The sequence below is a fragment of the Rutidosis leptorrhynchoides genome, chromosome 8, assembly GCF_046630445.1.
Source record: "Rutidosis leptorrhynchoides isolate AG116_Rl617_1_P2 chromosome 8, CSIRO_AGI_Rlap_v1, whole genome shotgun sequence".
Lineage (NCBI taxonomy): Eukaryota > Viridiplantae > Streptophyta > Magnoliopsida > Asterales > Asteraceae > Rutidosis > Rutidosis leptorrhynchoides.
The window spans coordinates 134,461,075-134,533,163 of NC_092340.1; positions in this window are offsets into that span (position 1 = coordinate 134,461,075).

Genomic DNA, 72,089 nt, shown 5'->3' on the forward strand with positions numbered 1-72,089 from the left:
CATGACTGGCATCAAGAGCAGGATTTGTTAAGTTGATCGAGAGTTACTAGTGTTGACAATAGTGACGATGTTGCATCGATTTAAGCTCAGCGAGCAACTTCTAGGAGACAAATAGAGAAACTTACGAAGGATCTTCATGCCATGAGAGTAGGTTACAAAGTAGGTCAAGGGCCGCATCTCACCAAAGACAGTGATAAAATGACTATGGAGGAGCAAGTGAGTTATTTGGGTAATGCAGGTTTTCAAAGAGGTGGAGTTTCGGGTTCCAATAACAATCAATATGGATATCAAAACAATCCGAGGACTTATGCATATCAAAGGAATGGACCACCAGGGTTCATTCATCAGAATCAACCTCAATAGTCGTAATAAGGTTACCAACACAACCAACCTCAAGTTGTAAACAACTCTAGTTTGGAAGATTTGATTTGGATTTATATGGTGATGCAAGAGGAAAATGAGGAACTTTTGAAACAACAACTTCGTAATTAGTAAGCTACTATTCAAAACCTCCAGAGGTATATGGGTCTTATTAGTAGTTTGTTACTGGGGAGACCATCAGAACTCTTCCATCTAATACCCAAGTCAATCCAAATCATCATGTTAACAGAAGTCGGAATATTGGTTATTCATAGGGTCCTCAAAAGAAAAAGGAACTTCAAGTTTCTCACTATTCGCAGGTTAATGCGATATCTAATTATGAGGGTTATGATTTTGCTGTTTAAACCCAGTTTATACTTTGGGATATGAAGAAGATGAGGATGAGTTTAAAGATGAGATGGAAATTCTTACTGTTCATACTGAGTATGGTGATTTTGTTTTCTCGATTTATTCGAACATGGCGGATTATACTCCATACAAAAATGTTGATGGGGTACGTGTGGAAAGTGTGAAGAGTGTGACATCTTCTAAAGATTATGGGATTCGATTTGGGGATACATCGCCCGAGTATGGTAACCATTTAGTGTCATTAATGTCGGGTGAAACTTCGGATGTGCACAAGTTGGAATTGAAGAAGATGGAGACAAGCAGTGTAACGACCCAACCTATTATCCAACCAAAAACGCAGCATAAAAAAAATTTAAAACTGAGCTGACCAGATGGGGTGCGCGGCGCGCAACCCCACCTGTGCGCGGCGCGCACAGGGCCTGGCAGCCCGCTGTTCACTTTTTCCAATTTTCGTAAAAAGATCTCTTGCTTCCCGACACTTTTAGACGAAAAGCTTTTCACAACATTTTATATTAGTCAAAACTAACACATTCCAATAATAAAATGAGTTTTATGAGACCGGGCCCACATCGGCCGTTTTACGACTTTCGTACAAAATACAAGTTTTCAACCACATGATTTTTAACACAAAATAAAGACCAAGCATGGCGATTGGGGATACGCTACCCAATCCTAATCAATCCAAAAGCAAGATCTTCTAAAGCAACTATGCGAGCACACTAGTCCCACGCTTACCCGAGCTACCGCATCCATGCAAATCTATAAAAAAAAGTCAACAATGAGAGGGTAAGCTAATGCTTAGTGAGTGATAATATACTACATACATATATATGCATAAAATGGACACGCCACACAAATAATCAAATACCGCATACCGGAGCATCCAAGCATAAAGGCAAGCTAAGCTAAGCATACCGTACGATCACTAAGCAACAAGTTAAGGATACATCGACAAACATGAGTTCACCAACGACAATGTGAACAATGCCGATAAGCTACACCCGGAGGGCTAGCTACATCACAACAATACATCAATATATATATATATATATATATATATATATATATATATATATATATATATATATATATATATATATATATATATATACAACAATATATAAACGTCCAAGGTTAACCCCTTAACCCAATACCGAAAAACTGACAACCGATTACCACATGAAGATTGGCCGAACTACACGAGACTACTATCTTCATTACCACAACAACATCGAGGTTGGCCGAACTACACGAGCCTTAGTAAATCCGCAAACACACGAGATCACTACCTCAATAAGATGACCGAACTACACGCGTCATCGTGAATCCAAACTACACGAGACTCACTTTCTCAAATAAGATGACCGAAACTACACGCGTCATCGTGAATCCGCATCCACACGTGATCCACTTCTCCAAGCACAACTCAATACTAACCCTTCGCCATTGGGGTTGTATAATTCACATCATAAGCATATGTGATAACGTACACACAAAGTGTGCACCTCGCCAAAGGTGGTCAACCAAAAAGCACAACTGTGCCAATTGGACCTATACACAAGTCCATCAAATCCATCTATATGTGAAGTGAGCTCTATAACCGAGAACCACTTCACTCGACCCGCACCCATCCTACACATACATATGCACATAGGATATTAACACTCACCTTGTCACCTTGATGAATGCCACCGTATAATCCGCAACCCGTCAATGGAAAGTACCTATTCCATTATCACAAATACAACAACACACTTAGAGTGGATTTACAAACCAACTCAATTCGACACTTAGTGCAAATTCGACCAATTGCACTTACAAACACAAATCGCACCCAAACTAACCAATAATCACTAACACTAGTGACAATGGTTGTAATATGCCAAATTAACCCAATCATAAGTGTTAAACACTTATAATTCTCAAAATCACCCATAAACCCTAATTTTGACTCATTACCAAAATTAGTCTTTCAAACACCCTAAATGGGTTCCAACACTTCCATAATCACTAAACCTAGTGATTAAACCCAATTACAAATTCTAATCATGGCCAATTTGTTCACCAACCCAAAACCCACCAATAACAACAATAAACCCGATTACAAGCATCACTAAACTCACTTCAAGAGTTTAAATGGGTTTCTCTACAAATCAAGTTAAAACCCTAACTTGAATATCCAAATCAAACAATGAAATTTGGAGTTTGAACCTACCAATACTATCACAACGTAGTCGTGAACGAGATGAACAACCTTAAAACCCGAGCTTTGGTGAGAATCCAACTCCTTCTTCTCCAAATGAAGCTTCCTCTCTCTAAAACTCTTCTCTCTCTAGGGTTTGAAGATGAGAGTGATGAATGGATGTGAAAATGATCCAAAGTTGAATCCAAACCAACTGATAAAGCTCACAGATCTGGCCTCAAGTGAAATGACCAAATTGCCCTTCATTAAACTCAAAAAGCAGAAAAACATAAATCTGTCACTGGCAAGGTGCGCGGCGCGCACCCATAACTGTGTGCGGCGCGCACAAGGGTTAAAACAGTCTGTCAGTTTTGTAATTCGTTCCACACTTCACACACTTGATGTACACTAATAATGCGCCATGTACAATCAGTATTAGGGTCTTACAACTCTCCCCCACTTAGAATCGATCACGTCCTCGTGATCCTCGTCACTAAACCAAAACTGACCCACGCTCAATGGTCCTCGAACATACGTTTCAAACCGACTTTTACCACAATTATCATAAACTCGGAGATTAAACCACTTACCAATTACACACGTGCACGCATTTCGAGACATGCAATGCACACAACATCCGAAAACTACTACAATCGCTTAACATTCGTGGAAACTTCACGTTTCCTTCCAATTTCTCTAGGAAATCCTCCGTTAACACTAAATCGTCATCCGCGATTTATCAAATCCGCAAATCCGAGCACTAAAACTTGCTCATTCCCTCACATCGGGAAAACTCAACCAATCTCTTATCGAGATATCAATCCCTTAGCGTACCCTTACCGAGTACAATGCTAAAAGCAACCAAGTCTCAACCTAAGGTCAACACCCGAAACGATGAAGACCGAACCAAACGAATCCTTACGGATAACACCAATCACTAAACATCCCTTGTAGTGCGCAATACGACCAATACGCAACTACCGTAACATCATAACAAACGGCTAAAACCGATAGCGCCCAAAATGACTATGGAAACGCTAATCCCAAGGTGTACAAAATCGACTATTGTCACACCCGTAACAACATGTGAGCGAAACACGGCTATCGCATCACTAATCATACAACATGGTCCTCACTACCCCACCATCGGCGTATAAAACAACCGATAGTTCTCGTAACACGGTCCTTACGACCCTACCATTGGTGTATAAAACAACCAATAGATCACACAACATGGTCCTACGACCCCACCATTGGTGTATAAAACAACCAATAGATCACACATCCAAAAACATGAAGGCTGGCCGAAAACTACACGCGCCTTAGTGAATCCGCATCCACACGTGACTCACTACCTCCACCGCAACAACAATCGGGATTGACCGAACTACACGCGCCTTAGTGAATCCGAACTACACGAGAGTCACTATCCCAAAAGAATGACCGCAACCACATGTGTCATTTGTGAATCCGAACTACACGCGACTCACTCCTCAATACAATGACCGCAACCACACGTGTCATTTGTGAATCCGAACTATACGAGACTCACTTCCACAATATAATGACCGCAACCACACGTGTCATTTGTGAATCCGCATTCACACGAGATCCACTTCCACAATAAGATGATAGAACTACATGCGTCATCATGAATCCGCATCCACACACGATCCACTCCCCAATCTCAACGCAGGATGAAGTCAGAGGACCCCGTCAACGGTCATGCTTCACCGATATAACACTACTCCCATGATGAAGTCAGCGGACCTCATCAATGGTCATGCTTCACCAATCAACGCCCTTTTGGCCTCGAACAACGAGTAGCGTAACATCGCGCTCTGCTACGCCATAGTGAATCCTAACGGATACCACTAACCATTCACACAATCGAGCAAGAACCACCTATATCAAACATAGGTACAAAACAATAATTCTCTAGAAGAGAATCCAACACACACATCCCTTAACCGAGGGATTTCACCTTGCTCGCCAAACACTTCCATTATCCCTCAACGAGATTTTCCACATTACCACCTCGGTGATAATTCAAATCCAAAATCACAAGTACAATCTAACCGAAATTGTACTCTACCACAAATCGACCAAATCTAGGTCCCGACACAAATTTCAGATCTACCAAAAGCATTATCCGAATTCTCACACTAAAACCTCCTCGTGCGGGAGTGTAACTCCCCCACTTGGAACTACGTTCCATAACCGCATCTCGTACAACCGTACAATGCTACCAAAGGTAGACTTTACTAACAATTGGGTTCACACGACCCATTACTACATCTTGCTCCAACCTTGAGCACACGAAGAATTTCAACCAATCCTTAAACACTTCGAACGAAAAGTGTACCACAATTACACAAACTCTACTCTCGCGATCATCCAATTGCTATAGCTTGTCAAATTTCACCCAGTCACTCATGTACCTAAGGGTTTCTCTCCGGTACCCTAAGTACAATGTAACCGCAACACCATCAGAGTCGAACACCATGCTTGTAGGTATGAAAGAGGCACCTAATGTCGTGTCATGTAGACTCCATTACTAACATACATCGAGATCCAAAACACTCGATCTCAAGGGTTCCATCCACCCGACGAACTTCACGGTTCATCAACTTTAACACGAGAGCGAACACGCTCTAACATCCGAACACCAAAGCCCACACACATGGCTTGGTAGAAACATTTCCCAACACTAAGGAATGCTTGGTTGCACCAAGTCTTACGCCCTTCGCTCAATAATCAAAACGTCACCATAGGGTACTTCCATATGCACAACGCAATGCATTTAACAAACTCAAACTCTAACGGCATATAATAAATAATCAAAGGACATATTTATTAAAATGAAACGTACCTCAACGTCTCCTTGCCGCACCCGTCCCCGCTAACTTGGGACATTCCGACTTACGATGTCCTTCTTCTTGGCAATGGAAGCACACCATGAAATCATCCTTTGGCACCAAACATTCCCAAGACTTGTGACCCCTCACGCCACAATTATAACATCTAGACGCACTAGAATCCGATATACCCGTCCGTGTACCACCCGTGCTCACACTCGGACCCTTAGTCCTCTTACTTGGAGCACCATATGAAATAACCCTTCTCTCACTTGAAGGTTCACCAATCTTCGATCGCGAATACGACTCAAAACCTCTAGCCATGGCGAATAATTCCGCAAACGATTTCGCATAACCTCGGCTAATTTTATTCTTCAAGTCATCATTCAAAGTTCGATAGAAATCTCCCATCAACAAACGGTCATTTCCCAAATACTCCGGGCAAAAACGAGCCTTCGCCATAAAGGTCGTCTTGAGAGTATTCAAATCCATAGATCCTTGTTGCAAATTTCGCAACTCATTATGCAATTCCGACCAGTCGGCTTTAGTACGGAACTCCTCGAAGAATTCCTTCTTAAACTCGTCCCATGATAACGCCATAAACGGTTCACCACCGACAAGATCAATCTTACCATCCAACCAATCCTTCGCCCTACCCCGCAACAAACTAGTAGCGAGTCTTGTCTTTTTCTCGAGAGGGCATTCAATAGTACAAAAACACCCTTCGACATCCGAGATCCAAGTTGTGCTCACCAAAGGATCTGGTTTCCCGTCATACATTGGGGGTTTAGTCCTCATGAAGCTCTTAAGACAACGCTCCATTTCACCACTACACCGAGATTCAGAATACTTCCTATCCATTTCTTCTCAAAACGCCCCCATTTGCTCTGCCAAGGCGGCCGCAACTCTTGCATTAAACTCGTCGTTATTCGTCTAGATCTCGTTTTGCGTCGTCATTCTAAAGAATGCAAAACGATTAGTCCACGATCGTATAAAACAACACGCACAACACCTCCCCATCTTTCTAAACACTCGTCGTACATCACTTGTTAGACACGATTTGCACCCGTAATAAGGTTTGCAAGTCCTTATTACGCACACACGCCGTATCAACTTGTTAGTACAACGACCGCCTCGCTCGATGATATAAGCAAACGCAAACATAAACAAAACACAACGCAATCACATATTAATAATATCCGCATATTAATATAAATGTTAGTCCACCTACAAACAAGGCACTAACTATAACCCATTCCGACCCGTACTCCTACAAGTCCCGCAACAATTTAGCACACACAAAAGTCTAAGTCTAGGCACCTATCTCAAGTCACCTAAATCCCTTAGACTATGCTCTGATACCACTTGTAACGACCCAACCTATTATCCAACCAAAAAAGCATCATAAAAAAAAATTAAAACTGAGCAGACCAGATGGGGTGCGCGGCGCGCAACCCAACCTGTGCGCGGCGCGCACAGGGCCTGGCAGCCCGCTGTCCACTTTTTTCAATTTTCGTAAAAAGATCTCTTGCTTCCCGACACTTTTAGATGAAACACTTTTCACAACATTTTATATTAGTCAAAACTAATACGTTCCAATAATAAAATGAGTTTTATGAGAACGGGCCCACATCGGCCGTTTTACGACTTTCGTACAAAATACAAGTTTTCAGCCACATTTTTTTTAACACAAAATAAAGACCGAGCATGTCGATTGGGGATACGCCACCCAATCCTAATCAATCCAAAAGCAAGATCTTCTAAAGCAACTATGCGAGCACACTAGTCCCACGCTTACCCGAGCCACCGCATCCACGCAAATCTATAAAAAAAAGTCAACAACGAGAGGGTAAGCTAATGCTTAGTGAGTGATAATATACTACATACATATATATATGCATAAAATGGACACACTACACAAATAATCAAATACCGCATACCGGAGCTTCCAAGCATAAAGGCAAGCTAAGCTAAGCATACCGTACGATCACTAAGCAACAATTTAAGGATACATCAACAAACATGAGTTCACCAACGACAATGTGAACAATGCCGATAAGCTACACCCGGAGGGCTAGCTACATCACAACAATACATCAATATATATATATATATATATATATATATATATATATATATATATATATATATATATATATATATATATATATATATATATATATGTACAACAATATATAAACATCCAAGGTTAACCCCTTAACCCAATACCGAAAAACCGACAACCGATTACCACATGAAGATTGGCCGAACTACACGTGCCTTAGTAAATCCACATCCGCACGAGACTACTATCTTCATTACCACAACAACATCGAGGTTGGCCGAACTACACGAGCCTTAGTGAATCCGCAAACACACGAGATCACTACCTCAATAAGATGACTGAACTACACGCGTCATCGTGAATCCGAACTACACGAGACTCACTTTCTCAAATAAGATGACCGAAACTACACGCGTCATCATGAATCCGCATCCACACGTGATCCACTTCTCCAAGCACAACTCAATAGTAACCCTTCGCCATTGGGGTTGTATAATTCACATCACAAGCATATGTGATAACGTACACACAAAGTGTGCACCTCGCCAAAGGTGGTCAACCAAAATGCACAAGTGTGCCAATTGGACCTATACACAAGTCCATCAAATCCACCTATATGTGAAGTGAGCTCTATAACCGAGAACCACTCCACCCGACCCGCACCCATCCTACACATACATATGCACATAGGATATTAACACTCACCTTTTCACCTTGATGAATGCCACTGAATAATCCGCAACCCGTCAATGGAAAGTACCTATTCCATTATCACAAATACAACAACACACTTAGAGTGTATTTACAAACCAACTCAATTCGACACTTAGTGCAAATTCGACCAGTTGCACTTATAAACACAAATCGCACCCAAACTAACCAATATTCACTAACACTAGTGATAATGGTCCTAATATGCCAAATTAACCCAATCATAAGTGTTAAACACTTATAATTCTCAAAATCACCCATAAACCCTAATTTTGACTCATTACCAAAATTAGTCTTTCAAACACCCTAAATGGGTTCCAACACTTCCTTAATCACTAAACCTAGTGATTAAACCCAATTACAAGTTCTAATCATGGTCAATTTGTTCACCAACCCAAAACCCACCAATAACAACAATAAACCCGATTACAAGCATCACTAAACTCACTTCCAGAGTTTAAATGGGTTTCTCTACAAATCAAGTTAAAACCCTAACTTGAATATCCAAATCAGACAATGAAGTTCGGAGTTTGAACTTACCAATACTATCACAACGTAGTCGTGAAGGAGATGAACAACCTTAAAACCCGAGCTTTGGTGAGAATCCAACTCCTTCTTCTCTAAATGAAGCTTCCTCTCTCTAAAACTCTTCTCTCTCTAGGGTTTGAAGATGAGAGTGATGAATGGATGTGAAAATGATCCAAAGTTGGATCCAAACCAACTGATAAAGTTCACAGATCCGGCCTCAAGTGAAATGACCAAATTGCCCTTCATTAAACTCAAAAAGTAGAAAAACAGAAATCTGTCGTTGGCAAGGTGCGCGGCGCGTACCCATAACTGTGCGCGGTGCGCACAAGGGTTAAAACAGTCTGTCAGTTTTGTAATTCGTTCCACACTTCACACACTTGATGTACACTAATAATGCGTCATGTACAATCAGTATTAGGGTCTTACAAGCAGGTACGCCCAATTATGAGAATTTTTTAAAGGACTTGATGGCGGAGAAGGGAGAGCATGAGTAGGCATCATCCGCAGTTCTTGAAGCGGAATGTGCTGTTATTGTGAAGAAGAGTGATATGCCACCAAAGTTGGGTGATCCTAGGCCTTTCAGTGTGCCCTGTAGAGCGAATGAATATGAGGTGTTTAGATCTTTAGCAGATTCAGGTGAAAGTATTAATCTTATGCCTTATTCTATTTATTCACGTTTAGGTTTAGGTGAACTTAAGTTGACCAATACAAGTGTTAGATTAATTGATTAGTCGGTTAAGACCCATAGGGATTGATGAGAATTTAGTTGTGAAAGTAGGTGAGTTAGAATTTCCAGCGGATTTCGTAGTTGTAGACAAGAAAGAGGATAAGGTTGTACCGATTATCTTAGGTAGACCATTTGTTGCAATTTCATGTGTGATGACCGATTGAAAAACTGGAAATAGGCTCTGAGAATGTTGTTGATAATGTTAAACCTATTGAGGATTTAGAAGGAGATAGTACATTGCCTAAGTGTGAGGGTGTGGTTGTTTAGGAAAAACCCGTAGATAAGCCCGTGAATGATGAAATTGTTGATAGGTCAATGAGAAGGTTATACGGGCAACTTAAGAAAGCTATGTATGAGATGGATGAGAAGGTTAGAAATGGTTAGTGGCGAATTTATCTAAGAAATAGAGAGAAAAGTTGGAAGAATTATGAGAGGAAAGAAAAGCCACATATATTTCGTTGTTGAATTCTATTAGTGACGGTGATTTAGGCCCGTGACGGTGATTTAGGCCCCGCAAAATATAAACAATATAAAATTTTGTACTACCACCTTGCGACCTAACGACACCAGCTAAATAAACCGTCCAGTTCGGGCATATCATAGGGTGACTAATTTTTTATACCGCTGCCGGGGATCTCAAATATTTTTAATTGAGAAAGGTTGTTAACAGATAAAAGTGCTATATGGTGGTGTCTAAGAAAGACAATTATACACGGACTTGGTTGTTAGATTTTCCGAACAGTCTCTAATTTTATTGGAACCAAAGGGATCCTGCCTCTCCGTAGTCGATCTGGCCACTTAGGTACAAATTAATTTGTAAGGAGCCCTATTAATTAGAATATCCGATTAGGTTCGCCACCGAATTTCAAGAATAATTGTTTTAATTAAATTATCGATACTTTCAATTAATTACTATATTTTGAAAGTTATTTTTAAGCCTAAAACCAGAAAACTGAAAATCTTAAAAAACGGAACAACAAATCACTCTCGCTTCTACGCAAAAGCCATGCTTAGAAGAGAGAGGAGGACCAATCATTTTGGGAACCAAAGGAATCCCTGAAATCAGTTCACATATGATCAAATTGGTTAATACAATCTGTAAATTTCAAGGTTTTCCAACGGACGATCTAAATTTTCATCTAAACAAATTTATCAGTCTATTTGACTCTTTAAGAAGGAAGAAATCGAGAAAAACATTTTGAAAAAGAAATCGAGAAAAACATTTTTCAAGATTCTCTGTGTACACACGCTTCAACATGGTTTGATGAGCTTAAACCTGATTCAATACATTCATGGGAAGAATTAGCCACAAAGTTTTAAACAAATTTTATACACCTACCCTGCAAACCTGTTTAAGAAATGACATCACAAACTTATTCCAAAAAGAAAATGAGTCATTGTGTCTAGCCTGGAATAGATTAAAGATGATACTTAAAAGATGTCTGAATCATGCGTTACGTCGGGCAGAGATAATCTGCACACTTTACAATGGTTTGACCAAGAATGATAAGTCTCTCCACGACATTTCCTCGCAAGGAAATTTCATGTCACGAACATCAGATGAAGCATGGAATCTCTTATAAATGATAGCTGAACAACAAGAAGATTGGAGAAATGAAGCTGCTAAGAAGGATGACATCTTTACCCAAACTGTAAAAGTGCTAGAATCGAGGTTACAAGATCTCACCCTCACTCTTTAAAGTTTATCAATTCCTAGAAATCCTAATGCTACTAAAACCAGTCTAAGGTATCCTTACCCTAGATGGACATATAACCAGCAAAATAGCTCGAACTCTAATATAATCCTCTCATTACACCAACCTTCTCTCCACTATTAGAAGACTTTAGCTGACTTTATGACAAAACAATATATGATAAATCTTCAAGTCATAGAATGCCAGAGTAAATTTGACGTTTTGATAAAAACTTTTGAAGAACTGATAACCAATTTTCAGCTTACTCTTAAACGGTTAACAACTAAAGTTGAAACAGAGTGTAGTGAGTTTGATGCCCTAGTAGTAACTAGAGGTGGGAAGGAAACACCCCTTAATATACCCATACAAAAGTTTTACGATAAGGAACATGTGCCAATTGACCTAGTTGTCAGTCCACAAGAACCTATATCTCCTAAAGCTCCAGAAACTATTCCGCAAGCCTGCATACCTTTTCCGGGTAGGCATAGGAAGGAAAAGCAAGAAGCAGAATTCGCTTAGTACTGGGATATTATCAAAAATATGCATTTGAATGTACGACTAGTAGATGCTTGAGTAGAATTGCCAAACTGCTCTTCCAACAAAGAGAGATTAAGAGAGATAATCAGCTTACCTTTAAGTGAAGAATGTTCATTAGTGTTACAACATGGTATTCCCCCTAAGTTAGGAGATACAGGAAGACTGATTGTGTAGTGACCCAAACTTTTTCATGATTATATATTATATGAGATTAATATTTACATGAATAAATATTTCCAACATGTTAAGCAATCAAACTTGTTAAGACTTGATTAATTGAAACGGATTTTGTGTTAACGTTTGACCACCCAGTTTGTCCGATGATTCACGAACGTTATAACTTGTATATGACATATATATATATATATATATATATATATATATATATATATATATATATATATATATATATATATATATATATATATATATATATATATATGTGTGTGTGTGTGTGTAACATGATGAAATGATATTTAAGTATCTCGTTATGTATATTAACAACAAACTATACACATAAAACAAGACTACTAACTTAAGGAATTCAAAACGATATCTATATGTAACGATTATCGTTGTAATAACATCTTAATATTTATATATCATATTAAGATATATTAATACACTATGTTATCATGATAACATAACAATTTAGCATCTCATTAAGTACATTAACAATGAGATTAATTACATTTAACGTGATCGTTAACTTAAGGTTTCAAAACAACGCATGTATGTAACGACTAATGATGATTTATTTACACAATTAAAATGTATATATATGTAGTGTATTAAGATGTATTAATACACTTTTGAAAGACTTTAAGACATATATCAAAATACTTCTACTTAACAAAAATGCATACAATTGCATTCTCATTCATTTTCATCAACAATTCTAGTCATACAGTATTCATACCCGTATTATACACAGCTTCTAGATGTACTTACTATGGGTATATACCAATAGGAACTAGCATGGGATTCCACTCTTGATTATGTCATGCATGACTAATCAAGTTTAACTTCTACCATGAACTAGTCAATCAACTAGAACTCCTTTTAACCCCACTCACCACTTACCACTCATCATTCACTCCATTTCATTCCAATTCTCTCTCAAAACACACACACTCTTCCATGTACGTCTAAACTACTATTTTTCCAGCAAGAAATTATCAAATACAAGCTTTGGTTATTATCTATAATCATCATAAAAACAACCACTCAAGAACACTTCGAAAACTCTTTTAAGTTTGCTAGATTACTCTCAATCTTGTAAATCCATTCCAAGTAATCATCCAAGATCAAGAAACCTTTGTTATTTATAGTAGGTTATATTTCTTGTTCAAGGTAATATTCATATTCAAGCTTTGATTTGATTTCTATAACTATAACTATCTTAATTCGAGTAATAATCTTACTTGAACTTGTTTTTGTGTCATGATTCTACTTCAAGAACTTCCAAGCCATCAAAGATCCTTTGAAGCTCAAGTTATTTTTTCATCATTTCCAGTAGGTTTACCTACTATACTTGAGGTAGTAATGATGTTCATAACATCGTTCGATTCATACTTATAGAATCATCTTATTCGAATATTATAAATTGTAATCACTAGAACATAGTTTAGTTAATTCTAAACTTGTTCGCAAACAAAGTTAATTCTTCTAACTTGACTTTTAAAAACAACCTAACACATGTTTTATATCTATATAATATGCTAACTTAATGTTTTAAAACTTGGAAACACGAAGAACACCGTAAAACTGGACATACGCCGTCGTAGTAAAACCGGGGGCTGTTTTGGGTTGGAAAAATAAAAACTATTTTAATCTTTGATTTAAAAGCTGTTCTTTTGGGAAAATGATATTTCTTATAAACATGAAACTATATCCAAAAATCATGGTTATACTCAAAGTGAAAGTATGATTTTCAAAATGGTCATCAAGATGTCGTTTTTTCGATGGAAATGACTACCTCTTTTAAAAATGACTTGTAACCTGTAACTCCGACTATAAACCATCACTTTATCTATCTAGTTTCATAAATTTCAGGTCATTACGAAACCATAGCCATTTGATTCACTCAAAACGGATTTATAACTAAGAAATTATGGGTAAAACAAAATTGGTTAAAATTACTAGTTTTAGCTACGAAAATTTTTATACCAAATCTATACTAACCATATCCTAACTAACTTATCCTATATTCTATATATATATATATATATATATATATATATATATATATATATATATATATATATATATATATATATATATATATATATATATATATATATATATATATATATATATATATATTTATATATATATATATATATAATATACCTTGATAGACCATATACACGTATACAATCTTTTGACATATCATATTGACATCATCTATATATGTTATTTTGGAATAACCGTAAGACACTATATGTGGTAATGCTCGAGTTAGCATATAATGGGTCGAGGTGGATTCTAAAATAATATATATACCATGGGTTGTGATCGAGTCTGAGACATGTATACACTGGGTCGTGGATTGATTCAAGATAATATCCATAATATGATATATTGATTTATTTATGTACTACTAACTGTGGACTACTAATTATGGACTACTAACGTTGGACTGCTAACTTAACCACTTTAATCTCAACACGTAATAATATATGATGTGGATATATTTCTATCATACTTTGATATATATGTATATATTTGTTATAGGTTCGTGAATCGACCCATGGCCAAGTCTTATTTTCAATGAATTAAAAATCTGTGAAAGTGAGTTATAGTCCCACTTTTAATATCTAATATTTTTTGGATGAGAATACATGCAATTTTATAAATGTTTTACGATATAAACACAAGTAATTGAAACTACATTCTATGGTTGGATTATCGAACCGAATATCGCCCTTCAAGCTTGGTAGCCTAAGAATTAGGGAAATGACCCCTAATTGACGCGAATCCTAAAGATAGATCTATTGGGCTTAACAACCCCCCATTCAGGTTATGGATGGCTTTAGTACTTTGAGATTATTGATATACATACGAGAGGTTCTGTTTGGGGATATTCTATGCATTAAAGTTAACGTCGGTTACCAGGTGTTCAATTCATATGAATGATTTTTATGATCGATATTTATGAAAAATGAAATCTTGTGGTCTATTATTATAATTTGATATATAGGTTAAACCTATAACTCACCAACATTTTTGTTGATGTTTTTAAGCATGTTTATTCTCAGGTGATTATTAAGAGCTTCCGATGTTGCATGCTAATTAAGGACAAGATCTGGAGTCAGCATGCTTGTATAATATTGTTTAAAAACTGCATTCAAGAACTTATTTTGTTGTAACATATTATTATTGTAAACCATTATGTAATGGTAGTGTGTAAGCGTGATATTTTAGATTATCATTACTTGATAATCTAGGTTATGTCCTTTAAACCTTTGTCGATAAAATAAAGGTTATGGTTTGTTTTAAAAACGAATGCAGTCTTTTAAAAACGTCTCATATAGAGGTCAAAACCTCGCAACGAAACCAATTAATATGAAACGTTTATAATCGATATGAACGGGGCATTTCACATTGTACCTTACTACCTGCAAGATGTCCAAATAAGCAATGCGCTAGCAGATCTGTGAGCCAGTGTAAATGAGAATGCTAAAAACGAACACATATTTTATAGCATTATCCTTCAAGAAAGACAAGCTTTTAGTTGCAATTGTTCTATTTACAAGTGATATTCGTTTAAATAATAAAAGATGAAGACAAAAGACAGATTCGACGATTTGAAGACGCAAACGACCAAAAAGCTCAAAAAAAGAACAATCCAAGTGGTTCAAATTATTGATGAAAAACCTCTAAAATTACAAGAGTACAAGCCGCGAAACGCAAAGTACAAGATATTAAATCGTACGAAAGGACGTTCGAAAATCCGGAACCGGGACCTGAGCCAACTATCAACGCGCGATGCAATGGGCCTATAATTACAAGTCAACTATGCACATGAATATAATATAATACACATAATTATATATAATTATATATATTATATTATATTATTTAAATGTGTCGGCAAACAAAAAAATAAAGCAATGTGAGCTGTCCCAACTAGCCATGCGGTCGCATGGCCAGAAGGCATATATCCCATGCGATCGCATGGCCTGAAATATCTGGCCAGGTCCTATAAATAGCAATCGAATTCGGACGAGAGGAGTACACCTTCATCAACTGATACTCACTCTCTCTCAATATATTTATATTTATATTTATATTTTATAAATATAAACTTTAATATTAAGTTAATAATAATAAGGTTATAGTAGCGAATGTTTTAAGTTTGTAAGTCGAAACTCTATTCGTGTAACACTACGCGATTAATACTCATTGTAAGTTATGTTCAACCTTTTTAAATTAATGTCTTGTAGCTAAGTTATTATTTTGCTTATTTAAGCCGAAGTAATCGTGATGTTGGACTAAATATTAAGACTGGGTTATTGGGCTTTGGACCATAATTGGGGTTTGGACAAAAGACCGACATTTGTGGAAACTAGACTATGGGCCATTAATGGGCTTTATATTAATTAAATGATATCTCGTTGATTTAATATAGAGATTTATAATTTGAAGTATTTATATATAACCACATACGCTTGACTGGGTACGGTGGGCGGGTTATTTATAAATACTGATAATTGTTCATTTGACCGGACATGGGGATGGATTAATAGTCACAGGACTCATTAAAACAGGGGTGGATTACATTCAAGGGTAATTGGTGTAATTATTAACGAAGTATTAAAACCTTGGATTACACGCAGTCGATAACCTGGTGTATTCATTAAACAAAGTATTAAGACCTTGTTACAGTTTGAATCCCCAATTAGTTGGAATATTTGACTTCGGGTATAAGGTTAATTTGGCGAAGACTCTCGCACTTTATAATTATGACCGATGGACTATTATGGACAAAAGCAGATGGACATATCAAATAATCCAGGACAAAAGGACAATTAACCCATGGTAATAAATTAAAATCAACACGTCAAACATCATGATCACGGAAGTTTAAATAAGCATAATTCTCCTATTTTATATCTCATCGTACTTTTATTTATCGTCATTTTATTTATCGTACTTTAAATTATCGCACTTTTAATTATGGCACTTTTATTTATTGTCTTTTACTTTACGCTTTAAATTAAGTTATTTTTATATTTAATATTTTGCATTAGGTTTTAACTGTAATATAAGACTTAAAAATCGACAAACCAGTCATTAAACGGTAAAACCCCCTTTTTATAATAATAATACTACTTATAAAATTATTTATACAAATACAGTTAATAAATATATAGCGATAAACTTAGCTAGATCCCTGTGGAACGAACCGGACTTACTAAAAACTACACTACTCTACGATTAGGTACACTGCCTATAAGTGTTGTAGCAAGGTTTAGGTATATCCATTCAATAAATAAATAAATAACTTGTGTAAATTGTATCGTATTTAATAGTATTTCGTAGTAAAATATAATTTATTTCGTACTACACCTCGCACACATCAGTAAACCTAATGCCCTATTCATTATTTAAAAAGCTAGGACTTAATGATTTAAGACCTACTAAAATGACTATCCAACTCGCAGACAGATCAGTTAAGATTCCCCATGGGATAGCTGAGGATGTCCTAGTCAGAGTAGATAAGTTCACATTCCCCGTTGATTTCTTCATTATGGATAATGAGGAGGATACTAAGGTTCCACTCATACTTGGCAGACCATTCTTGAATACTGCCAAAGCCATAATTGACATACACTAGAAATCATTGAAACTAAGAGATGGAAATGAAGAAGTCACATTCAATGTTGACCGAATCATGATCCACCCTCGCGAGGAAGATCTCAATCTCGCCGATTCTTTTCAAGAACTCGTCAATGAATATCTGGAACATACCATGGCTATATGCAGTCAAGATCAAATTTCTAAGGATCTGTTCTTCACACCTCCTAAAGAAAATCTTGATACACATTCAGTCATAGATCTAGGTCAACACAAATCTCATATCTCCGGATGTAACTTTCTCGACAAAACTATCCGTATAGCACCACTAGGTCAAGGCATTCTGTTACCTCTGTTAAGGAGAAGACCGAATGAAGAAACGGATTTCTTTCTAGTATACTGGGAACCACAGTTAATTAAGGAATGTGAAGGAATTCCTGAGCAAACCTTCGAAACTAAAGAAGAAGTTTCTGAAGATGAAACATTAAGAAGGACAATTTCCAGAATAAAGGAACAGATAGTGTCAGTTACCGATCTTAAAGAAAAAGAATCAGAGTTTCAGGATAGGTACGACTCGTTATATAGAAAGAAAATAGAAAGAATGAAGCCGTCTATCGAGGAACCTCCAGAATTGGAACTAAAGAAGTTACCCGAACACCTGGAGTATGCTTTCTTGGAAGGAGAATCGCAACTCCCTGTAATCATTTCTAAGGAACTCACGTCACATAAGAAGGTGAAATTAACTAAGATTTTGAAGTTACATAAGAAAGAAATTGCTCGGAAGATTTCTGACATAAAAGGGATCAGTCCAAACTATTTGACCCACAAGATTTTTAGGGAAGACGATTTCAAACCATCAGTTCAGGGGCAAAGAAGGGTGATAACTCCAAAATTATACATATTTTTCATCATTTATTTTGTCATTATCAAGCATAATTATAGTAAATATTATGAACTTTTGATGCTTTATAATGTAAATGTTGATTATAGGGTTATATGCGAGAAATTGGTGAAAAAGGATCTAAATATTGAAAAAATGCTGGAAATCTTTTTGTTGTCACCGTTTTGGCCATATCTTGAGCATCCGGACTCCGTTTTCGATGAGCCACCTGTCAAAACGACCGCAAGAAAAAAATCTACAACAAAATGGAGGAAGCCGCTGGCTTGACCAAGGTAGCCTTCGGCTTCCGGTCAAAAAGTCAAAATTTTTCGAACAAGCTTTTCTTAGCCTCCAAGCTTAGATCTGAAGTGAAGCTGCCGGCTTGACATCCGAAGCCGCCGGATTGGGCCTAAAATGAGTTTTATTTCCCGTGAAGACCACGTTTTGATTGTAAAAAAAATTCACCGCCAAGGGAAGCCTCCGGCTTCGTACGAAGTCGCCGGCTTGGACACGGTTTTCGAGATCTATAAATACTGGCTGAATTTTACAGTTTTAATATACCTTTTCATTACGCACTTTCAATTTGTGAATTAATTAGGTTTTAGGGTTAGTTTTTAGTCTATTTACACTTTGTAATCAAGATTATTTCAAGTTTCTTTCAATTATTCAATGAATTATCACTTTTAATTCTTGTTTCTACTTTAATTATGTCTTTATTTATGTTTAACTGCTTTTGTTCATCTTCCAGTATGAACTAAACGTTCATTGTGGTTACTTGGATGAAAATGTGAAACTCTAGGATTTCAGAAGAAGCCGTCGGCTGAACTTCTCCAAGCTTCCGGCTTGGGTGCTCAAAGCCGCCGACTTCCATGCTTAATTCGTGTAGTTTCTGGTTCTTTTCCAGATCTGTATGATTATGTTTCCGTGATAATTGTTTAGTCTGTTTATATCTTCCATGATTAAATAACTTGTTTTCCATGCTTAATGATTAAATATTATGAATCTAGGATTAATTAATCATTGATTCTATGATCTTATATTCGATTCATATTACTTGTTTAGATCTAGTCCATCAAATATAGTGTTTGGATTGCATGCAACTTCGGTAAACATCATTGGTAGTTATACAACTAGTTGAACTTGAATCACACTTATATAATAGAATTTATTATTGTTATGCTTAATCGAAGATGTTTTAATTATGAGTATTTGAATGTCAATTGCATGAGAATTTGATTAGGGTTATTTTTCAGCTAGTAACTTGAATAAATCCAATTTGGTTTATTAGTTTATCCAATAGTAAGTCTAATTGAATGTTTCTTAAATCAACATCAGGTTTGTGTGATATTTATCATGTGATTATTTGAATGCCATGAATGAAGACATTAACTATGAACATCACTTAGTTAATGTATGCTTTAGGTCCTACTTTATGAATGATATGCGACACTTAGCTGAACCTTTTTGGGATAATGATTGGTCTATGATTGTTATCTTGCTATTTGCTAATATAAGTTATAAAATAATTAATATATTTCCCTTATGATTCACACGTCCTTGTAATCACTTCTCTCTTATATTATTTATTTCGTTTAAATCTTTATTCTATCTTTCTTAAATAGTTTATGGAAAGTTATTAAAAACATACCTTCAATTGTCTCTTCCCTAAGAGATAATAATTCAAACTTAAACAACACTTATCTGCTTCCACACTCTCTTGGGACGATAACCTAAAATACAACATCTGATCGGGTCTTATTGCTCGTTAGGGTGTTAAAAGTAAAATAAAGGTTGTATAAATTTAAAAGTTGAAAGGCAAATTAAGCACTACTGCACACACTTTTGACACATCAAAGGGTCAACCCAATGATTCGAGAAGTCGTCAAGAAAGAAGTAATTAAACTTCTGGACACCGGTCTGATCTATCCTATTTCTGATTCGTCATGGGTTAGTCCCGTACAACTGGTACCCAAGAAAGGATGAATGACCGTAATTAAAAACAAGAATATTGAACTTATTCCAAGACGGAACGTCACCGGTTGAAGGGTTCGCATAGATTATTGTAAATTATATGATGCAGCCCAGAAAGATCATTTTCCACTTCCGTTCATTGATCAAGTGTTGGAACGATTGTCAGGAAATGAATTCTATTGTTTCTTTAACGGTTTTTGGCTACTTTCAAATTCCTCTCGATCCAAAGGACCAAGAAAAAAAACCTTCACTTGTCCTTACGGAGAATTTGCATAATGAATCACGACCTTCGGGTTATGCAATGCACCTGCCACATTTTAGAGGTGTATGGTAGCTATATTCCATGACATGATCTAACGTTACATGGAAGTTTCATGGATGAATTCTCTGTCTTCAAAAGTACCTTTAAGTCATGACTTTCTAACCTTGACAAGATGCTCACCCGGTGTGAAGATTCGAACTTAGTTCTGAACTGGGAAAGATGTCACTTCATGGTGAAAGAAGGAATAGTTTTAAGACATTAAAATATCAAAGTCAGGATTAGAAGTTGATAAGGCTAAAATTGAAACCAGAACCAAGCTTCCAGAACCTATCATGGTAAAAGCTGTAAGGAGTTTTTTTGGACATGCCGGATTCTACCAACGTTTTATCAAAGATTTTTCAAAGGTCACAAGACCTATTACTCATCTCCTCGGAAAAGAAGTTTCATTCATCTTCGATGAAGAATGTATTCAAGTGTTCAACTATCTGAAAGATCATCTCACATATGCACCCATCATGATAACTCATTTTTCGAGTTTACCTTTTGAAATAATGTGTGACACTAGTGATTTCACAGTTGGAGTTGTACTAGGACAATGGAGGGATAAGCATTTTCATCCAATCTATTACGCCAGCAAAACCTTAACCGGAGCTCAAGAGAATTAAATCACTACAGAAAATGAGCTGCTACAGTAGTTTTCACCTTTGACAAATTCCGTTCCTACCTCATCATGTCAAAAACCACGATTTACACAGATCATTCAGCCCTGAAATATCTATTTACTAAGCAAGATGCTAAACCAAGACTCCTACGAGGATCTTACTCCTTCAATAATTCGACATCGAGATTAAAAACAAGAAAGGATTAGAGAACGTCGCAGCAGATCATCTTAGTCGCTTGGGAAATCTAACGATGGAATAACTTGTTGAACAAGATATTAGAGACAAATTTCTGGAAGAACATATTATGAGCTTATGACAAGCCAACATAGGATCACAATTCACTGATACCCCTTGGTACGCTGACATTGCCAACTACCTAGTTGTTGGAGTAGTACAAAAAAGAATGAGCACATATCGAAGAAGGAAGTTCTTCAGGGATGCTAAGTTTTACTACTGGGAAGATCCATACCTATTTAGAACTTACCCTGATTAGATAATCAGGAGATATGTAGATGAGAAACTAGCAATAGAGATTCTTCACCAATGTCACCACAGACCAACTGGAGGTCATCATGGAGCAAACTTAACCGCAAGAAAAGCTTACGACTCAGGATTTTATTGGCCTACTATATTCCGAGATACGTAAGAGCTTGTAAAGCATTGCGACGCTTGCTAAAGACAAGGGATTATCTCTATAAAAAATGAGATGCCTCGGACTAATATTCAAACTTGCGAAATTTTTGATACATGGGGATTAGACTTCATGGGGCCGTTCCCCAAGTCTAATGAGAAAGAATACGTCCTCGTAGTAGTATATTACGTCTCCAGATGGGTCGAAGCTCAAGCATTTCCAACCAATGATGCCAAGGTCATTACCAATTTCCTGAAAAGACTCTTCTGCCGATTCGAAGCTCCTCGCGCTATAATCAGCGATAGAGGCACACACTTCTGTAATACCTAATTCATGAAGATGATGCAACAATACGGAGTTACCCACAAGATGTCAACTTTAGACCAACGGGTAGGCAGAAGTCACTAACAGAGCCCTTAAAAAAATTCTAGAACGTACCATCGGCCATCATGGGAATAAATGGTTGAGAAACTAGTTGACGCTTTGTAAAAATTCCGGACTGTTTACAAGAATCCTTTTGGAACTACACCCTACCGCATGATCTATAAAAAGCATGTCACCTTTCTCTGGAACTCTAATACAAAGCTCTCTCGGTGCTGAAAAAGTGTAACCTCGATCCTTCAGTAACTGCTACACATCGAAAGATGCAGATGAATGAACTCGCTGAATTAAGAGATCAAGCATACGAGACGTCATATATTTATAAGGAACGAATGAAGCTGTTACACGATGCAAATCATATACCAATAAAGTTCGCCCCTGGAGATAAAGTTTTACTCTTCAATTCCCGATTCAAGAAATGTAAGACCCGAGTTTGAAATGCACATATTTATATACAATAAAAGCTGACGGGCTTCATTTCCTGTTTTAGGCCACGACGCAGCTGTGGCCTGGTGGAGTTTCTTGTTTTTAATAAATTTTAAAGAGGGGTATTTTGGACTTTTTACTTGAGGCCAGTTTTAAGGCTACCAAAAGGGTTGATGGGGCTCATTAACCTCATTCACCAACCTTATCACTTCCACCTTAAAGTTGAGAGAGAGTAGTGAGAGAAAGTAGATCTTGAAGCTTTTCAAGTGGGTTTTTTCTAGATTGGATCCAATCCTTCGTGTTTCTACCTCCTAGCATCTTATTAAATGTGGTGGTAAGTCTCTAAATTGAATTTTGTAAGTTAATTGTGTTTAGTGTTCATATTTGGGTCTTGCAAGTAATCAACCCTAGTTTTGATGAAATTGGGGGTTAGGGTTTGGGTGAAAGTGTAAGTAACCTAAAATTGGTGAATTTTGAGTTAGTTGATGAAATTGTTAGTATTATGAATTAACAAGTAGTTAAAGTTTACTAGTAAAATTGACTAACTAGTATTTGTGTTGTGAAACTTGCATGTTTGATGTTTGACCCATTGTTAGGTCAAAATGGGTTTTTGGGTCAAAAGAGCACTAGCTCGAATTATATGACCTAACGATGTGTAGTTGGGTGATTAAGAGCCATGGTCACTAGCTTTAGTAATTATTGGTGGTTTAGGCTTAAGTTTGGCATTGCGGGTGCAAATGGTGAACATTTGTACCAAGTGTCTAATTGGGCGGGTTGAGAGTCCCATTTAGATAGATGTTGATTGATGTTAATGTAATAGGTGATCGTTTTGACAGTTGAGGAGCTCGTTGTGCGTATTTTCACTCGTCGATCAAAGGTGAGTGGAATAATGATATATGTATATATGCGGTTTATTTACTTGTGGGATATGGGTTTAAAGTTCGATGGTGATGATACCATATCCTTGTGTGTATTATTGTTTGATGAGGGTTTAAAGTTCGATGGTGATGATACCTCATGTAGATGGTGACGATACCTCATGTATGGATTTAAAGTTCGATGTTAACGATGCCATACCACTATCGTAGTGATGCGTTATGAGGGTTTGAAGTTCGATGATGACGATACCTCATATGTGGGTTTTAAGATCAATATTGACGATACCACAATAACTATGGCGGATGGGATTTAAGCTCGATGTTGACGATACCATTCGCGGGGCTAGCATTGAATACTAACGGACGTTGTGAACATCAATGATTTGTGTGTTAGTTAATATTTAGCATTTATATGGTTGAGATTATGTACTAATGATGACGTTAGTTTAAACTTCAATAATTACTTTGATATGCGGGTTTTATGCGTGGTTGTGTAAGCGAGTGCAAGTAGGTAAATTGTATATGTATATGTATAATTATTGCATTCACTAAGCGTTTTGCTTACCCTCTCATTGTTTACTCTTTTTAGGCTCTGGAGTGGACAAAGGCAAGGGTATACGTTTGGACTAGCGATTCCCCATTTGATTGTGCTAGAGGATTACTTTTAAAGTTTGACCTAGGTTTAGGTAGTTTAGGCCCAAACACCATGCTCGAGTTTTTGTTTGGTATTTAAACTTGTCGGTCGAAACTTATATTATGAATTGTAAATTGGTGAATGAAGCTCGGTGGTCAAATGCTTGAATTGGGGTCTTTAAAACATGTAAACTTTGTTTAGTTATGTGGCGGAAAGTCTTTTGTATTGATGTTGTCAAATATTGAAAAAATTGGGGACTTGTGTAATTTAAATCAAGAAAACATCAGTCGTAGCTGTAACCCGTGCCGCGGCCCTGGAAGGCGCACTGCGGGTTAAAGGGTGATTTGGGGGTCGAGGGTTTTAATGGTTCCTGAACATCAGTTACTAGACCGAGCCGCACCGCGGGTTAAGCCTGGCAGGTCAGGTCAGCTTGTTCAAAAAAAAAAGTTTTGTGGTTATTAACGGGTTGGGTCGTTACAAGTGGTATCAGAGTATGGTCTAACGGATTTAGGTGACTTGGGATAGGTGCCAAGACTTTAATTTTATTGTTTATGCGTTTTATGCGGGACTTGTAGGAGACGGGTCAGACCGGGTTCGGTTAGTGCCTAGGCTTAGGAGAACTAACCTTGTGATAATTGTTTTGTATTGTGTTTGCAATCATCAAGCGAGATAAACATTATACTCGCAAGTTGATACGACATGCTCACGTAACAATGACTAGCTACCATTGTTACGGGTTCAAATCATGTCGAACAAGCAATGTACGACGAGTATTGAGCAAGATGGGGAGGTATGGTATACGTATATTGTTTCCATTCATTTCGTTGATTAACCTATTTCGTTTTATAGAATGAAGGTGAGAAACGGGCACGATACCGATAACGGAGGTACAAGCGAAGACTCAAAGTTCACGGCCAAGGTTGAGGCCATTTTGCAAAAGCATCATGCCACTTTTCTAGCGGACATTAAGAAGATGTTCCTAGAGTCAGTTGACAAAAAAGTAACCGATAAAATCAAAGAACGTGTTAATGCTATTGTTCAAGATGATAATGTTGGAAGGCGAGATTTCCACTATAAGAATTTTAAGGATGCTCAACCTCCCATTTTGATGGTGAATGAGACCCACTCGAGAGTGCTCGTTGGATCTCCGATATGGAGGGGGCCTTTCGTACTAGTGAGTGCCCTCTCGATGAGAAGACGAGGTACGGCAGTAGCATGTTGAAAGGTGATGCAAAGTTGTGGTGGGACGCGAAAATTCGACTCTACGGCTAAGTTCAAAGTATGAGTTTGACGTGAGATGAGTTCAAGGCGGAGTTTTTCAAAGAGTACCGAACTTCGGCCGATCTTTCGAGTCTTAAGGAAGAGTTATGTGCTTTGAGGAAAGGGTCGATGAATTTGAACACTCTCAAGTCCACTTTCTTATCGAAGACCCAATTTTTCTCGGAGTATGTCGGGAATGACCATATGTTGAAGGAACACTTTTATCGAACCTTGAACCACAACTATCAAGAAAGGATTAGTAGGAACTCGGTGAAAACTTTTGATGAGTTGTTTGACATTGCTAAGGGTTTTGAGTCGCTTGCTCTGAAAAAGAGTGACTTCTCTTTTAGCAAAAGAAAGTTTGAAGCTACTAGCCATTCCAACAAGAAGAGTAGGGGCGCAACCGAGAGTTTCAGTAGTGCGAAGAAGGGTTGTTTCGGAAGTTAAATCCCTACTTGCTACAATTGTGGGGTACAGGGTCATTTGTCTCGAGATTGTACAAAGCCATCTTAAACAAACAAAATCACTTGTTTTAATTGTCAAAAACAAGGGCACCGAAAATCGGAGTGTCCCGATTTGCGGGATGATCAAGTTAAGAAGATAGAGAAAGCGACGGGTACGGATAAGGGGTGAAATTATTTGATAACTAATGATCAGGCCAATCAATCCAATGAAATTGTCTCAGGTACTTTCATGATTAACTATAATCCGGTAAGGATACTATTTGATATCGGTGCTAATTTTTCGTTTGTGTCTCCAAAGTTTGTGCCTAAGATTAATAAACTGCTAGCTAAGTTATGTCATCCGGTAGAAGTAGAAATAGCGGATGGTAAGACGGTGCTAGGGGTCGACGTGTGCAAAAATTGTAATGTTGTGTTTGGTGCCGTAACCTTTAAAATCGATCTTATCCCGATGACCTTGGGTGAGTTTGATATCATTGTTGGTATGGATTGGATCGATCATTATAGAGCCGATATTGCATGCCACGAAAAGTTCATTCGTGTAAAGACCCCAAGTGGGGGAGAGTTAATTATTCATGGCGAGAAGCGGAGGAGACTTGTGCCATTATGCACTTATGCACGGGCACTTCGTTTCCTTAGTAGTGGTGGCATGGCATTTCTTGCCCATGTGGTTGATACTCGTGAAGAGCCACCATCCATTCATGAAATTTCGGTGGTTAATGAATTCGAAGACGTTTTTCCGTATGAGTTACCGGGTGTTCTGGCGGAAAGACAAGTTGAATTTCGCATTGGGTTGGTTCCGAAGGCTACCCCCATTTCTAAAACTCCTTATCGTTTAGCGCCAACAGAAATACAAGAGTTTTTGAATCAAACCCAGGAGTTGATCGAGAAGTTTTTTATCTGACCGAGTGCTTCGTCATGGGTGCTCCGGTTTTGTTCGTTAAAAAGAAGGATGGTAGTATGTGTATGTGCATCGATTATCGGGAGTTGAACAAAGTGACGATCAAGAATCGTTATCCATTGCCTCGGATTGACGATTTTTCTAAAATTGACTTACGGTCCGGTTATCACCAAATGCTGGTCCGTGAGGAAGATATTGAGAAAACGGCCTTTCGAACTCGTTACGAGCATTTTAAATTCGTAGTAATGCCTTTTGGTCTTACGAATGCGCTCGCGGCATTCATGGACCTTATGAATCGAGTGTGCCAGACTATGTTGGACAAGTCGGTAATTGTGTTCATTGACGACATACTTATTTATTATAAGTGTTGAAGACGTTGCAGAAAGTGAAGTTGTATGTTAAGTTCTCCAAGGGCGAGTTTTGGCTAAGGGAAGTTCAATTCCTTTGCCATATTGTGAATGAAGAAGGTATACAAGTAGATCCGGGTAAAATAGAGGCGGTAAAAGGTTGGGAACAACCGACTACACAGACGGAGGTTCGAAGTTTTCTCGGGTTGGCCGGTTATTATCGACGGTTTATGCAAGACTTTTCTAAAATCGTTTCTCCGTTGACAAGGTTGATGAGGAAGAACGTGAGATTTAATTGGGAAAATGAGTAAGAAATTGCTTTTCAATTGTTGAAAGAGAAACTATGTCAAGCTCCGGTGTTGGTATTACCGGAAGGAATTGAAGATATGACGGTTTATTGTGATGCTTCGATAAATGGGCTCGGGTGTGTCCTAATGCAATGGGGTAAAGTCATCGTTTATGCCTCTAGACAATTAAAGGAACACAAAAAGAGATACCCGACTCATGATCTTGAATTAGCGGCGGTGGTTCATGCGTTAAAAATTTGGCGCCACTACTTGTATGGTGTCAAGTGTATGATTTATTCGGATCATAAGAGTTTGAAACATCTCTTTGATCAATGAGACTTGAACAATCGTCAACGTAGATGGATCGATTTGTTGAAAGATTATGATTGTGAGATACTTTACCATCTGGGTAAGGCGAACGTGGTTGCGGACGAGTTGAGTCGAAAGAGTCAATATCCGGCAATACAAGTGGAATCGTTACGCATGACTATCACTAACGATTTTCTTGTAAAGCTTGGTGAAATTCAAATTGAAGCTTTTGTTAACAACAAACATGAAGAGCGAATTATGGGGCAAACGGAGTCTATTACCTTAGGTACGCATAGTTTGTTGTCTTTTCAAGGTTGAGTACGGGCGCCTAAAATGGGTGGTTACTGACAAGTGCTACTTGATGAAGTATATAAGTCAAAGTATTCTATTCACCCGGGTGTAATAAAGATGTACCTTGATTTGAAGAAAGAGTGTTGGTGGCACGGAATGAAACGTGACGTGGTTAAATATGTTGAACGATGTGTTACGTGCTTGCAAGTTAAGGCCGAGCACCAAAAGCTGTATGGTATGTTGCAACCGTTATAAATCCCGAAATGGAAATGGGAGCACATTACCATGGATTTCATTACAAAGTTTCCAAAGACGGCGAGAACTCAATTTGATACAACTTGGGTGATAGTTGATCGGTTGATGAAAAGTGCATTGTTTCTTCCCATTCGAGAGACAATATCATCGAAGACTTTGTCTAAGTTATTTATTGTTACAATACATAAGACATACGTATAGACATTTAATGTTAGTAGGTAGTCAGTACAATTAATGTAGTTAGTTGAGTCAGTGCAATTAATGTAGTTAGTTGTGTTGATGCATTTATTGGGCAGTGCTCGGGTTTATATATATCCTCGTTGTATGTTGTAAAAATTAATCAAGGAAGTGAGATGAGATTACAGAGAGTTTAGATATTTATAGATATTAAATTACATGGTATCAGAGCGTACCTGTTATCATTGTACCTGTTATCGTTTGAGTCTATAGTCACCACTGTCATCACCATCACCACTGTCATCACCATCGATCGTCACTGTCAATAAAAAAATTGGCCACTTTGATATCATTTTCTGATCTCACCACCCCCACCAATCGATTCATAAGTCCTCGAATAGCAAACCTGAAATTTAATTTAAATTCCGGCCACCACAGAACCCCCACGTGCAGCCTATCTCCGTCACACCCCGTCCGTTCACCGGCGCGTGAAAGCGCGTGTATCACTGTTCACCGTCGATTTTTTAGTCCGAGTGTCTATCTCTTGATTCCGATCAATAATCTGGAGTATCACTCCATTTGAACGTCGAATTTTCTTGTCAAAATTAAGGCACGATTGTGTTTATTTTTTGGTGATTTCTCTCTCTTCGTGTGATTATCCTTGTACTGGGATATTTATAAAGTGAATAAGCCTTATAAAAATAATAAAGATAAAAGTTGTGGGCCTTCTCAATTTAACAAATAGCCGAAAACTTTGTGGGTCCTTTTTATTCATACACTTCTGGTGAAAATGTTCAGGTTATATTATTGTTGGATCTCTGTGGTTGGATGTTTATTTGGAGTTATTTTGTTAATAATATTTACTGACTTAATTCAATATCCCTTAACGAATCTTATCTACTTCGTTGGGTTCTCTATATTATTAATTATTAAATTCATTATGAGTAATGCCAAGAAAATTTCTTCGCCTTATACGTTCACAATCTCTGCGGAAGATTATGAAGAATATGTCCGATTAAAAGAATTCGTGAAGCTCAAAACACCAATAGCCACTTTTGCTGAATCAGGTAAGTCAAATACATGCCTTTTATCATCCGCCTCTAAATGGGTCATCGATTCTGGTGCTTCAGATCACATGACAGTTAATCACCATCTATTCTCCAATTTTAAATCACAACCATCTCATGTCACAATTGCAAATGGCACAACCTCTCTTGTCCTTGGTTTTGGTACTGTCAACGTCACCCCTTCTATTTCATTGTCATCGGTTTTAAGTCTACCTAACTTCTCATTTAATTTGTTGTCCGTTAGCAAAATTACTCGAGATTTGAATTGTGTTGCTTTACTCTATCCTGATTGTTGTGTCTTCCAGGATCTATCGACAACGCAGATTATTGGTTAAGGAAGGGTATCTGATGGCCTATACATCCTTGAACCTGAAACTAAAATACTACGCTCTTTCGTATGCTCTAAGTCATCATCCCCTTATGAGATGCATTGTAGGTTGGGACATCCTTTTCTTCAGTGTATGAAGAAATTATGTCCTGAATTTTCTAATTTATCGTCTCTATATTGTGAGTCATGTCAGTTTGCTAAACACCATTGAATCCACTTACCTCCAGAGTCAATAAACGAGCTTCAGCTCCATTTGAATTGGTTCACTCTGATGTTTGGGGACCATGTTCAGTTACTTCCAAACCCGATTTTAAGTACTTTGTTACCTTCATTGATGATTATTCTCGTGTACCTGGCTTTATTTGATGAAAAGTCGTTCCAAAGTATTTACTCACTTCTTCTCATTTGTTACTGAAATAAAAATACAATTTCAGATTCCAGTTCAAACTTTGAGAAGTGATCATTCCAAAGAATTTCTTTCTGAATCATTTTTGTCATATATGCTTCAGAATAGTATCCTTCACGAGTCATCTTTTGTTGACACACCAGCCCAAAATGGGGTTGCGGAACAAAAGAATCGACATCTTCTTGAAGTAGCTCGAGCTCTTTTATTTCAAATGAATGTTCCAAAACCAATTCAGGCAGGATCTAAAACCCATGGAAATTTGATTCTACCATTTTCATGGCGTCTATTATTATTTTTATTTTATTTTATTATTATTATTATTTTTTTAAATTTTCCTACTTAAAGGCCGGAGGTCCTCTCGGAAGCAATCTCTTTATCCGTCGAATAAAGACATGGATGATTTTCTCTACTTTTGAGAGTGTTTCACTCTGGGTGGAGAAATGACTTGACTTTATTTTCGGATAGGGGAAGGATTGTCTACATCTCACATCCCCCATGCACCACCCATGTGGTATTGAGTTTTGTTGTTGTTGTTGTTGTTGTTGTTGTTGTTGTTGTTGTTGTTGTTGTTGTTGTTGTTGTTGTTGTTGTTGTTGTTGTTGTTGTTGTTGTTGTTGTTGTTGTTGTTGTTGTTGTTGTTGTTGTTGTTTCCTTATAAATCGAATGCCATCCGCTGTCCTTAATTGTGATATTCCATATTCAGTGTTGTTTCCCACGAAATCTTTATTTTCGATTGAGCCAAAGATTTTTGGTAGCACTTGTTTTGTTCGGGACACTCAACCTCACCTCACTAAATTAGATCCTAAGTCCATAAAATCTGTGTTTCTTGGATATTCTTGTCTTTTGAAAGGTTACAGATGTTTTTCCCCTACTATTCAACGTTATGTTGTTTCTTGGGATGTCACATTTGAAGAAAAGTTACCTTTCTTTTCGATGTCCACCTCTCGCAATCATCAGGAAAGTGATGACTTATTGGCATATGTTGTACCTACACCAGTTCCCACACTAAATCCCACACAAAATCCTACACCAGATCCCATACCAGATCCCACACCAGATCCCACACCAGATCCCATACCAGATCCCACACCAGAGCCCACACCATCAGAACAAACTGACCATTTTCAATATGTATACAGTCGATGCCCCCATCCTACATCAGCGCCCGCTCCTGAGCCACATTCATCGTCGGTAGATCCTCCCGATGAGTCACCGAGCAATGTTTCTAGTAATATTCATGATACTCAATCTTCCGATTTAGATTCTGATATACCGATTGCTCTTCGAAAAGGTAAACGTAAATGTACTTATCCTATTGCTTCCTTTGTCTCTTATAATAAATTGTCCGTCTCTTCTCGTGCTTTTGTTGCCACTTTAGACTTTGTCTCCATTCCAAAAACTGTTGATGAAGCTTTGGCTTATTCTAGATGGCATGCTGCTATGATTGAGGAAATGAATGCACTCAATCATAATGGCACTTGGGCATTAGTTAACTTACCTATTTCTAAAAAGGCAATTGGTTGTAAGTGGGTCTTCACGATAAAGGTTAATCCTGATGGTTCTTTGGCACAGTTGAAAGCTCGTTTAGTTGCTAAGGGTTATGCTCAAACATATGGGGTGGATTATTCTGAGACCTTTTCTCCTGTTGTGAAACTCACATCTATCAGATTATTCATTTGTTTAGCTGCTACATATCAATGGACACTTCACCAACTTGATGTGAAGAATGCATTTTTACATGGAGATTTGCAGGAAGAAGTCTATATGGAGCAACCACCTGGGTTTGTTGCTCAGGCGAGTCTGGTAAAGTATGCAAATTACGAAAAGCAATTTATGGTTTGAAGCAATCTCCTCGTGCCTGGTTCAGAAAATTCAATGCGGTAGTTAGGAACTTTGGCCTAAGAAGAAGTGCATATGATCTCTCCGTATTCTTCGCTTCATCAAACTCTGGGTGCATCTTGCTTGTTGTTTATGTGGATGATATTGTAATTACTGGGAGCGATAAAGAAGGAATTCACAGGTTAAAAACATTCTTAAGTACTCAATTTCAAAAGAAGGACCTTGGTCCTTTGAAATATTTTCTCGGTATTGAAGTCTCTCGAAATAAAAGAGGTATTTTCTTATCTCTGAGAAAGTATTGTCTTGATGTGCTCAGTGATTCTGGGATAATTAACTCAAAAACTTGTGAAGCACCAATGATACCGAGTATAAAGTTAAAAACTGACGAAGGAGAACTTCGTATGAACCCAGATAAATATAGAAGGATTATCGGCAAGCTAAATTATCTTACACTCACCCGTCCTGATATTGCTTTCCCGGTGAGTGTTGTTAGTCAGTTCTTGTCATCTCCGAGAACCTCACATTGGGATGCTGTCACTCATATCTTAAAGTACTTAAAAGGTACACCTGGTCGTGGTCTTTTATACCAGAATTATGGTCATCATACTATCGAGGGATTTTCTGATGCTGATTTTAATGGTGATCCTGCTACTAAACGGTCTACAACTAGTTAATGTGTCTTTGTTGGAGGAAATCTTGTATCTTGGAAAAGTAATAAACAAAATGTGGTATCTCGTTCAAGTGCGGAATCTGAGTATCGAGTCATGGCCCAGACAATTTGTGAACTTATTTGGGTTTGTAATCTTCTTAGCGAGATTGGTTTTGCTCAGTCCAAACCAATGAATTTGTGGTGTGATAACAAAGCAGCCATTCATATTACAAACAACCCAGTCTTCCACGAGAGGACCAAACATATTGAAGTTGACTGTCATTTTACTCGAGAAAAGTTAGAAGAAGGAATTATTCAAACACCCCATATCAAAAGTAATGAATAGTTGGCTGACTTATTCACCAAAGCATTACCTGGAAATTGCATACGTCAGTGTTGTGACAAGCTGGGCATGATCAATATCTATGCACCAGCTTGAGGGGGAGTGTTACAATACATAACACATACGTATACACATTTAATGTTAGTAGGTAGTCAGTGCAATTAATGTAGTTAGTTAAGTCGGTGCAATTAATGTAGTTAGTTGTGTTGATGCATTTATTGGGCAGTGCTCAGGTTTATATATATCCTCGTTGTATGTTGTAAAAATCAATCAAGGAAGGGAGATGAGATTACATAGAGTTTAGATGTTTATAGATATTAAATTACATTTATCAAGGAGGTGATATCAAGGCATGAGGTTCTTATATCTATTGTGTCGGATCGGGATACTCGTTTCACATGTCGGTTTTGGAATACGTTTCATGAAGATATGGGCACACAATTAAAAATGAGCACGGCGTACCATCCTCAAATGGATATTAAACCGAACGTACAAATCAAAAGTTGGAGGGTATGTTACGGGCGTGTGTTATTGATTTCGGTGGTAGTTGGGATGAGCACTTGCCTTTAGTGGAATTCTCGTACAACAATAGTTATCATACTAGTATCGGTATGCCACCTTATGAGATGCTCTACGGGCGAAGGTGTCGAACTCCGGTTTATTAGGTGAAGTAGGACAAAAGGAAATCGGGAGTACCGATTTGGTTTTGGAGACGAATAGTAAAATTGAGATGATACGGGCTCGATTAAAGACGGCGCAAGATAGACAAAAATCTTATGCGGATAAGCGGAGGTGACCGATTGAGTTCCAAGAAGGCAACATGGTGATGCTTAAGGTTTCATAGTGGAAGGGTATTATTCAGTTTAGAAAATGGGGAAAGTTAGATCCTCAATTTATTGGACCTTTCAAAATCTTGGTTAGTTGCGTATAGACTAGAGTTACCCGAAGAGCTTGCAGGGATTCATAACAAATTCCATGTTTCCCACCTCCGTAAGTGTCTTGCGGATGACTCGACGTGGGTGTCGTTGGATGAGATTTCCTTGAACAACAAGTTAGAATACGTCGAGGAACCGATTGCCATTCTTGATGAAAAGGTTAAAATGTTGCGTAACAAAGAGATGAGGACTTTTAAAGTCCAATGGCATCATCAAAAGGGTTCCGAGTTCACATGGGAATCCGAAGAGTTTGTTTTGGTGTATCTTCCTGGTTGTCATGCGGCTTGGATTGCGAGGACGCAATCCGATTCAAGTGGGGGAGAGTTGTAAGACCCGAGTTTGAAATGCACTTATTTGTGTATAATAAAAGCTGGCGGGCTTCATTTCCTGTTTTAGGCCGCGGCGCAGCTGTGGCCTGGTGGAGATTTCTTGTTTTTAATAAATTTTAAAGAGGGGTATTTTAGACTTTTTACTTGAGGCCGGTTTTAAGGCTACCAAAAGGGTTGATGGGGCTCATTAACCCCATTCACCAACCTTATCACTTCCACCTTAAAGTTGAGAGAGAGTAGTGAGAGAAAGTAGATCTTGAAGCTTTTCAAGTGGGTTTTTGCTAGATCGGGTCCAATCCTTCGTGTTTCTACCTCCTAGCATCTTATTAAGTGTGGTGGTAAGTCTCTAAACCAAATTTTGTAAGTTAATTGTGTTTATTGTTCATATTTGTGTCTTGCAAGTAATCAACCCTAGTTTTGGTGAAATTGGGAGTTAGGGTTTGGGTGAAAGTGTAAGTAACCTAAAATTAGTGACTTTTGAGATAGTTGATGAAATTGTTAGTATTATGAATTAACAATTAGTTAAAGTTTACTAGTAAAATTAACTAACTAGTGTTTGTGTTGTGAAACTTGCAAGTTTGATGTTTGACCCATTGTTAGGTCAAAATGGGTTTTTGGGTCAAAAGTACACTAGCTCGAATTACATGACCTAACAATGTGTAGTTAGGTGATTAAGAGCCATGGTCACTAGCTTTATAATTATTGGTGGTTTAGGCCTAAGTTTGGCGTTGCGGGTGCAAATGGTGAACATTTGCACCAAGTGTCTAATTAGGCAGGTTGAGAGTCCCATTTAGATAGATGTTGATTGATGTTAATGTAATAGGTGATCGCATTGACGGTTGAGGAGCTCATTGTGTGTATTTTCACTCGTCGATCAAAGGTGAGTGGAATAATTATATATGTATGTATACGGTTTATTTGCTTGTAGGATATGGGTTTAAAGTTCGATGGTGACGATACCATATCCGTGTGTGTATTATTGTTTGATGAGGGTTTAAAGTTCAATGGTGATGATACCTCATGTATGGATTTAAAGTTCGATGTTGACGATGCCATACCACTATTGTAGTGATGCTTGTAGTGATACCTCGTATGTGGGTTATAAGTTCGATATTGACAATACCACAATAATTATGGCGGATGGGATTTAAGTTCGATGTTGACGATACCATTCGCGGGGCTAGCAATGAATACTAACGGATGTTGTGAACATCAATAGTTTGTGTGTTGGTTAATATTTAGCATTTATATGGTTGAGATTATGTGCTAATGATGATGTTAGTTTAAACGTCGAAAATGCTAGCTTGTATGCTTTGATATGCGGGTTTTATGAGTGGTTGTGTAATCGAGTGCAAGTAGGTAAATTGTATATGTATATGTATAATTATTGCATTCACTAAGCGTTTCGCTTACCCTCTCATTTTTTACTCTTTTTAGGCTCCGTCGTGGACAAAGGCAAGAGTATACGTTTGGACTAGCGATTCCCCATTTGATTATGCTAGAGGATTAATTTTGAAGTTCGACCTAGGTTTGGGTAGTTTAACCCCAAACACCATGCTCGGGTTTTTGTTTGGTATTTAAACTTGTCGGTCGAAACTTTTATTCTGAATTGTAAATGGGCGAATGAAGCTTGGTGGTCAAATGCTTGAATTGGGGACTTTAAAACATGTAAACTTTGTTTAGTTATGTGGCGGAAAGTCTTTTGTATTAATGTTTTCAAAAATTGGGGACTTGTGTAATTTAAATCAAGAAAGCATCAGTCCCAGCTGTAAGCCGCGCCGCGGCCCTGGAAGGCGCGCCGCTGGTTAAAGGGTGATTTGGGGGTCGAGGGTATTAATGGTTCCTGAACATCATCTACTAGACCGAGCCGCGCCGAGGATAAAATACCCGCGCTGCGGGTTAAGCCTGGAAGGTCAGGTCAGCTTGTTCAAAAAAAAAAGTATTGTGGTTATTAACGGGTTGGGTCGTTACAAGAAATTTGCTGGTAAGTTCATATCACGATGGAGTGACATGGAGCCATAGAACTAGAAGGACTTTCCGGGAACTTCAAGGTCAATGGCCACCGATTAAAAGCTTATCCAGAAGACCACAACAGGGAGGAATACCTTTTCTCCCTTGATCCATTCTGAAAGCTGCCAGAAGAAGTCGAGCTGTAACGACTTGATAAACAAAGTGCTCTTGGGAGGCACCCCTTGCATATCATTTTTTTCAAACTTTGTTTCTTTTCTTTATTTATTTTATTTTTATTTTCGTCTACGATTTATTATACTATGCACTAAACATAAGCGCCATACATGCGCTTAGTACTTACTCGTTTGTTGAAATGTGTTTAGACAAATGACAAGTTCAGGTTCTTCCTACAGCATACCCATCCGCAGGAAGTGGACTCCCAGGTTTTACATTCAGAGAGAAGTATATACTAGCACAGGTCTATGACGGGTCAGCTAGGCCCGAGACGTTTGATTCTAGAAAGTGTTGATGAGGATGTCAGTGTGGCACTGATGTTAAAGCGAAGGGGTATAAAATACTATATTTTTAAAAACTATATTTGTATAAATATAAATATAAATATAAGTAGTATTATTATTATAAAAGGGGGTTTTTACCGTTTAATGACCGGTTTGTCGATTTTAAAACTTAAGTCGTAGTTAAAACCTAATGTAAAATATTAAAAATAAAAATAACTTAATTTTAAGCGTAAAATAAATAGCGATAATGAAATTGCGATAAATAAAAGTGAGATAAATAAAATGACAATAAATAAAATTGTGATAATTAAAAAGTACGATAATTAAAATGATAATAAATTAAAGTGCGATAATTAAAAGTGCAATTAAATATGAAATAAAGGAATTATGCTTATTTAAACTTCCGTACTCATGATGTTTGACGTGTTGATTTTAGTTTATTATCATGGGTTAATTGTCCTTTGTCCTGGATAATTCAGTATGTCCATCTGGTTTTTGTCCATAACAGTCCATCAGTCATAAATATAAAGTGCGAGTATCCTCGTCAAATTATCCTTATATCCAAAGTCAAATATTCCAACTAATTGGGGACTTAAACTATAATTACACTAATTTTCCTTGTATGTAATTCACCCCTGTTTTAATAAGTCCATTAACTATTAATCCATTCCCGTGTCCGGTTAAATGAACGATTATTAGTACTTATAAATATCCCGCCCATCTTGTCCGATCGAGTGTGTATGGTTATTTATAGGTACGTCCAATTGTAAATCTTTATATTAAATTAACAAACTATCATTTAATTAAACAAATATAAAGCCCATTAATAGCCTATAGTCTAATTTCTACAAGTGTCGTTCTTTTGTCCAAACCCCAATTATGGTACAAAGCCCAATTATCACGTCTTTAATATTTAGCCCAACATCATGATTACTTTGGCTTAAATAAACATAATAATAACTTAGCTACGAGACATTAATTTAAAAAGGTTGAACATAACTTACAATGATTAATAATAGCGTAGCGTTACACGGACAGAATTTTGACTTACACCCTTACAACATTTGCTAACATACCCTTATTATTATTAAAATTATAATTAAAATTAATATATATATATATATATATATATATATATATATATATATATATATATATATCGTAGAGTGAGAGATAGAAAAAGGATGTGTTAACATTCGACCAAAACTGCGAAATTTATAGGACCTGACCAGATTTTTTGCTCCATGCGATCGCATGGAATTTGTTCTTCTAAGCCATGCGATCGCATGGCCCTCATTTACAGCTCATGAACCTTTGTTTTCTTGTTTGCCGACGATTTTATTAAATAATATAATATATAAATAATTTTAAGAATTAATTATATATTATATTATATTATATTCATGTGCATAGTTGACTTGTAATTTTTAGTCCGTTGCGTTGAGCATTGAAAGTTGACTCTGGTCCCGGTTCTGGATTTTCGAACGTCCTTTCGTACTATTTAATATCTTGTACTTTGCGTTTTGCATTTTGTACTCTTGTAATTTTGAGACGTTTTTCATCAATAATTTGAACCACTTTGATTGTACTTTGTACTTTTTAGCTTTTTGGTCGTTTGCGTCTTCAATTCGTCGAATCTGTCTTTTATCTTCACATTTTATTAATTAAACGAATATCACTTGTAAATAGAACAATTGCAACTAAAAGCTTGTCTTTCTTGAGGGATAATGCTATGAAATATATGTTCATTTTTAGCATTATCAAATATTCCCACACTTGAGCGTTGCTTGTCCTCAAGTAATATAGTCTTGAAATAAAAATATTAGAATCACTTCTTTATTCTTCACACTTTGTACATCAGTGATTTTTAATACGGCGGTATGAACAATGGTAGTAGCGATGTGGTTTACAGTCCCACATGACTATGAAAATTTAGATCCTTAAGGAAATTGGATCTTTATGAAAATATTTGATCTTTTGAAAATTCAATCTAGCTTTTACCCTAGATAAGTTTTTCTGAATAACCATTCACCGATGTTTGCAAATTGTTTTTGTGGGTTTGGTGGGTTTCAGATTTGAAAATTTTAGCTCAAAACTTGCGGTTTTGTGTCACCTACTTGCTAACCTTGTATTGGGAAAGCAACACGTCCAGTATACTTGCTCCGTATATTACCTTTCGGTAAACTACCGTCCGGTTGTAAAGGAAAGCGTTGAACAAGCAACTGTTAAGGCAATGCCCCATGACATGCTTTTAATTATGGTCTATATCGTGTCGGATGCAATTACTATCCTTTGTAGGAGCAATAGTAAAGATCACCCTATAATTTTTCGGTCTGGCACAAGGTCCTGTCTTTGACCATGCTATGCAACCATCGTTCTTACGGTTGACACCCGATTTGGTTCAGGTGACCTAATGAATTCCAGGTGAATTCTTAGGATTTTACCTTCAATGGTAATGAACGCATTAAAAATAGGGTTTTCAGAAAATAAATCGGTTTGTAATTTTGATCAAAATATTTTCTCGTTCAAGCTCGAGTTTAGATATCATCGAATTCCATGAGTTTGTAATTCTCAATCTTTAAAAGTCAATCTCAAGGATTGAGTAATATCAGTCTTAAAAGCTGATTTTTGATCTTTAAGGAGATTATCCTTTCTGGGGATCTGATTCATTAGTCTTATAAGCTAATTTGCACGGTGCCCCCATTGTACGAGACAGATCCTCTCATGGTTAGGATAAGTCTGACCACTTAGCGACCCTGTTTGATGCTGAGGTCCGTGGATTTCCAGCTGATTTTCGAGAAAACTTTTCAAGGTTTTTCGTAGACTCTACAACTGGTCTGGACGACAACTTCCTGACCTAAATCAAGAAGCGCGTGTCTTTTTCAGAAGACTTTACTTCCTTTTAATGATGGAATTGATTCATCGTGTAGATCCATCTTTTCTTTCAAATATTTTATAAGAAATTGGGTAAAACTGATAAAATTGTCCAAAACAAAAGTATGTTCATTTATTTGTACAAAAATATGTGATATATGTTTTAAATAACTTGGTAAATTTTTCTCACACTTGGCTTTTATTTTCCTTTCTTTGCCTTTTTATTGTTCTCTATTCTATTTTAAATGAATTCTAACATTTTGGGTTGTTTCTCAATTTATGTCCTTTCCGAGGTAACAATAATTTCGGTGTTAACACCTAGTTTTATCGTTCATAAATATGTATAAACATGATTTTGAATTCAATTATTTGAAAATTTTGAAAAATTTTACTAGAATTGGGTAATCAGTATATAAGACTAGGGCTGTTCTTTATTATCAGAGAGCACTAGATTCTAATACAACTACTGCGTTACTAGTATTTCTAATGGTAACCAAGTGTATAAGTCAAAATTTTTATAAAATCTGAAAGAATTAAACCCTTCCCACACTTAAGATCTTGCAATGCCCTCATTTGCAAGAAATCAGTAACAATTTAAATTATTGAGGGTGATTAGCGTAGAAAAATGATTAAATTTTACCACTGTTTCCAAACATATTGGCGTTTGTTTGCTGAATGATAAATGGTGCACATCATTTGTTCATTCCGTCTTGTTGTTACATCACATTTGTTTTTCGTTTTGTCGTCAAAATTAGTAGCTTTTGCTGAACTTAATGCCAGTCTTTGAAAATGCGCTGTTTTACCCTGTTGTGTACAATTGACAAAATACATACATACAAATAATAAAATGCATGGTAATTTGAAATGGGACTTAACATCCCACTTTCAAATCAAATATGAAATATTAGTACAAAATAATAAAAATGTTAAAACTTACATAAAAGTATCACAATATAATATGTTTAAACATAAATAAATAAAAATAATAAAAAGATAAAAATCATAGCAATAACCAACGGAACTATATCAATCTGGATAGGGGTTCCAGTTCATTTCGTCGTGCGGGTTCCATGGTTGGTTATAGGTGTACTGATAGGCCTGGTTAGGGTCGTAGAGAGTAAATGGTGGTTGCATATCGGGCTGGTGTGGAGGATAGTAAGCAGGTCGGGTCGGTACGTAGTGATCCTGAGGTGATAGCTGGCTCATGATCTGATGCTGATGATAGTGTCATCTATCATGCTATCGTTGCCTGGAATGCTCGTACTCATTCCGGGCTTTCCACTGCTCGTATCGACTATGTCTATCCTGGTTTGTCATTTCTACCTCATCTATACGCTGGTAGACGTCAGTCATAGCCTCCCTAATGTCATCTGCTTCCTCCATTTCCTCATCTGAACCTCTCTCTACCTGTGGATGACGACCAACATATGGTACTACCTGATTGCGTCTGCTCTTCAATACCTTAACACCCTGATAGACCTTCAATCCTAAAGTATCATCCTGTTCCCTACATACCTTAAGTGGACCCCCTTGATCCCTATCTACACCCAAATATTCTCCAATGAGGGTAACAAAAATACCTCCTCCTATTATTCCCCCTTCCTGTATTCTGGCTACCACTTTGGACAGATAAAAACCAACACAGTAGGGGATATTAACAAAGCTTCTATTGTTTCGAATACACTTAAGGTAAAATAAGTCATGTAAGGTCATCTTCTCCTTGTTTTTACCTCTTTGTGTAATCGAATTAGCTAAAAATCTATGTATAATACGTAGCTCTACTTTGTTAACATCTAAATAGGAGTGTCTTCCTCCCAGCGAAAAAACATTATAATTTGACATACGCCTCAAGACGGCGTTCGAGTCAAAATTCCTATCTACCCTATCACCATGATAAATCAAATACATACAATCAGGTAGTACTAATTCACTAGGAGTGTAAATCTGTAAAGCCCTGGCCATGTCCAGCATGGACATCCTATACATCCTACGGTCAAGTATAAATCTAAGAAAACTTCTATCATCTAATCTATCTACATCTGCATTTAACGCTATAGTACTCATAAGCTCAACACACCATTCCTTATATACAGGCCTACGAATGGTGAATAAACGTTCCCAATCGGGAAAAGAAGAGCTGCCATACCTTTGGATCAGATGCAGTCTAACTGAGTTAGCTAGTTGGACCCTTTCCAAAGGCTCCAAATCGATTAACCTCGGCACTTCTACATTTTTTGTTACTAGTTTGAATTTGTTACTTTGATATGTCAGGTAATCTCTCCAACTTCGATCAAATCTCAATTTGGGATGCAACTGTTCTTCATGAATCGTTGGGTGAGCTATTATCGGATGAATCGGAAATATTACGTAGGCATCAACATATTCTTGTTGTGGATCATAATAAGGTACGTATTGATCAGGTTGTTGTTGTTGTTCCTGTTGTTGTTCCTGTTGTTGCTCCTGTTCATATTGTGGTTCATATTGTGGCTCATATTGCATTTCTGGTTCAGGTTCTGGAGCAGGTTGCCTAGATGATGATGATGCACCATCAGTATCGGTATTTTTCTGCAAAACACATTAAACACAAAATTTATGCATCTAAATATGCATTAGTGTTAGCAAAATAACAAATTAAAACAATTACAATAACATGTTCAATCAAAATTAAACTTATACACATTTTCACAATTTTAACAATTCTATACTTTTTCAAATAAGCATATATGAAAATGTTTACAAAGTTCATAAGTATTCTACTCAAATAACATGTTAAAATAACCATTACTAGCAATTAAATAAGTTTAAAATGGCATTTATATCAATTTAATCAAGTTCATGAATTTTAAACCTAAAAAGTCCACTTTAATTCTCAAAAATCATGTTTAGGATCAAAGTTTGGATCATTTAGCTACCTAAACATGTTACACTACTTAATTTAGCAATAATTTATGACAAAAATCGGCCATAGATTTCTAAAATTTTTGAAGTTTTTGGCTTCAAATCATGTTAAATAGCATCAATCTAGGTTATACATGTATAATATACTAACAATTTAACTCTAATTACACTAGAAATTAACAAAATCAAATTAGGTAAATTATAGCTCAAGAATACTAAAAATCAAATTTTAAGAGGTTTAGGGGTGTAATTGTTACCTTTCTTGATAAACTTCTTAACAAATTCATGATTAGAGCGGATTATAGCAAGAAATTTGGTGAAATTTGGTGAAAAATGGCGAATTTTTGAGAGGTTTTGGGTGTGTGTTCGAGTATGTGTGTGTATTTGTGGACAGAACAGACTGCTCGATGGGTATTTGATTTTGCCCAGTTTTCTCTATCCATGTGATCGCATGGATTTTAAGGGGAAACCCCATGCGATCGCATGGGGTTTGCTATTTTTTTATTTTTTTTATAAAAACCTTTACTAATAAAACATATAATTAATTAAAAATTAAAATTTTATTTCTTTTTAGGATGAGGGCGTTTCGGATCGTTGTCCTAGTCCGTCCCTCGACAAAATTTTAAAATTTGTTACTTTTTAAGCGTCGTTTTAAAAGCAAAGATTTTTTTTGGGTTTTTTAAATGTTTTTGGCATACTTTAATTCAATAAGATTAAAAATAATGATAATAAAAGTTCTCGTCCCGCCCTCGGGTAAAGCAATTTCGATTCAACGACCTAGTTTTCAACTCACGACGAATTTTAAAAATCACATTTTTAACTTAATGAAATAAAGTAAATTTTTGTTTTTAAATTCACACCAGACATAAATTTAAAATGCATTAAAAATTCAAATTAATATCATTAAAAATTCACACCAAATTTATATTATATTTTTGTTTTTATACATACAAACTTATATTAAAAATATTAATTTTTCAAATATTTACAAACTTAAATATATTGATTTTAAAAAGTTTACAATATTAATTTAATATTTATATATTAATTTTAAAAACAAGGTAAAAAATTAAAATAAAAGAAAATCTTTTTGGTCTTTTATCCCACTTTAATCAATCAAATATATTCAAAAATATACGCCCCTCTTTTCAGTAAAGTAATTTCGGCTATATTACCTAGTTTTACTCCTGACAAATTTTTAAAATATTTTGGGTTGATTGATTAAAGATATTTATACCTTAAGAATAAACGGTAAATTTCGCAGTGATGTAATAAATTTTTGTATGATATCAATAATTTCGGTTACGCATACCTAATTTTATTGAATACCAATTTAATACTTTATAGCGAACGATTCAGCGTTTATTATCAAAAGGTTAAAAACAATAAAAATAAAAATAAAAATTGTACATATTTACCTGTGAGAAAGAATTCTCAGAGACCTGCTTTAGCCGACTCATAGGAGAGTCGTGTGATTGGGTTCTCCATAGCTACGTAAGCGTATCCTCGATTCTTCAATATCTTTTCTTCTAAACATATGAACGGTCCTTCTCTGCATAGAGTAACAAATTCGGTATTTGAATATGTTTGATTATTTGAACATTTACCTTCGTGTGACCATCTTTCGCATTTATAACATCTTTCAAGGTGTCGTGCTCTTCTTTTTATTGCGGATTTTGATTTTCCTTTACCAAAATGTATCTTATGATGATCTTTCCTGAGTTCTTTTCTTACTCCGTCCATTTTGGCTCTTATGAATGATACCAGTTCACTCGGAAGTGTGTCATTATTATGTTTAGTAATCATAGCGTGTAGCATTAGACCATGGTTCAGATCAAAGGAATTCTTCATCTCGTAAAACCTAAAAAAACAAAAATTCAGAATGGGGGGAGAAGACTAGTTCTTTAGGGTCTGCTAGGGAAAGACCATTCGGATTCCATTCTCGAAAACTACATGAAAACATAATAACTAACTCTAACAGAAATACATATTACCCTAAAAAGATTCGAATTTTCCCACACTTAGTTAGCTGTGGTGTCGAAATTGTGATTAACTTCATCTTCAACTTCCATTAGATTATCTATGTAATGTTTAACTCTGTGACTATTAACTTTAAATTCAATCCCATTTGAATTTATTAATTCTACTGTTCCATATGGAAAAACCCTTTTGACTATGAATGGTCCAGACCATCTTGATTTCAATTTCCAGGAAATAGCTTGAATCGTGAATTGAAAAGAAGAACTCTGTCTCCTTCTTTAAATTCTTTTGAACTTCTGATTCTTTTATCATGCCATTTCTTCGTTCTTTCTTTATAGATTAACGAATTTTCATATGCTTCATGTCTTAATTCTTCTAATTCATTTAGTTGACTTAACCGTGGACGTCCGGCTTCATGTAAATCAAGATTACATGTCTTCAAAGCCCAAAATGCTTTATGTTCAATTTCTACTGGAAGATGACATGCTTTTCCGTAAACAAGTCTAAAAGGTGTGGTTCCAATTGGAGTTTGTAGGCTGTTCTAAAAGCCCAGAGTGCATCCTCCAATTTCATGGTCCATTCCTTCGGATTTGATCCTACAATTTTCTCTAGAATACGTTTTAAAGCTCGGTTGGTATTTTCAACTTGTCCACTTGTATGTGGATGATAAGCGGTTGAGATTTTATGAGTTACTCCATATCTTTTGAGAACTTTCTCAAGTTGATTATTACAAAAATGAGTACCCCGATCACTTATTAAAGCTTTCGGTGTTCCAAACCTTGCAAAAAGACGTTTTAAAAAGTTGACTACAACTCGTGCATCGTTAGTCGGGAGAGCTTGTGCTTCCGCCCATTTAGATACATAATCAATGGCAACGAGAATGTATAGATTATTATGAGATTTTGGAAATGGACCCATAAAGTCAATACCCCAAATGTCAAATACTTCACATATTTGAATGACATTTTGTGGCATTTCATCACGTTAACTTATTTTTCCGGCCCATTGACAAGCATCACAGGATTTGCAAAGAAGGTGTGCTTCTTTGTAAATTGTAGGCCAATAGAATCCAGCGTCGTAAACATTTCTTGCTGTGAGTTAAGGCCCATAATGCCCTCCTATTGGTCCTGTGTGACAATGGTTTATTATTTGACTAGCTTCATCTCCGAATACACATCGACGTATTATTCCATCGGGATAACTTTTAAACAAATGTGGATCTTCCCAGAAATAGTATTTTATATCACTAAAGAATTTCTTTCGTTTTTGGTACGACAACCCTTTTTCAAGGAATCCACATACTAAGTAGTTTGCATAGTCTGCAAACCATGGAATTTCATTATAATCTATCTTTAATAGATAATCATCAAGAAAGTTATCTTGTATTGCCGATTCATTTAGAACTTCTAATTCAGGATTTTCAAGACGAGAAAGATAATCAGCGGCGAGATTTTCTGCTCCCTTTTTATCTCAGATTTCAATATCGAACTCTTGTAAGTGTAAGATCCAACAGATTAATTGTGGTTTAGCATCTTGTTTTGAAAATAGGTATCTAAGAGCAGAATGGTCGGTATAGACCATCGTTTTAGCTAGAACGAGATATGAACGAAATTTGTCAAAAGCAAAGACAATAGCAAGGAGTTCTTTTTCAGTAGTTGTGTAATTCGTTTGTGCTCCTTGTAATGTCTTACTAGCATAATAAATAGGTTGAAATCGTTTTTCAATCCTTTGTCCTAAAACGGCTCCCATTGCAAAATCACTTGCATCGCACATAAGTTCAAACTGTAAATTCCAATTTTAGTGATCGGCTCATTAGTGAGTTTTTCTTTAAGAATATTAAAAGATTTGATACATTCATCTGAAAAGATAAATGGACCATCCTTTTCTAGGAGTTTATTCATAGGAGTGGCAATTTTAGAGAAATCTTTTATGAAACGTCGGTAAAATTCGGCATGCCCTAGAAAACTCCTAACTCCTCTAACATTGGTGGGATGTGAAAGTTTAGCAATTATATCTACTTTAGCTCTATCCACTTCAATTCCTTCCTTTGAAATTTTATGACCAAGAACGATGCCTTCTTTAATCATGAAATGGCATTTCTCCCAATTAAGTACTTGATTTGATTGTTCGCATCTAATAAGCATTCGTTCAAGATTAACTATACATAATTCAAATGTATCACCGAAGACTGAAAAGTCATCCATGAAAACTTCCATGCATTCTTCTATCATGTCGTGAAAAATCGCCATCATGCACCTTTGAAAGGTTGCAGGAGTGTTGCAAAGTTCAAATGGCATGCGTTTGTAAGCAAAAGTACCATAAGGGCACGTGAATGTGGTTTTTTCTTGATCCTCGGGTGCTATTGGAATTTGAAAGTATCCGAAAAAACCGTCAAGAAAACAATAGTAACTATTTCCGGCTAATCTTTCCAACATTTGATCAATGAAAGGTAAGGGAAAGTGATCTTTTCTGGGGACGTCATTTAATTTTCTATAATCAATACAAACACGCCATCCTGTTACAGTCCTAGTAGGAATAAGCTCATTTTTTTCATTTGTGATGACAGTCATGCCACCCTTCTTAGGTACGCATTGAACTGGGCTTACCCATGGACGATCAGAGGTTGGATAAATTAAGCCTGTATCAAGAAGTTTAATAATTTCTTTCTTAACAACATCTTGCATATTAGGATTTAGTCTTCATTGGTGTTGCACATAGGTTTTATGACCTTCTTCCATTAGAATTTTATGTGTGCAATACGAAGGACTTATTCCTTTAATATCATGAATTTTTCATGCAATAGCTGGTTTATGAGCTTTTAGCACAGAAATGAGTTGATATTTTTCATTTTCAGTAAGAGAAGACGATATTATTACAGGTAATTCAGAGCCACCATGTAAATAAGCGTATTTCAAATGGTTTGGAAGTGGCTTTAACTCTAATGTCGGTGGTTCTTCTATCGATGATTTATATCGATCTCTGTCTTCCTCTTTTAACATTTGAATTTCTTCTGTTGTTGGTTCATATCCATTAGCCATTAGTGTAGCTAACATTTCAGTTTCATTAATTGGTTCAGTTCCTTCTCCTAAAGAACATTCTCCTATTCCTTGTAATTCTGGAAATTCTTCTAACAATTCTGCATGTGAATCTATAGTTTGAATATAATAACATGTATCATCTGCAGATTGCGGTTGTTGCATTGCTCTATCAACTGAAAATGTAACACTCTCGTCCTCTATACTTAGGGTCAGTTTCTTACCAAACACGTCTATTATTGCTTTAGCCGTGTTTAAGAATGGTCTTCCTAATATGAGAGGAACTCGAGAATCTTCTTCCATGTCCAGAATAACAAAATCTACTGGAAATACTAAAGTACCAACTTTAACTAGCATGTTTTCCATTATACCTCTAGGATATTTTATTGATCGATCGGCTAGTTGTATGCTTATTCTTGTTGGTTTCAATTCTCCAAGGTCTAGTTTAGCGTATAGTGAATACGGCATTAAATTTATACTAGCACCTAAGTCTGCCAATGCTTCTATTGAACTAAGACTTCCCAAAAAACATGGAATTGTGAAACTTCCTGGATCAGATAGTTTTTCTGGTATCTTATTCAACAGTACTGCTGAACAATTAGCATTCATAGTAACAGCCGAGAGTTCTTCCATTTTCTTTCTATTCGTGATTAGATCTTTCAGAAATTTAGCATATGTAGGCATTCCTGAAATTATATAAATGAAAGGAAGATTTACATTTATCTGTTTAAACATATCCAAGAATTTGGATTGCTCGGCTTCAAGTCTCTCTTTTTTCATTTTACTCGGGTAAGGAAGTGGTCGTTGGTATGGTTTAACATAAGGTTTAGCTTTAACTGTGTTATCTTCATTAACCTTTTCAACTACCGGTTCTTTTTTCTTATCTTGTTCAGGTTGTGGTTCTTGTGGAGTATGAATAGCTTCATCAGATATTACAGGTATTTCAGGTGGTTTAAGTGTAATACCACTTCTTTTGGTAATGGCTTTAGCTGTTTCATTCCGGGGGTTAGCATTTGTATCAATAGGTAAACTTTCCGGTTTTCTTTCGCCTATCAACCGTGCTAGGTTGCTTACTTCTTGTTCTAAATTTTGAATAGAAGCTTGTTGATTTCTAAATGCTTGAGCATTTTGTTCATTGATTTGTTTCTGAGATGTGAAAAATTGAATTTGAGATTCAACTAGCTTCGACATCATATCTTCTAAATTTGGCTTTTTATCATCGGTTTGTGGTGGTTTATTTGGAAAAATAGGTCTTTGCTGATTGTAAGTATTATTGGATACTTGTTGATTGTTAGGACCTTGTTGGTTGTTGTATGGAACATTTCGGTTATAATTCTGGTTTTGATTGTAAATTGGTCTTGGCGGTTGATAATTGTTCTGATAATTATTTTCAGGCCTTTCGTTTATATATGAAATATTCTCTCTTTGTTCCATTGTTTGTTCAATACTGAGACAGTCTTTTGTCAAATGTGGTCCTCCACACTGCTCACAACTAATTCGTATTGAGTGAATATCTTTAGTCATCTTTTCCATTCGTCTCTCGACAGCATCTATCTTTGCGGAAATGGAATCAAAGTCATGTCTAGAATCGGCTCTAGCTGCTTTAGATGATCTAACTATATCTTTTTCTTGGTGCCACTCATGTGAGTGGGAAGCAGTGTTATCAATAATTTTGTAAGCTTCAGTTGCGGTTTTCTTCATAATGGAACCACCAGCTGCTATATCTATGTCTTTTCTTGTAGTGATGTCGCATCCTTGGTAGAATATTTGTACTATTTGATAAGTGTCTAAACCATGTTGCGGACATCCTCTTAACAACTTTCCAAATCTTGTCCACGCTTCATATAGAGTTTCGTTTGGCTTTTGTGTGAACGTAACAATTTCTCCTTGAAGTCTCACGGCTTTAGATGCCGGAAAGAATTGTTTAAGAAATTTTTCAACTAAAACATCCCATGTATCAATCGCCCCTTCAGGTAACGATTCTAACCAATCTTTGGCTTCTCCCTTTAAAGTCCAGGGAAATAACATGAGATATATCTGTTCATCCTCAACTTCTCGGATTTTAAATAGAGTACAGATCCTATTAAAGGTACGAAGATGTTCATTTGGATCTTCCTTCGACGCACCACTAAATTGGCATTGATTAGTTACCATGTGTAGAATTTGTCCTTTGATTTCATAATCTGGCGCATTAATATCTGGTTGAGTAATTGCGTGACCTTGGCCAGTGCGTTTAGCTCGCATTCGGTCTTCCATACTTAGAGGTTCCAGATTTTCCATGATTGAATTTGTTGAATCTGAATCACTAGAGGATTCTGATTTAATGGTTTGTTCCTCGACAATCTCTGTTTGAATGATTGGTAGTTCCGGAGGAAAGATTAATGGTTCAGGATCTCTGAATTGTCCCTGAATATCCTCCGGATTCTCAATTGTGAGGTCGGGTTCAAAAAATGGATTATCGGAAATTTGAATTGGAGTACTTGGTTGACTGAATAACGATTCTAAAGAAAAATCAACGGCGACAATATTGGCTAGATGTCTTGATCGAGTTACAGGTGGTGAACGTATAAAAGGTGGTGAACGTTTTGCTCAGTGCATTCACTGAATATCCTATTAGTTATAAAAGATAAAAATTATATAAGTTATCAAATTAATAGACTTTTCTGATTTTGCCCACGTTTCGAATAGCCAATAGATGCAGCAGGTAGCCAGGACCCTTTAAATCGGAAGCCCACAACTCGCCACTAACAAATCCAACTATTACTACGAACCAGAAAATTTTGGATGTCTATCAATTTAACCACTTAAAATAATTTTTCGTCGAAATTTAAAGAAATTTTAGAGAAGAAATAGAAAAAAAATCTAAGTCGTAAAAAAAACTAGAGCGTCGAGAAATAAGAAAGAAAAAGAGTGCGTCGAAAAACGTCGAAAAATAAAAGGTCGAAAAATAATAAAAAGAACGTAAAGCGTCGAAACTTAAAAGTCTAAAAACTAAAAATTAAAAGTTGCGTCTAAAGGTATTAAAGCTTAAAAGGAATACTATATCCAAAACGGCAATAACTTAAAAGACACTAAAATTTATAAAACGGCGTCGCAAAATTCTAAAGCACCTAAATCTTAGTCTAAAGAAAAAGTACTTAAGGGATTTTATGGCAAAGCCTAAAAATCTAGAAATAAAAACAACTGTGGCAAAAACTATGACTTAAAACTAAATAAGAACGAAAAATACAAACATTACGCTAAAAAAAATAAAAAGATACAAAATATAAAAATAAACTTAAAGTTGTAAAAAGTACAATTTTTATAAAAATATTATTTTTATATTATTTATTTATAAAAGTATTAATTTTATAATTTATTAAAACTAATTAAAACTAAAAATACAAATTAAATAAATAAAACTAAATATTATAAAACTTAACCCTAATTTGAACTAATTAATAATCATAATTATTATTAATCAAAACCCTAATCGTACGTCTGAGGTACCTGGGCTGTCAAATCACTCCATGCGATCGCATGGAGTTTACTTGTTAATACCATGCGGTCGCATGGCTTCGGGTTTCAGACCAAATATTGGGCTGCTACAGTAATCGGGCCAAATACTAATTTTTTTTCTATTTTATATTTATATAAAATATTTATAAAACTTATATTTTTACAAACTAAAAATAGAAATAAAAATATTTTATAATTTTATATATTTTAAACAAACTCTTAAAAATATATATATTTTGTTTTTCTTTTTAAATTTTTGTATTTTTAATATTTAAAACGTATTTTTACAAAAGTAAATTAAAAATCTTATATATATATATATATATATATATATATATATATATATATATATATATATATATATATATATATATATATATATAGCGTTTCGCTTCCGGCGTTTAAGCAGTTCCCCAGCAGCGGCGCCAAAAATACTTGATGTTAAAGCGAAGAGATATAGAATATTATTAATTTTTACTAGGAAAATACTATTAAATATGATACAATTTTACACAAGTTATTTATTTCTCTATAGAGTGGATATACCTAAACCTTGCTACAACACTTATAGGCAGTGTACCTAATCGTACAGTAGTGTAGTTTTTAGTAAGTCCGATTCGTTTCACAGGGAGCTAGCCAAGTTTAACGCTATATTTTTAAAAACTATATTTGTATAAATATAAATATAAATATAAGTAGTATTATTATTATAAAAGGGGGTTTTTACCGTTTAATGACCGGTTTGTCGATTTTAAAACTTAAGTCGCAGTTAAAACCTAATGTAAAATATTTAAAAAAAAAATAACTTAATTTTAAGTGTAAAATAAATAGCGATAATGAAATTGCGATAAATAAAAGTGCGATAAATAAAATGACAATAAATAAAATTGCGATAATTAAAAAGTACGATAATTAAAATGACAATAAATTAAAGTGCGATAATTAAAAGTGCAATTAAATATGAAATAAAGTAATTATGCTTATTTAAACTTCCGTACTCATGATGTTTGACGTGTTGATTTTATTTTATTACCATGGGTTAATTATCCTTTGTCCTGGATTATTCAATACGTCCATCTAATTTTTGTCCATAACAGTCCATCAGTCATAAATATAAAGTGCGAGTATCCTCGTCAAATTATCCTTATATCAGAAGTCAAATATTCCAACTAATTGGGGACTTAAACTATAATTACACCAATTTTCCTTGTATGTAATTCACCCCTGTTTTAATAAGTCCATTAACTATTAATCCATTCCCGTGTCCGGTTAAATGAACGATTATTAGTACTTATAAATATCCCGCCCATCGTGTCCGATCGAGTGTGTATGGTTATTTATAGGTACGTCCAATTGTAAATATTTATATTAAATTAACAAACTATCATTTAATTAAACATATATAAAGCTCATTAATAGCCTATAGTCTAATTTCCACAAGTGTCGTTCTTTTGTCCAAACCCCAATTATGGTACAAAGCCCAATTATCCCGTCTTTAATATTTAGCCCAACATCATGATTACTTTGGCTTAAATAAGCATAATAATAACTTAGCTACGAGACATTAATTTAAAAAGGTTGAACATAACTTACGATGATTAATAATAGCGTAGCGTTACACGGACAGAATTTCGACTTACACCCTTACAACATTCGCTAACATACCCTTATTATTATTATTATTATTAAAAATTAAAATTAAAATTAAAATTATAATATATATATATATATATATATATATATATATATATATATATATATATATATATCGTAGAGTGAGAGATAGAAAAAGGATGTGTTAACATTCGACCAAAACTGCGAAATTTATAGGACCTGACCAGATTTTTTGCTCCATGCGATCACATGGAATTTGTTCTTCCAGGCCATGCGATCGCATGGCCCTCTTTTACAGCTCAGGAACCTTTATTTTCTTGTTTGCTGATGGTTTTATTAAATAATATAATATATAAATAATTTTAAGAATTAATTATATATTATATTATATTCATGTGCGTAGTTGACTTGTAATTTTTAGTCCGTTGCGTCGAGCGTTGAAAGTTGACTCTGGTCCCGGTTCCGGATTTTTGAACGTCCTTTCGTACTATTTAATATCTTGTACTTTGCGTTTTGCGTCTTGTACTCTTGTAATTTTGAGACGTTTCTCATCAATAATTTGAACCACTTTGATTGTACTTTGTACTTTTTAGCTTTTTGGTCGTTCGCATGTTCAATTCGTGGAATCTGTCTTTTGTCTTCACCTTTTATTATTTAAACGAATATCACTTGTAAATAGAACAATTGCAACTAAAAGCTTATCTTTATTGAGGGATAATGCTATGAAATATATGTTCATTTTTAGCATTATCAGGCACCACCAGTTCCTCCAATACGACGCTCTAGGCTTTAGCCTCTAGGCCCGCTGATCATCCAGAGCCATCAGAGCCACGTGATCGACATGTTATGATTCACCATGGAGCCATCATGAGTGACCCGATCGTCACTTGGGCATTACTTAGAGATCATCAGAGACTCTACAGAGCTTTCAGAGCATATCTTCAGCGCCAGGGAATGCCCCAAAGTACACTAGGGTCTTCCTCGTTCAGATTGGCACGTCGTGCTTCACCTGTACGTCGAGCAACTCCTAGACACTTCGCTCCAGCTTCAATTCAGCCTGTAGCTTCAGTAGCCGCATCCGCTTGTGTTACTCCTATTACACCGCCTGCTTCAGCTGCTCCACCTGCTCCATTTATTGGGATCAGCAATTATGCTCAGCACGAGATAGTGAAAGTTCTATCCGTGAGTTACCTGAGGGCTGCCATCTTGTCACAACTCCTATTTCAGTGGGACCCCCTATGGCCCAAATTTTTGAGGTAAGTGGGAACATTCCTGATATGCCATTCCCAAATCTCGCGCACCTTGAGATACCATCAGATTTGTGTTTGGACACACTATTGGACCCGAATTTAGATGCCGGACAGCCACTAGAGGACTTGTCAGGACTTGAGGACGAAGAGGATTTCTTAGCTGGATACTTCACAAACGCTATTCCACACAGGCCGGGATAGTATTTCGTAGACTCCTTTTGAATTTTATCTTTACTTTCTCTTTATTATAAAACGCATTATACTAAAAAGGTATATCTAGTGGAACTACTACTTATTTTTTTTTGTTCTTTATGCATAATCATATCAAAGAGACTGGTCCTTTCCAGCACTAGGAACATAGCTTAACCATAGGAAAGTCCAGCACTAAGAGAATAACTTGACCATAGGGAAGTAATCTGTCCTCAAACATTTTTCAAATTATAACGCACTGAAATTTATAAGTGTGGGGTCATACCCGCAACAAACTTAGCGATTCTAGAAAAATATTGTCCTTAATTTATCAAATTGTTACAATATTCTATTTTAGGGAACATTAGGGACAATGTTCATCTAAGTGTGGGGTTTTGGGTAAGGGTATAAGAACAAAGTAACCGTAAAAACACTAATTTTTGAAAAATTCTTTTGTATGAAAGTAATTAGCAAAGAATATTAGGGAAATTCGAAAAATTCTTACCTCGTTTTACCAAAAGATTCTATAAATTTGCCAAAAATCAGTTTTTGAACATTCTCTAGAACGAAACGACTAAGCTAAATGTCATGATTTTTGTCAAAGGATTTTTTCGAATAAATATGTAAAAGGCTACGCATGACCAAGCACGACCCCTACTACCAAAAGTGACAAATTTTTGGTCCCAAAGTACCTGTATGAACAATCCAATCTACAGTACTTCGTCACTTCATTTGATGAGCATGTCGATGTAAGGTTTAAGTTAGAACTTGGTTTTGACATAAGTTTCAAGGCCAATGGTTAGTAACCGCCATACGTGGCGTAGGTGTGATACTCCTTTCGAAAGCTTTCTGAATAAAGAAGACCAAACCAACCATTTCCACTCCCGAATACTCTAAATTCGACCAACTCATCTCAAAAGAGTTAATGAAACTATTCACCAATCCAGAACGCCAAAATACACTACCCATTCACCTTCATTCCTTTCCTATTTTTCCAAAAAATCTAGAGACCGACAAAAAGATTGGGTCCCAATCCAAAAGCTCTTCTCAATACTATCTACTCCTACTCAGAGTCCACGAAGTCGCCTAGAATCAATTCATGTTATGAAAAGAGATCCCTTATATTTTTTGAAAAGACCTGTAGAACGGCCTAAATATAAGTACACTTTTCGAAAGATTCCGAATCCCCGATTGTTTTTGATAGGTCAAAGACCTATTTTCGATGAGTTATCACTTCCTCTCTGGGCACCAGGAGCAACAGATAAAAGTTATGAAGAAAATGGGTATATAAAAAAATTTGATTATCAAAGAGCAAAGTCTCTAAATAAAGGCACGAAAAACCCGAAGAAGTAACCCAGAAGGACTGCCGGAAAAGATAAAAATTCTAGACAAAAGTCTTCACAAAATTCGCATCTCCCGAGGAACTCAGTGCAAGATTCAAGCCATTCTATATCCAAAAAGGGATACTCCGAGGAATCAAATTCTATCAACCTTACATAAGATTAATCTATCTTTCAACCTTTCATAAACCTTCTCTGCCAACCAACCTTACAACCCGTCTTCCTCCTGAAAATATCTAGAAAGAAGATCAGTGTCGTCCTTACTTAACCGGTGGAGATATCGATGCTTTACCAAGCTTATGATGACAACCGTTACACGAATGGCTTCTGAGCGACAATAAAATTAGATTAGGACACCCCAAACACTTGAGTGATATGAGTGATCCTCAAGTGAGAAGCCTGGTCATGTATACTCTACATCTGAGATTTGGAAAGTACGCCTTTTTCACCATTTACGCAATTAAAATCTGGGAACAGAACCATCGAAGTTTGAAACTTTTTCTACTACTTTCAAAAGATGTGATGACTTCTGGTCAAGGTATAATAAAAGAATTAAAGGGTATTAGAAGATAACCTTATATTCCCACTTTTTACTTGAGGACAAGCAAACCTAAGTGTGGGGTATTTGATATCGGCCAAAAAGTCACGTTTGTACCCCCAATATTAAGCCCTAAATCAATAAAGTTTCAAACTTTATCGCCAAAATAATCGCTTTACCAGATAATTTTGTAGATTAAGTAATTACAAAGGCGATGCAAAATGCATCAAGTAAAACGGAGCTAAAACGAAGATTCTAGAGCGAAAATGATGAAAGACAAGTTACGAACCCAGAAACCAAGTTACGATCCTGGGAACGAGCAAGACAATCCAAGAAAATCAGGCAAACCAGCACCAGAAACGGCTTGCCAGGCCATCTTTCCATACGCCTTGCCATCCGGGTCGGCTTCCAAGATCAGCCAAGAAACATGCACAAGCACCGGCTACCCACACCGGCTTGCCCAAAAATGGGCAACCATGCCGGTGTAACAACCCAACCCGTTAACCAACCAAAAATGCGAAATAAAAACAAATTTTAAAACTGAGCTGACCAGATGGGGTGCGCGGCGCGCACCCACACCTGTGCACGGCGCGCACAGGGCCTGGCAGCCCGCTATCCACCTTTTTCAATTTTCGTAAAAGATCTCTTGCTTCCCGACACTTTTAGACCAAACGCTTTTCACAACATTTTATATTAGTTAAAACTAACACGTTCCAATAATAAAATGAGTTTTACGGTACGGGGCCCACATCGGCCGTTTTACGACTTTCGTACAAAATACAAGATTTGAACCACATGATTTTTAACACAATATAAAGACCGAGCATGGCGATTGGGAATACGCTACCCAATCCTAATTAATCCAAAAGCAAGTCTTCTAAAGCAACTACGCGAGTCCACTAGTTCTCGCTTACCCTAGCCACCGCATCCATGCAAATCTATAAAAAGTCAACAACGAGAGGGTAAGCTAATGCTTAGTGAATGAAAATATACTACATACATATATATGCATAAAATGGACACGCCACACAAATAATCAAATACAGCATACCGAAGCATCCAAGCATAAAGGCAAGCTAGTCTAAGCACACCGTACGATCACTAAGCAAAGAGCTAAAGATACATCAACAAACATAAGTTCACCAACGATGATGTGAACAACGCCAAATAGCTACACCCGGAGGGTTAGCTACATCACAACAATACATCAATATATATATAACAATTTATATATAAACGCCCAAGGTTAACCCCTTAACCTAATACCGAAAACCAAATATCACAATGAAGATTGGCCGAACAACCCGAGCCTTAGTAAATTCGTACAACCCGATATTCACTTCTTCACCAATTCAACAACCGAGGTTGGCCGAACTACCCGAGCCTTAGTGAATTCGCACAACCCGAGATTCACTACCTCATCAACAAGATGACCGAACAACCCGAGTCATCATGAATCCACACTACCCGAGATTCACTACCCAAAATATTATGAATACGAGCAAACCGATATTCATTTCCCACACCATAACCCAAGCCGTCGGGGTTATAACTTCAAATCACAATCCATGTGATATCGTACACACAAGTGTGCAACTCGCCAACGGTGGTCAACCAAAACGCACAACCATGCCAATTGGACCTATTACACAAGTCCATAAAAATCCACCTATATGTGAAGTGAGCTCTATAACCGAGAACCACTTCACCCGACCCGCACCCATCCTACACATACATATGCACATAGGATATTAACACTCACCTTGTCGCCTTGAATGAATGTTTCCAAGTAATCCGCAACTCGTCAATGGAAAGTACCTATTCCATTATCACAATTACAACAACACACTTAGAGTGGATTTACAACCAACTCAAATCGACACTTAGTGCAAATTCGACCAATTGCACTAACGAACACAAAACGCGCCCATACTAACCAATAATCACTAACACTAGTGACAATGGTCCTAATATGCCAAATTAACCCAATCATAAGTGTAAAACACTTATAATTCTCAAAATCACCCATAAACCCTAATTTTGACTCAATTCAAAATTAGTCTTTCAAACACACCAAAAGGGTTCCAATACTTCCATAATCACTAAACCTAGTGATTAAACCCAATTACAAGTTCTAATCATGGCCAATTTGTTCACCAACCCAAAACCCACCAACAACAACCAATAACCCAATTACTAGCATCAATAAACTCACTTCAAGAGTTTAAATGGGTTTCTCTACAATTTAGGTTTAAACCCTAACTTTGAATATCAAAATTAAACAATGAAATTCAGAGTTAGAACTTACCACAACAACCAAAACGTAGCTAGGAACGAGGTGAACAACTTTAACACTTGAGCTTTTGATCAAACCAAGCTTCTTCCTCTCCAAAACCCCAATTCTCTCACTAGAACTCTCTCTCTCTAGATAGTTGAGAGTGTTTGGTGGATGTCAAAATGATCCAAAGTTGGATCTAATCCAGCTGATAAGGCCTCAAATCCGATCTCAAGTGAAAAGACCAAAAAGCCCTTCATTAAACTTAAAATAGAAAAAGGCTGAATTATGTGGCAGGCCATGTGCGCGGCGCGCACACCTTATGGTGCGCGGCGCGCACCCATGTCTGGGCAGATTCTGACCTTCGTTTAATTACACAATGCTTCCTGCACTCTATGTAGAATAATTACACTTCCGTACAATAAATATTCGGGTCTTACAACTCTCCCCCACTTAGAATCGATCACGTCCTCTTGATCCTCGTCCCTTAACCAAACGGAGCTACACTCCACAGTCCTCAACATAAGTCCCAAACCGTCTTTCCTAGACAATTCTTCCCAATGAATCATCTTTAACAACGAAATCGTCACCCTCGATTTATCAAATCCACAATTCGAGCACTAAAACCTTACTCATTCCCTCACATCGGGAAAACTCAACAAATCTCTTATCGATATATCAATCCCTTAGCGTACCCTTACCGAGTACAATGCTAAAAGCAACCAAGTCTCAACCTAAGGTCAACAACCCGAAATGATTAAGACCGAACCAAACGGATCCTTACGGATGACACCAATCACTAAACATCCCTTGTAGTGCGCAATACGACCAATACGCAACTATCGTAACATCATAAGCAACGGCTAAAACCGATAGCGCCCCAAATGACTATGGCAATGCAAATCCCAAGATGTACAAAATCGACTATTGTCACACCCGTAACAACATGTGAGCGAAACACTGCTATCGCATCACTAATCACACGACATGGTCCCCGCGACCCCACCATTGGTGTATAAAACAACCAATAGATCACAACACAACATGGCCGAAACAACCCGAGCCTAAACACATATGGAGGATGGTCGAAACAACCCGAACCATAGTGAATTCGCAATAACCCGAAATTCACTAACCCAATCCATATTTCCCACAACGAAATGACCGCACAACCCGAGTCATCGTTAATACGCGCAACCGATATTCACTACTTCCACCCCATAGTAAAACCGAGGATGGCCGTACAACCCGAGCCTTAGTGAATCCGAACTACCCGACATTCACTACCTCAAACTATGAGTCCAACCAATAGGGACAATCGTACAACCCGAAACATTGTGAATACGAACAACCCGATATTCACGTCCCAAACCACACACAAGGAATGGTACTCGCATTTCCCACCGGTACTCGCATTTCCCGATAATGTTATGCCATGCCGATATAACACTACTCCCATCACAAATATCCATCAGTATACTTAACACCGCGTACACTAATTTCCCGGGTGGCATCTTAACACGTCGATGCTTCACCCATGATGAAGTCAGCGGACCCCGAAGGTCATGCTTCACCAATATGACACTACTCCCATGATGAAGTCAGCGGACCCCGAAGGTCATGCTTCACCAACCAACGCCCTTTTGGCCTCGAACAACGAGTAGCGTAAGATCGCGCTCTGCAACGCCATAGTGAATCCTAACGGATACCACTAACCATTTACACAATCGAGCAAGAACCACCTACATCGAACATAGGCACAAAATAATAATTCTCTAGAAGAGAATCCGACACACACATCCCTTAGCCGAGGGATTTCACCTTGCTCGTCAAACACGTCCATTATCTCTCAACGAGATTACCACACTATCTCCTCGATGATAATTTACATCCAAAACCATAAGTACAATTTAATCGAAACTGTACTCTATTACAAATCGACCAAAACTAGGTCCCGACACAAATTTCGGATCTACCAAAAGCATAATCCGAATTCTCACACCAAAACCTCCTCGTGCGGGAGTGTAACTCCCCGCTTGGAACTACGTTCCATAACCGCATCTTGTACACCCGTACAATGATACTAAAGGTAGAGTTTACCAACAATTGGGTTCACACGACCCATCACCACATCCTGCTCCAATCCTGAGCACACGAAGGATTTTAACCAACCCTTAAACACTTCGATCTAAAACTGTACCACAATTACACAAACTCTACTCTCGAAATCATCCAATTGCTATAGTTTGTCAATTTCCACCTAGTCACTCATGTACCTAAGGGTCTCTCTCCGGTACCCAAAGTACAATGTAACCGAAACACCATCGGAGTCGAACACCACGCTACTAGGAATAAAAGAGGCACCTATCGTTGCGTCATGTAGACTCCTTCACAAATCATACATCGAGATTTAAAACACTCGATCTCAAGGGTTTCATCCACCCGACGAACCTCTTCATCAACTTCAACACGAGAGCGAACATGCTCTAACATTCGAACACCAAAGCCCACACATATGGCTTGGTAGAAACAATTCCCAAACACTAAGGAATGCTTGGTTGCACCAAGTCTTACACCCTTCGCCCGCCAATCAAAACGTCACCATAGGGTACTTCCATTAGGAACGTCACCCATAACACTATCATGCACAACCAAATGCATTTAACAAACCCGACGTATAAGCACATAAATAAATATTCAAAGGACATATTTATTAAAACGAAACGTACCTTAACGTCTCCTGGCGGCATTCACCGCCACCAACTCGGGACAATTCGGCTTGCGATGTCCCTCCTTATGACACTAGTATCACATTCCGTCATCACTTCTCGGCATTGTGCACTCCCATAACTTGTGGCCCCTAACACCACAATTGAAACATCTAGGTGCACGAGAACTCGTCATGCCTTTCTCTACATTACCCATACTCGCACTCGCGCCCTTAGTTTTCTTACTTGGAGCACCATACGAATCGACCCTTCTCTTACTTGAAAGCTCCCTAACCTTCGATCGCGAATATGATTCGAAACCCCTAGCCATGTTGAATAACTCTGCAAACGAGTTCACTTGGCCAACGCTAATCTTGCCCTGCAACTCATCATTCAAAGTCCGATAGAAATCTTCCATCAACATCCGATCATTCCCAATATACTCCGGGCAAAAACGAGCCTTCGACATAAAAGTCGTCTTTAGAGTATTCAAGTCCATCGATCCTTGTTGCAAATTTCGCAACTCATTACGCATTTTCGACAAATGGGCTGAAGTCCGGAACTCCTCGAAGAATCCCTTCTTAAAATTGTCCCACGATAACCCCATAAACGCTTCTCCACCGACAAGATCAATCTTACCATCCAACCAATCCTTTGCCCTACCCCGCAACAAGCTTTTAGCGAGCCTTGTCCTCTTCTCGGGAGGGCATTCAATCGTGAAAAAACACCCTTCGACATCTGAGATCCACATTGTGCTTACCAAAGGATCCGGTTTCCCATCGTACATCGGAGGTTTGGTCCTCATGAAGCTCTTAAGACAACGCTCCATTTCACTACTATCCCGAAATTCGGAATACCTCCTATCCATTCTTTCTTCCAACGCACTCATTTGCTCCGCAATGGCGGCCGCAACTCTAGTATTAAACTCCTCATCATTCACCTCGATCTCGTTTCGCGTCGTCATTCTAAAGAATGCAAAATGATTAGTCCACGAACGTATAAAACCATACGCATAACACCACCCCAACTTGCTCAACACTCGTCGTACATCACTCATTAGACACGATTTGCACCCGTAATAAGGTTTGCAAGTCCTTATTACGCACACACGCCGCATCAACTCGTTAGTACAACGACTGCCTTGCTCGATGATAGAATCAAACACAAACAAAATTCTACGCGATATAAACACACGCGAGAATTACACCACAACACAAATAATATATTAATAATATCCACATTACTAATATAAACATTAGTCCACCTATAAACAAGGCACTAACTATAACTCATTCCGACCCGTACTCCTACAAGTCCCGCAACAAATTAAGCACACACAAAAGTCTAAGTCTAGGCACCTATCTCAAGTCACCTAAATCCCTTAGACCATGCTCTGATACCACTTGTAACAACCCAACCCGTTAACCAACCAAAAATGCGAAATAAAAAAAAATTTAAAACTGAGGTGACCAGATGGGGTGCGCGGCGCGCACAGGGCCTGGCAGCCCGCTGTCCACCTTTTCTAATTTTCGTAAAAAGATCTCTTGCTTCCTGACACTTTTAGACCAAACGATTTTCACAACATTTTATATTAGTTAAAACTAACACGTTCCAATAATAAAATGAGTTTTACGATACGGGGCCCACATCGGCCGTTTTACGACTTTCGTAAAAAATACAAGATTTCAACCACATGATTTTTAACACAAAATAAAGACCGAGCATGGCGATTGGGGATACGCTACCCAATCCTAATCAATCCAAAAGCATGTCTTCTAAAGCAACTACGCGAGTCCACTAGTTCCCGCTTACCCGAGCCACCGCATCCATGCAAATCTATAAAAAGTCAACAACGAGAGGGTAAGCTAATACTTAGTGAATGAAAATATACTACATACATATATATGCATAAAATGGACACGTCACACAAATAATCAAATACCACATACCGAAGCATCCAAGCATAAAGGCAAGCTAGTCTAAGCATACCGTACGATCACTAAGCAACAAGCTAAAGATACATCAACAAACATAAGTTCACCAACGACGATGTGAACAACGCCAAATAGCTACACCCGGAGGGTTAGCTACATCACAACAATACATCAATATATATATATATATAACAATTTATATATAAACGCCCAAGGTTAACCCCTTAACCTAATACCGAAAACCAAATATCATAATGAAGATTGGCCGAACAACCCGAGCCTTAGTAAATTCGCACAACCCGATATTCACTTCTTCACCAATTCAACAACCGAGGTTGGCCGAACTATCCGAGCCTTAGTGAATTCGCATAACCCGAGATTCACTACCTCATCAACAAGATGACCGAACAACCCGAGTCATCATGAATCCGCACTCCCTGAGATTCACTACCCAAAATATTATGAATACGAGCAAACCGATATTCATTTCCCACACCATAACCCACGCCATCGGGGTTATAACTCCAAATCACAATCCATGTGATATCGTACACACAAGTGTGCAACTCGCCAACGGTGGTCAACCAAAATGAACGACCGTGCCAATTGGACCTATTACACAAGTCCATAAAAATCCACCTATATGTGAAGTGAGCTCTATAACCGGGAACCACTTCACCCGACCCGCACCCATCTTACACATACATATGCACATAGGATATTAACACTCACCTTGTCGCCTTGAATGAATGCTTCCAAGTAATCCGCAACTCGTCAATGGAAAGTACCTATTCCATTATCACAATTACAACAACACACTTAGAGTGGATTTACAACCAACTCAAATCAACACTTAGTGCAAATTCGACCAATTGCACTAACGAACACAAAACGCGCCCAAACTAACCAATAATCACTAACACTAGTGACAATGGTCTTAATATGCCAAATTAACCCAATCATAAGTGTAAAACACTTATAATTCTCAAAATCACCCATAAACCCTAATTTTGACTCAATTCAAAATTAGTCTTTCAAACACACCAAAAGGGTTCCAATACTTCCATAATCACTAAACCTAGTGATTAAACCCAATTACAAGTTCTAATCATGGCCAATTTGTTCACCAACCCAAAACCCACCAACAACAACCAATAACCCAATTACTAGCATCAATAAACTCACTTCAAGAGTTTAAATGGGTTTCTCTACAATTTAGGTTCAAACCCTAACTTTGAATATCAAAATCAAACAATGAAATTCGGAGTTAGAACTTACCATAACAACCGAAACGTAGCTAGAAACGAGATGAACAACTTTAACACTTGAGCTTTTGATCAAACCAAGCTTCTTCCTCTCCAAAACCCCAATTCTCTCACTAGAACTCTCTCTCTCTAGATAGTTGAGAGTGTTCGCTAGATGTCAAAATGATCCAAAGTTGGATCTAATCCAGCTGATAAGGCCTCAAATCTGGTCTCAAGTGAAAAGACCAAAAATCCCTTCATTAAACTTAAAATAGAAAAAGGCTGAATTCTGTCGCAGGCCACGTACGCGGCGCGCACTCCTTATGGTGCGCGACGCGCACCCATGTCTGGGCAGATTCTGACCTTCGTTTAATTACACAATGCTTCCCGCACTCTATGTAGCATAATTATACTTCCGTACAATAAATATTCGGGTCTTACCGCCGGCTTGCCAAACGTCTTGCCAGCTATTTCCAGCTAAAATTTTCCTATAAATAGGCCATTTGTCACACCATTCTAGGACACACTCAAATTTTACTTCAATTTAGTTTTCAATTTAGTAGTTAGTTTTCAGTAGTAGTTAGCTTAGCTTTTATTTTTCGGAGGATATCCCGGCAAGTCACTACAATCTCGGGCAGATTTCTTCGACCTTTTTCAGGTTTTTATCCGAAACGCTTGTCTTTCTATTTAATCATGTATTGTTATCATTTATGTTTAAATATGCCTTTTAATATTACCATGTTGGCATAATTAATCTGTATGTTGCCATGATAGAAGTTTGGTTAGCGTAGTTATGTTAAATTAGTACGATTACCGTTGTTATGTTGTATCTGTAACCCCGATAGGTTTGTATGCTAGTATCTTGAGGATTGACCAACCTAAGTTGTGATTAGGACTTATCCATCTATATGAACCTAGTTACATCATAGGACTAAGACCCATAGTTACACTATGCCTAAAGATTCTATGAATTCGGCATGGCCAGTGCTCCCAAGAGGCATCTAGTGCGCTTTTAGGACACGAAACTTAGGAATTGAGACATGAATGACCTAGTATGCCTATTAGTTGTTCCAAGGAGACCTATTCGGAGCCACTAAGATCTAGTTAGTGCCTTAACTTACGACCCACTCCTATTGCATGTTCTTGTTGGATTGTTGCCTTTGAGTTAAGTCATATCAATTGTTCTAGGTATCTGTTAGATTTCTATCTGCTTTACGTTTAGCTTATCAACTGTAATGATGTATAATGTTTAGATTAGTATGATCTCATTAGTATGATGAAATAGTTGTTAGTTTACATTAATATTTTGTCAACTTAACCCGACGGACTCTTTCCGTTTGTGATCAGTGTTCATTCAACACGACCGTTTTTATTCAGTTTCCTAACTGATAACGAGGGTTAGGATTAGAACTCAACTCTCTAACAAACCTAGTGCTTCACCAAGGATAACCTCCAAGGTTTAGACGCCGTTAAATTATACAACTACAGTGACATACTTTTCACTGCTCAACGAGAACTCCGAGAGTCTAGAGATAAGTAGATCTATATAATTGGTTCATCCAACCAGATCTACACTGTTCTAATCATAGCTTTAACATAAACATACTTTACCTTTCCCTAGTCCAAACTAAAATCTTGGTTAACATTTTCCTGATCTTCACACTCCGGATATCCCTCCATCACTTTTACCTTTCCGTAATTACGACTTTTAGCTTAAAACCAACTACTATCTTTTACCTAGATAATTTAACCAAAGACAATTATCCACTTGATTTTCAATGCGCTAAACCATTCAAAAATACAACCCTAGGTTAACTTACACTTTCTACCCTAGAAAGTTAAAAAGTGGATTTAGGCCCAGCAAAATATAAATAATAGAAAAAGGAAACTTTGTTGATAAGTTTGTACTATCACCTTGCAACCTAACGACACCACATATATAAACCGTCCAGTTCAGGCATATCAATGACCAAAAAACTAATCTACTTCTCAACATCTGAAGTAATCCGGATGTGCTTTTCCTATCAACATGACAACCGCCATGATCCGCAACTGTGTAAGCAGTGAGATTGAAATCAAATCCATGAGGATACAAGATTCCAAGGTTAGGTGTACCTTTAAGGTATTGGAAATTTCTAACCGCTGCTCTGGAGGGTGATTCCTTAGGGTTTGACTGAAACCGAACACAGACAGCTACAGCAAGTGTAATATTTGATCTGCTAGCAGTCAGATACATGAAAGAACTAACTATACTTCGATAAAGAGTTATATCAAAGTCCTCATTGGGTTTGACATTGTTTTCAAATCAGTCATGTTAAAACGTTTTAGCATATCGTTGATGTATTTAGTTTGACTGATAAAAATGCCATTTGGTATTTATTTAACTTGTAACCCCAACAAGAAATTGAGCTCATCAAGCATGCTCATTTCGAATTTGTTGGCCATTAGGTCACCAAATTCTTTTCATAGGGCCGGGGATGTGGAACTAAAGATAATATCATCAACGTAAAGAATCAAAAGGATGTGACCGTGATGTTTACGGATGAAGAGCGTTGTATTAATTGTTTAATAGGAGAAGTAATTTTCCAGCAAATACTTTGTCAAGGTCTCGTACCATGCACGCGGTGTTTGCTTTAGACCGTACAAAGCTTTCTCCAAGTAGTAGACATGGTTTGGATGAATAGGATAGACAAAGCCTTCGAGTTGATCAACATAAATGTCTTCTTGAAGTTCACCGTTGAGAAAAGCAGTTTTGACATCCATTTGAAATACCGTAAACTTCTTGTAAGAAGCATAAGCAAGAAAAAGACGAATAGCCTCAATCCTTGAAACCGGAGCAAATGTCTCATCGTAGTCAATACCCTCTTGTTGTTTATATCCATTGGCCACAAGATGTGCCTTGTTTTGAACCACAACCCCATCCGAATCTTCCTTGTTTTTGAAAATCCACGTAACCCCGATTAGTTGTTGACCCTATGGTCTTGGAACTAATCGCCATAATTGCAAACGATCATATTGACCTATTTCCTCTTGCAATGCTATCACCCAGTTTGGATCGAGTAAAGCTTGAGCAACCAAAGTTGGTTCAATCTTACTTAGAAAGGCAGTATACAAGCACAAATTGCGAGTAGCCCTTTGAGTTGTAACCAGTAGCATCACCAATAATAAGATCAATTGGATGACTCTTAGCCCATTAGTTTTTATGTGGTAGAGGTCCATGATCATTAGTATTAAGTGAAACATCAACCGTTGTTTAAGTTGATCCATGATCCTCTTTTTCTAAAGCAACAACTTCCATTGATTCTGATTGAATAACCGGAGAAATATCTAGAGTTGAATCAAGTGATGCATCTTGAGTCGCTTCAAGTTTAACATCGGGAGGTGGAAGAGATGATGAAGAAGCAACAGGTGAATTAGTTGGTGTTGTATCTTCATCAATGAGACTAGGTTGAGTCTCAATAGAAATTGAGTGAGTCGGTGTAACGACACATCTGAGTTCCGTTAAGGAGACTAAAGTGTATCAAACAAGATATCCAGTTCCTCTGTAGTTACTGTAGGAACACCCTTCTTCGGGAAAATTGAGTTACGTGTAGAAGAAGTGGAAGCCAGGTTTGGATCGGGTTTTGAACTGAGTTGTTCAAAATCCATTCCCGATAACTCATCAAAACGAAAATTGATGCATTCCTCTATTTTCTTTGTCCTTTTGTGATAGACACGATAAGATACTTTGTTCGACAAGTAACCGAGATATATGGCCTGATCGTCATGAGCATCAAACTTTCCGAGGCTGTCAAAGTCATTAATAACATAGCATATACAACCAAATACACGAAAATATTTAACGTTCGGGCGTCTACCATATAATAACTCGTAAGGAGTTTTATCAAATCATTTGTTTATGATTGAGCAATTTTGGGTATAACATGCAGTTCAAATGGCCTCACTCTACATTTTTAGAGGTAGTTTGGAGTAGGCAAGCATTGTTCGTGCTGCCTTGTACAACGTACGGTTACGTCATTCGACTACTCCATTTTATTAAGGGGTCCTTGCATGTTTGTTAAAAGAGCGTTGAAATTTCGTGATGAACTCAATGATATTGGCGGGTGATAATGCTAAAAAACGAACATATATTTCATAGCATTATCCCTCAAGAAAGACAAGCTTTTAGTTGCAATTGTTCTATTTACAAGTAATATTCGTTTAAATAATAAAAGGTGAAGACAAAAGACAGACTCGACGAATTGAAGACGCAAATGACCAAAAAGCTCAAAAGTACAAAGTACAATCAAAGAGGTTCCAATTATTGATAAGAAATGTCTCGAAATTACAAGAGTACAAGACACGAAACGCAAAGTAGAAGATATTAAATTGTACGCAAGGACGTTCGAAAATCCGGAACCGGGACCAGAGTCAACTCTCAACGCTCGACGCAACGGACTAAAAATTACAAGTCAACTATGCACATGAATATAATATAATATATAATTAATTCTTAAAATTAATATATATATTATATTATATTATAAAACCGTCGGCAGAAGAAAACAATCACATGTGAGCCTCCCCAGCTGACCATGCGATCGCATGGCCTTGAAGGGCAAAGCTCATGCGATCGCATGAGGCCCTTTTTCAGCTCACAGGCCTATAAATTCGTGTGTTTGGTTCAGTGTAAAATATATATATCCATCCATCCAACTCTCTCAACGTGTATATATATATATATATATATATATATATATATATATTTATTTATTTATATTATAATTTTAATTTTAATTTTAATTTCCAATAATAAGGGTATGTTAGCGAATATTGTAAGGGTGTAAGTCGAAATTCTGTCCGTGTAACGCTACGCTATTTTTAATCATTGTAAGTTATGTTCAACCTTTTTAATTTAATGTCTCGTAGCTAAGTTATTATTATGCTTGTTTAAAACGAAGTAATCATGATGTTAGACTAAAATACTAAAATTGGGTAATTGGGCTTTGTACCATAATTGGGGTTTGGACAAAAGAACGACACTTGTGGAAATTAGACTATGGGCTATTAATGGGCTTTATATTTGTTTAACTAAATAATAGTTTGTTAATTTTAATATAAATATTTACAATTGGATGTACCTATAAATAACCACATACACTCGATCGAACACGATGGGCAGGATATTTATATGTACGAATAATCGTTCATTTAACCAGACACGGGAATGGATTAATAGTCTATGGAATTATTAAAACAGGGGTGAAATTATATACAAGGAAACTTGGCATAATTGATAACAAAGTATTAAAACCTTGGGTTACGCGCAGTCGATATCCTGGTGTAATTATTAAACAAAGTATTAAGACCTTGTTACAGTTTAAGTCCCCAATTAGTTGGAATATTTGACTTCGGGTATAAGGATAATTTGACGAGGATACTCGCACTTTATATTTATGACTGATGGACTGTTATGGACAAAAACCAGACAGACATATTAAATAATCCAGGACAAAGGACAATTAACCCATGGGCATAAAACTAAAATCAACACGTCAAACATCATGATTATGGAAGTTTAAATAAGCATAATTTCTTTATTTTCATATTTAATTGCACTTCTAATTATTGCACTTTTATTTATTGTTATTGTATTTAATTGCACTTTTATTTATTGTCATTGTATTTAATTGCACTTTTAATTTTCGTACTCTTTAATTATCGTAATTTTATTTATCGCAATTTCATTATCGTTATTTACTTTACGCTTTAAGTTAAGTCTTTTATTTATTTAATATTTTACCTTAGGTTTTAACTGCGACTAAAGTTTTAAAAATTGATAAACCGGTCATTAAACGGTAAAAACCCCCCTTTTTATAATAATAATATTACTTATATATATTTGTATTTTTATAAATTAAAACTAATATAGCGTTAAGCTTTGTTTAAAAGATTCCCTGTGGAACGAACCGGACTTACTAAAAACTACACTACTGTACGATTAGGTACACTGCCTATAAGTGTTGTAGCAAGGTTTAGGTATATCCATTCTATAAATAAATAAATATCTTGTGTAAAATTGTATCGTATTTAATAGTATTTCCTAGTAAAAATAAAGCTATTTCATATACACCTCTACGCACATCATGTATTTTTAGCGCCGCTGCCGGGGAACAATTTCTCTTTAAACGCCGGAAGCGCAACGCTAATATAAAAAAAAAGATTTTTATTTTTAGTTACTTTTATAAAAAATACGCTTTTGTAAAAATACGTTTTAAAACCAAAAATATAAAAAGAAAAACAAAAATTATTTTTAAGAGTTTGTTAAATATTTAAGTTTTATAAAGTTTCTTTATTTCTATTTTTAGTTTGTAAAAATATAAGTTTTATTTAATTTATATAAATATATTATAAATATAATTCAGCAAAACAGAAAAAAAAAATAATATTAAAACTCTCGGCCTGGTACTGTTACAGCTCATAACCTGGCCCAAAACCTTAGCTCATGCGATCGCATGAGCCCGAAGGCGAAATCTCATGCGATCGGATGAGAGTGTCTGACACGCCACAGTTTACCCTAAAACAGCAATCATTACGGTGTATTATTATTTTTTATAATTAAACCTTAATTAGGTATTAATATTTTATTAATTAGTTTAGTTTTAATTCTTTAATTTGTATTTTTAGTTAATTTAGTTTTAATAATTTATAAAATTAATAGTTTTATTAAATAAATAATATAAAAATAATATTTTTATAAAAATTATACTTTTTACAACTTTAAGTAAATTTTTATATTTTGTCTCTTTTTATTTGTTTTTAGCGTAATATTTGTATTTTTCGCTCGTATTTAGTTTTAAGTCATAGTTTTTGCCATAGTTATTTTGTGTTTACTTCTAGATTTTTAGACTTTGCCGTAAAATCCCTTAAGTGCTTTTTCTTTAGACTAAGATTTAGGTGCTTTAGAATTTTGCGACACCGTTTTTAAAATTTTAGTACCTTTTTAAGATATTGCCATTTGGGATATAGTTTTACTTGTAAGCTTTAATATTTTTAGACGCAACTTTTAATTCTTAGTTTTTAGTTCCTTTTTAAGTTTCAACGCGCTACTTTCTTATTTTTATTTCTCGACGCCTTTTACCTATGTATCAATTATCACTCCAATTAGTAATCTCAATTTGCAATTTTAATTTTATGTTAGTGATAATAATAAGGTTGGGTTAGTCGAGTGTTTTAAAGTTTTATAAGTCATTCTTTTTCTTTCTTATTTCTCCATTTTTAATACCGACGCGCTCTTTTTTTTTCTTATTTCTCGCCATTCTAGTTTTTAGGACTTAGAATTTTCTCTATTTCTTATCTAAATTTCTTTAAATTACGAAAAATTATTTTAAGCGGTTAAATTGATAGACATCAAAAATTTCTGGTTCGTAGTAATAGTTGGATTTGTACGTGGACCGGGTTATTAGAGCCAAACAGTACTCAATTATATTGAGACCAAACGAATCCTGCCCCTCTGCTGCATC